The sequence below is a fragment of the Bos javanicus genome, chromosome 11 (assembly GCF_032452875.1).
Source record: "Bos javanicus breed banteng chromosome 11, ARS-OSU_banteng_1.0, whole genome shotgun sequence".
Classification (NCBI taxonomy): Eukaryota; Metazoa; Chordata; class Mammalia; order Artiodactyla; family Bovidae; genus Bos; species Bos javanicus.
The window spans coordinates 20,350,352-20,422,440 of NC_083878.1; the positions used below are offsets into that span (position 1 = coordinate 20,350,352).

The window sequence follows — 72,089 nt, forward strand, 5'->3', positions numbered from 1 at the left end:
GCAGGCATGGAATGCCTGCTTGGTGACAGGTAAACTGCCATAAATTTTGCAGGGTTATGTGTAATGAGTAATAGGCATTATTGCTTTAAGTTTATAAATTTGGAAACTAGTTCAAAGCAATGCAGTGACCTGCCCAAGATACCTGGCTATGAGGTGATGAAACCAAGATTCAAATTCAGATCTGACTCCAATACTCATGAATTTTCTACCATTGTATAAATTGCTGATTCTGTTTTTAAGAAGCGTGATCATTCTTAAGGAGGTAAGATTGATAATCATGAAAACTCCAAATAATAAAGATGGGCTATATAAAAATACTGTCTTACATTATGACAAATGATCAATTCTTTAATCAGATAATTTACTCATCTGTGGCAAAATCTGGTCTGTATACACACCCAAGTTTTATTCCCAGTGAAGTAAATTTCCTTTTAAAAATTATTTCTGGAAGAGGATTCCCAAAGCAATGCAGCCTGGAATATCAACACCATGTAGGAACTGAAACTCAAAAAAGTCAAGACCTGCCAATCAAAACCTTGGTTCTGCTCAGGAGGGCTAGCCAGCTCTCAATGTCTTGCTGCAGAGATGCTGCAGAGATGGAGGGATGCTGCAGAGATGGAGGGATGCTGCAGAGATGGAGGGATGCTGCAGAGATGGAGGGGTGCCAGTGGTTGCCCACTGATAAGTACTGACGGCCATGACACTTCACAATTGCTGTTTACAATGAATATCTTCCATTCCATTCCCTGGGTACCTGTTGTGTACAAAGCACAATGCTGAAGATAATGGGATGAGAGGGAGACATAAGACCCAGTCTCCACTCTCCAGGGGCTTACAGAGGAAGAAGCTATGAAATATGACTGTGTGAAAATTCCAGATGATAGATACAAATAGTAAACTCTGGCAACTCCAGAGGGGAGTGTTATCACTGAATCTAATGGGGATATCAGTGGAGGAGGCATCTGACATAGGCCTTGAAGTATGTGTAGGAGCCCAACAGACAGGGGTATGGAGCCAAAGAACAGAAGGAATGCTCAAAGTGGGAAAAAAAAAAAAAAAAAACCAGAATCTGTCTAAATAGTGAGTCATTCGGCTTGTCTGGATTGTCAGATGTATGAGAGGGAGTATTAGGAAGAAGGCTTATTTTCTGGGTTGGCACCTCACCTTGAACTTCAGTTGATGTAGGAATCCATCACTTTTGGCTTGTCCTCCTGGCAGGACCAGACTCCCTCAGTCAGTAGGCAGCCTGGCCAGCAGCCCAGCTTCTCTCTTATGTGTGTGTATATTCGGACCAGCGATGCAGGGGTTAAGGTGGTTTCCTCACTCAGAAACTTGCCCCGTTCACAAGCACTAGCCTCACTGACCTGGGAAGCCGATCTGGCTCTTTCTGACTTTCTGTTTTCTCATCCTGAAGCTCTGAGCCCCTGGACAGAAGCCTGGGGCAGCTCTGCCTGCAGCCAGTGGCAGTGAAATAAATTTCCTCTGTGAAAGAGGCCACCTTTCACAGGGACCCTTCTCCATCACTTCTGGGGTGGGCAGCTAGCAGCTTCTCTTTCCCTCTAGTTCCAGGCAATGGCTACCTATCAATTAAGCTGTAAGATGTTTGCCCTTGGGATGTGGTTTCAGGGTCAGTCAGTGGTTTAAAACAAAACAAAACTAATTCTTCCTCACTGCATCTTAAATTGTTGACTTCTGGTAAAGTATCTCCTAAAAATATAGCAGACACAATCACCCATGGGCCCAATAATCCCATGAACAGAAGTGAGAACTAAAAGCCTGCTTTAGCTCTTCTCTCATTTCATTGCCTCATGAACGTGTCTGGTTCTCAACTTGACCCCAACTTATCAGCTATGATGTCTGCCATATATCAACGTGGACCAGCGAGTTAGAAATGCAGATGCTGGAGTTCATCCTAGACTCAGTGAACCATAACCTCCAGGTTGAGAGATAGGCTTGTGAGTTTTATTTTTCAATATATGCTCCCCAGGTGATTATGATACACAGTCAGGATGGAAAATCACTGCCTCGGGCAAATGTCTTAGAACTTTTTGCATTTACGTTCCCTGTCTTTTGCATCCTAGAATTTCTAGAGTTAGAGGGATCTGGAAGATCAGTTAATGCAGCACTTGCATTTTTTATTTATTTTTGGCTGGCTGGGGCTGCATTGATGCATGTGGGCTTTATCTAGTCTCAATGGCTTCTCTCGCAGTGGAGCATATGGGCTTTGTTGCCCGTGGCATGTAGAATCTTCCCGGACCAGGGATTGAACCCATGTTCCCTGCACTGGCAGGTGGATTCTTAACCACTGGACCACCAGGGAAGTCCAAATGCAGCACTTTTTAAACTCATGGGAGGAAGAAGCTGGTTTAAGACCTAGGAATGTCATGGGCAGCGTTTACCCCAGGACATGACTGGAAACCAACTTCTCTTGGAGTGTAGATTAACATCTCACTATCTCACTGCCTGAAGGACACAGCACGGTAAAAACTGATTAGTTCAACCTCCTCTTTATGCTATCGAAGAAAGGAGAAGTGACCGTCTGACGGCACATGGCTCTGGATCTCCAGCCTCACTTTCTCCTGCCTGGGATACTCCTGGCTGATTCCTACTACCACCATGGTAGGAAGAAGGAGACAACAGAGGATGAGATGATTGGATGGCATCACCGACTCAAAGGACCTAAGTTTGAGCAAACTCAGGGATATAGTGAAAGACAGGGAGGCCCAGTGTGCTACAGTCCATGGAGTCGCAAAGAGTCGGACATGACAACCACCACCATGGGGGGAGGATGGCAGGCCGCAAACAGATGTGACACTTGTGGGAACACCATGCTTTGACAGCGTGTGAGGTGACCTGACCTTATTCTGAGCATTGCCTGTGAGACCATGGCAGCCACTGGAATCGCAGAGATCTTAGAATCACTGAAGAAAGCAGAACTCATTTTTTCCTCCAGATGAAATTTCAGATCTTGGAACTTGGAAACCAAGAATCCTCTATTTCTACCCCAGGTTGATTATGGTTTTTTTGTTGGATTCTGTGCTCTAGCACAGAAGTCAGCCTCCAAATCCAGAGGCTGCCTAGGCTGAGCTCCTGGGAATGGTCAGTCAGGAGTAGATGCTCATAGCAGAGGGAACCGTGGGCATCTGGATGATCAGAGAGGAAGTGAAGGGCAGCTGGGAGGGTAGGCGGACAGGTTGAGGCTGCTTTGGTTCCTCCCTGGCTCAGAGCTCCAGCTGAACCTGACACTCCACATGCCATCAGTAAAATGGACCCTTCATCTGATGATGCAAGAACTACAGCATTTCATGCTTTACAACCTGGGGAATCTAGCCTGGTGCCTCTCTCCTACACACTGTTCAGGTATTGTACATACGAATAACGATGGAATAATGGTGAACTAAATGTGACAGTGGGGGACTGCTCCATTTTCAGAGGAAAACGGTTCTTAAACTCTCCTGGGGAAATCTTCCTCTCTGCTGGGATGCAGACCTATGGCTACTGGAGGCTGCCTGCTGACCCCCATCCCTCCCAGCCCAGCAGGCAGACGCAGAGCTGTTCCTGGATACGCCCCACCCCCCACCACCGACACACACTTAATCCGTTTACTTTCAGATCCTTACTCAGAATCCACCAGGAGCCCAGACCAGGTCCTGGGTTTCCAGGTCCAAAATTTGTGTAGCAAGTCAAAGCATTTCTAACCTGAAACTTTTAATAGCAAGTAAATAAAGTGATCCAGGCTCCAAATGGTCCAGGCACGGCCACCCCATTTACGGCTGTGAATATCACAATAGGTGATTGTTTTAAAGTGTTTTAATGAGTCTCAAAACATCCTACATAATATCAGCCTCCACTTTGGGCCTCCTGACAGGCTCCAGTAAATAACATGAGTTGACAGGAATAAAACAGCTTGCTCAGGAGTAATTGAGCGGAATTAGAATGAACAGACAAGAAAGAAAAATTGGTGCCTGGGTCACAAGGAACTTTTTGTTGGGAACGCTCTGGGAGATTTGGTGGGCTGTAGTCTCGCTGACTAATCACCAGTATAGAAAGTTTACAGTCTCTCTGCCATACCAACGTCTTTAATAACTTGAGCAGCATAAGAGGTGGCTGTTAATTTCAAAGACAGTCATATGAAGTTTTATTGAGTGTGGTGTGGAGTACGTAGTTAGCAGCCTGTGAGATAATAAGCCCTTTAAATAGCGCTTTCAAAAAACAGCTTTATTTTTGCTTGAGCCAAAAGAACAGTGATTTCCTTCTGTTATTGGAAGGCAGGAAAGTGTATTTAAGTAGGATCTCGCCATTGGACACATTATGCACCCATTTCTTCATCCGGGACGTCTGCGGTGCCAAGAGCCATGAATGTTCAGGTGGACTGAGCTTGGGTGTTGTCGTGACACGTCTCTACCAGGAAGAGAACAGTGTGGGAAGAAAGGGGTTAAATGTGTTGGGCACTGCCCCTCCCCCTGGTTCCCCATGGACACTGGCTCCTGGGTCTTCTCTCCTCATCCTTGACTGACAGGGCAGAGCGGAGGTAGAGACCCCTCGTGTCTCCAGATGTCACAATGTGGACAAACTAGAGATCAGACCAGTGGGTTCTTTGAATTAAAAAGAAGCAACTTTGTAAAAAGAGCAGGACATTTACACAGTTCCCCAGGGGTGCTCTGGCACCAGAGACCATGGGTGAGGAGCCATGCAGGCACGCACCACCTTGCTGGTCTAGAACCATGCTCCATGGCCTATTCTTAGCTCTCCACACTGTAAGGAATGGGTGAATCGGGCAGGTGATGTGCTTGACATCGCGGAGCCATGGTGGTGGGGCATGGGCTCTCCCGTCACCTCCGAGGCAGCCTAGTTCAGCCCATGGAGGAACCTGTGGTTTATCATTCCCTCTCCCCCACTCCATTCTCCCTCCTTCCCCCTCACTCCTCCCCCGCCCCTCTTCCTCCTTCTCCTTCTTTCCTTCCCATCCTCCCCTTTCCTCTACTTTGAATGCATCTGTGAGTAAGTGTGAGCAGAAACTGAGACAGAGAAATCTGTCTAGCCCTCTTTGGAAATCTGTTGTTTCCTCATCTCTCATTCTTGTGTTCTGCATTCAGTAAGCATAGTGCCAAACACCTGACCACAAATATGAGAAAGTCTGACAAGCCTCCCCCTCCACCCACTCCCACCCAACATGCAGGTCAGCCTTGCCTGGCTCAGCTGACAGCCTTGGGCAGGGACCGTGATGGTGGACAAGGCAGGTGGTCTCCCAACTGAGGAGCACATGTGTTGCTGGCCGTGGCTGCCTGCACCCTTCGTCCTGCAGCGAGTCTGCTGTGAGTGAGTGGCTTCAGCCATGGGACTCCCTGGACTGAGGCTCAACTTTACCAAATCCTACCCATCGGGAACTATAAAACAAAGCAAAACAAACAAACAAAAATCAGGCCTTCTCTGAGCCAGTCCTATGGAACAAAGGAAATAAAGTAAACAAAGAGATTAGTTAAAGGAAAAGGAGTTATTTCCTGCCTCAGCACTAGCAACAAGCAGTCTTTCTTGGTACTTAATTCAGAATGTTGTTAGCAACGAGCCTTCTGGCTTTGCTCATTTTTTTTTTTTAAGACACATTGCTGCCCTTCACACAATATGGCAATTTAGCTGTTTCCAGGGCTTCATTCTGCAATGCGGGTCAAGTTTGACTTCTTCCTGAGCTGTAAATGCTCCATCCCCAAGGAAAAACCCCTCCTAGTAGCTTTTGGGATCTGGTGAGCCCTGCAGGAAAGCCCACGGCCTCACTCAACTGCATCAGTTTGGGAGCGGCTAGGAGCCGCATCTGTGGGAGTCTGGAATGCTCAGGGAGGCGGTTTGCAGCCCATGCTGCACTGAAGCTGCTCAAAGATTCTTGCTGGTTCAGAGTGTTAAGAACCCAGAGAGCAGCCTTGTTTGAGTAAAAGAGGGAACTGCTTCTTCTAAAGCTGTCAGGAAGCTTCTTCTAAAGCTGGGGGTCAAATTTACTGTTTCACAGGTTTAACAAAGTAAGGACTATTTAAATACACTTTTGAAGTTCCAATTGTTAGTGCTTCCCAGCCCCAGCGCTGTTTCAGGAGCACCTGGAGACGCGTCTGCATACTGGATGCTGTTCCCCTCATCCTTCCTCCACGCTGGAAGTGTTGTGGGTGAGGCTCACGAGCCTGGATTCTCATCACGCTCCTTGAGTGACCTTTCTGCAGTCAGCCCAGTGACACTGCACATAAAGGGGATGCTGTCACTCAGGGGCTGTCTGCATGGCAGGGACATCAGAAGGAGCTAAGGCTGGAATGTTCTGAAGGAGTTCTTTCTTAGGAAAGGTGACCTTGGGGTTTGGGTATGGCAGGGGAGAGGGGATATTGAGTCCCAGAAGCTCCCAATTCAGAGCTAAACACCACCTTCTTAAGAATGCCAGCCTGCTGACCCACCATCCTGAGTAGCTCCGTCAGTGAACTCCCAGCAGCCCCCAGAGATGCGGTTGCCGGGAGAAGTGTAGGAAATGCCAGTGTGGCAAATATCATCTCTGGAAAAGGCTGGTAAGAGTCCCTGGAGATGCCTTGTGGGTCAAGTTGAGCGGCTGGGCTGGGGGCAGGAGGTAGGGATTTCCAGTTGGCCTGAGGCTCCACAGCATTACCTTGGGTTGCCCTCACTCAAGACCCAGCTCATCTGTCAATATGGCTTCCACCAGGTGTGTCTGCACTTGCTGCCCCAGGCTCCTCCAGCTGCCGGGTGCTCATACAGCATGGGTGTCAACAAACTCACTCTGAGCCATCCGTTTGGATGAGGCTCCACACCTGAGAGAGCCTGGGGGCATTTCTGATCATTTTGGAGTTGCTGTAAAATATCACCTCCTCTAGAAGCCCCACTACCAATCCTCTGGCTTGCTCCCCTATGCAGAGCTCACTTGTCCACAAGGAGGGAAATAGCTTCTGAGCAAGCCTCTAGGGTTTGCTCTTTTTAACAGCAAACACAGTTAAGTGACCATTCAGAGTTTCTCTCTTCCCGCCCACGTGGGCCATGGATGGCTGAAGTGGAGGGGCCGCCTCAGTAGGTTAGACTCATGGCTGGGATCTATCTTAGCCTCTGGGAAGACGAAGTTGCTCCACCAGGTACCCTGGAAGCTGGGACAACACCAGGTCATTTCATCAATGACTATTTCCTGAGTCCCTACCATTGCCAGGTACTTTCCTGGACTGCTTGAGAATTAGCTTTTAGAACAGTTAAGGACACATGGGCCGTATTGCAACCCTATGATAGACTATTACACCACCCTGAGACCCCTTTCAATCTTTGGCATTTATCAGACTCTGCAGAGTAAGTCTGCTTATAACCTTTTCAGAAGATTCAAAAACCATTAGTTTTAACACATCTCCACCCCTAGCTTCCATGAAGTTCTATCTTTCAGGTGGATGGACCAGGCTTATGGGCCTCCTGCCAATTGCTTGATTTTTATAGTTCTTAACTCTTCCCCTTTCACAGATGCTCAAAGAGAAGGATTTTTTTAAATCACAGATTAAACTTATAAAAGCTTAATGGACTGAAATTGCTAAGTCATCCAATACTCAACAGTCTGGTATAAAACATGGAAGTAAAAAAGACCTTGCAATGATTACGACATTCAAGTGATAAGTCATTTTGATCGGATGCAAGAAAAGCAGCTGAAAGTTGTTCTTCCCAGCCATGTGGCTTTAGTCTCTGGAAAAGCAGCTATTCATGCAGACAGTGATTCATAGGACTTGATTAGCCCATTCAATCCGGTGACTCTGATTTCCCCATGGATACAGCACAGTCAAGTCAGTAAGTGTCAGGCTGGGCTTTTAACAGCTGTCTTTTCAGAGAAAACTCAGTTGCATAAGGGGAAGGCTGCTGTGCCAGCCTAAAGACAGCTGTTTACAAACATTGTACTTATTCTCTAGCCGAGGGAGGAATCTTATTCAAGGCGTAAAGAGGAAACAAATGACTCTAGTCTTAAATAAGAGCCCTTTAACTGGCAGCAGCAAATCAGTGCAAATGAAGACAAGCAGCCCTCTTGTGCTCCCCAAAATGCCACCCCAAATGGGCTGCAGGCAGCTGTCTCCTAAACTGGGGGCTCTGGATTCCATGATGGTTGGGTTGATTTGGTAGAAATTAAACCCCTAAACCTACTTCTTCATTTAAATCTCTGAGCACTTGTCTTATATTTCCAGGCAGGCAGCTGAAATTTGCCCATGGTTCTCTTTCACACCTTTTGGCCAGTAAGTGTAAACGCAGCACTAGCCGAGGGTAGAGTCCCCAGAATTTGCAGCAAGGCACTCAGAGACTCGTTTGATGGGGAACAAGCATGGACAGAGGCCCCCAGTCTTCCTGGAATTGTCCTGTTGTTCTAGAGCCTCACCTAGCCTTCCCAGGTGGCTCAGCGGGTAAAGAATCCACCTGCAATGCAGGAGATACAGGAGACATGTGTTTGATTCCTGGGTTGGGAAGATCCGCTGGAGGAGGGCATGGCAACCTACTCCATTATTCTTGCCTGGAGAAGAGGAGCCTGACAGGCTACAGTTCACAGGGTTACAAAGAGTTGGACACCACGGAAGCGACCGAGCACCGTCTACCTTTGCGCTCTCCACCATTTCCTGGGTTGGATGATGCATCATGGAACCACACTGAGAGTTCATCTCCCCAGTCCCAGTCATTATTGGAAGGCATTGATGTGCACAGGCCCTTTTATTTGAATGAGGATGGTGATTTCCTTGGTGGTCTAGTGGCTAAGACTGAGCGCTCCCAGCGCAGGGGGCCCAGGTTTGATCCCTCATTAGGGAACTAGATTCCACATGCCACAGCTAAAATTCCGTAGGCTACAACTAAGACCTGGTACAGCCAAATCAGTTTTTTTTCTTTTTAAAGGATGAGGCTGTGCTTAGGTGGGTGGGCTGGAGCGAGGCCAAGGAAAGGGACCCAGACTTGGCTCTTCTCTCTCCACAGAAATCACGGACTAAGTCAGAAGCCGAAGGTACTCCACTCAGGAGGGGGAGAGAAGGGCAGGCTCCCCACTTTCTGGAGAATGCAGAGGCGACATCTGGCAGAGACCTGAGAGGTGCGGCACTGGGTGGCTGGAGGCAAGCGCTGTCCTAGAGCTCCAGCTTCCTTCCTCCAAGAGCTTGGCCAGAGGATGTGCACACTTGTTCCTGAGTACAGTCAGTATCTCAGTGGTCACCAGGGTACCTTGTGAGAAGGTAAGATGCCTGAGATTGTGTTTAATTTAGTGGATAAGCTTTAAACTTGTGCTCAAGGATTGCCTTAGAGACCCAGGTCCCTGTCCCCCTTCTGGAGACGTCTTGGCCAGAGGACAATGGATGCTGGTCCTCGGCTGCTGTGTTGAGACTGCATAGCCTCCTGGGTTGTGGTGTGTGTGTGGGGGGGGGTCATTTTTCCTCTTTAACCACACATTCTTTGCACAGGTTGTATTTATGCTCAGATGACCCATTTCTGGTCAGCATGCCTTTCTATAATAAATATCCCTGTCAAGTTCAAACTCACTGGGCTTCAGAGTGAGTTGGGGGATATTAAAAGAACCTTTTCTCTCCTTCCAGGAGCTGTGTAGATTTGGAGTTTACTCACAAGATCTACTTCTCTATGGCTATGAGTATGAGAGACTTCTTTATTTAAGATCTGGTTTTCGCTTAACCAGCTCTTTCACTTAACTAGCTACGTTGTCTCAAGATTCTTATTGTCTCTATGCCTCAATTTAATTACTTATAAATAAGAACAAGGGAATTTCCTGGTGGTCCAGTGGTTAGGACTCTGCACTCTCTCCACTGAGGTCCCGGGTTCAATCCCTGGTCAAGAAACTAAGATTCCACAACCTGCATGACTCAGTTTAAAAAAAAAAAAAATGAGAACATTATTACCGACCTCATAGAGTTTCTGGGAAGATGAAATGAAGTCATGTCACCAATAACATTTGAAGCAAATATCTTTTGAATGAATAAATGACTAAAGCAATAATAAAAATGTGAAAAATTATCAACTAGCCCATTGTATATGAAAAGACATGTTTATTGACTATTGTCTATGGATCAAAACCAGTTCTAAGTTCTTGAACACATGCTATTTACAGTTAAGTGAAGAAATTGGGATGCAAACGTATGTCTCAGGGGCACCTGATGTCATGCTCTTAACTTTCACCTGTGTTGCTTCTTCTGTACTGGTGATACATTGCTTTGACACCAGCAACTCCCCGAAAAGAATGACCAGGTTCTGTGGTTCCCTTTACTCAAATGTAAATGAGATTCCTATAGTTTTATAACTTAGTGAGTTTAATAAGAAAAACATTCCTAGAATGTGTTAATAAGAACAAAGATTTTGGTGTCTGCACTGATAATCAAAACCAAATATTGGAATCAGGTAACCAGCTATTATCTGTTACTCTGAGCAGAGGATGTGTTAGGCTTATGCCTGAGAAATAACTTCACTGAAGTTATTCATTGAAGAAACCAATTGCTCTACCACCTACCTTCTGGTTGGTGAAAACCCAGGTACAAGATGCCTTGACTGTACACCTGGGGCAAATAGTGATACTCCTCTCTGATTCCTGGAAGGAGTTTCCTTTTTCTTGGATACAGTGTTGACCTGGGAACTGAGAGCCTCCATTGAGTTTAAATTCACCCTTTGTCACTAGGAAAGTGACAGAACTTTCACAGACAGAGTCTGTGGTTGCTTCCAAAGACAGTAGTCCTAGCCTTCTTGCATGAATCAGGATGGGAACTATCATTTATTATGAGATAATAATTGTTATAAGAGCTTTGCTAGGTGCTTCATCAATATTGTTATAGTCAGGGTAAGCTAGTTTGTGCAGTGGTAACAAGTATTCCCCAGACCTCAGGAGCAAATAAAGTCTACTTTGCAATCTCATTAAATGTCCAGTGAAGGTTGGCTAGGTGCTCTGCTCCACATTTCTCCATATGCTGACCTGGAGTAAAAGGGCTTCTACCTGTTCCTTCTATGGCATCACAGGTTGCCAAGGCAAAAAAGGAGCACAGCAGTGTCTCACACTGACTATTAAATGCTTCTGCATAGAGCAATACAGAATACTGCTCTCATTTCATTGGCCACAACAAGCCACGTTAATAAGTTCAACTTCAAGGGATGAAGGAAATGTTGTTTGACCATGTACCCAAAAGGAGGAAAGTGAGCATTGTTAGTGATGCACAAATAACTACCACACTTACTGGATCTGTCTTAGACCTCAGGAGATCTATCTTAAACCTCAGCTCAGTGAGGTGTCTGCTAGGTTTCCCACATTGTAGCTGGGGACACTAAGAGAAGTTAGATAACTCTCCCAGGGTCACATAGCTAATGAGTTCAGTTCAGTTCAGTCACTCAGTCATGTCTGACTCTTTGTGACCCCATAGACTATAGCACGCCAGGATTCCCTGTCCATTACCAACTCCCGGAGCTTGCTTAAACTCATGTCCACCTAGTTGGTGATGCCATCCAATCATCTCATCCTCTGTCATCCCCTTCTCCTCCTGCGTTCAATCTTTCCCAGCATCAGGGTCTTTTCAAATAAGTCAGTTATCTGCATCAGGTGGCCAAGTATTGGAACTTTATCTTCAACATCAGTCCTTCCAATGAATATTCAGGCTGATTTCCTTTAGGATTGACTGGTTTGATCTCCTTGCAGTCCAAGGGACTCTCGAGTCTTGTCCAACACCACAGTTCAAAAGCATCAATTCTTCAGCTCTCAGCTTTCTTTACAGTCCAACTCTCACATCCATACGTGACTACTGGAAGTAGAGGGACAGATTTGAACAGAGACCTGGGGCTCAAGCAGGACCTTTTACAGGGCCCTGAGCACATGGGGGCAGGGTCCTCATGAATTCATTCTTCTCACCCACTCTGAGCTTCCCTGCCCTTGCTTCTCCTTCTGTGTTATCTTAGTCCCAAGCCAGAGTTGAAATGGACAGTTAGACATCTTAATACTGTCTGAACTTGTATGGCTGACTCAGGCTTCACAATACTTCTCACAGTTCTGGTATGGTGAAACAAGCCAGGCAATGGAGTTCAAGATAAACGGATCCCTGTGCTGGAAGGAAACTTAGAACATCTCTCCAGCTATCTCATTTTAGAGTGAGAAGTGTCTTGCCCATCAATCAAAACCCGATAATCTGATTTGCAATTCCATGTGTTTCGATTGGTGAGACCTTGCCTAGATACTTCTATGCATGATGTTGTATTTTAAAAAAGAAGAAAAAGACACAGAGTATAGCCCTGGTGGGCTGCCTGTGATGTACTTGAACTTAAGCAGAACTGTAACTGGGGATTAGGCCTGAGTGGAGGAGGGGCTAATATCCCCAGAGACTGAGATTTCACAGGATCCCCCCTCTGCAATCCTTGCATACAATATCAGAAAGTATCCCTGAACTTTCTTAACTTTGCCATCTTGAGCTCTTAAAGAAAACACTAATTGTACATTTTGCGATCCAGAAAAGGAAAGGGGGTGAGGGACATTGAGACCAGCCATTTCAACCCTGGCTAAGCCTCCCCTGGCACAGGCCACAGGGGTGAGCTTGCCTCTGTGGAGTCCCAGCTGGGAAGCACCACCCTGGTTTATTTTCAGAGGTCAAAACCCAAGCAACAATTATCTCCTGTCACAGCAAATTAAAAGCCCAGGCTCACCCGTCCCAGGAGTGGGGTGAGCACAGCCAGTGGCCAGCAAAGGGCCGTAATGACAGGCCAGGGTTGGAGCATTTCCTTTAAAGGCATGAGCCACTCAAGAAGCTCACAAAGTAAACAGAGACATAAAAGTCCATGGAAGAGGCCCGCAGTGAGAGCAAGAGTCTGCGCCAAGAGCAGAGTGTATTTTGATTCTGTAGGGGATCAGGGGCTGTGGCAGCAAGAAGCACTAGGTGGAAGATGAGTGGGGTCTGTGTTTAAGAAAAGGTGGAACCTACTGTGCATGATACTGCAGAGGGTGGGTGAGTGGCCCTGCCTGTCTCACGCGTGTGTGCACACACACACACACATCGCTGTGGCATCAAGAATATAGCCCCCTTCCACTCACTTTCATCAGAATCTCTATCCTTGCCTGAACTCCTGCTTTCCTTCCCAGGGACAGGGCAGCCTGGCCCCAGTGGGCAGAGCAGCCTGGCCCCGCTGGCCAGGACTGGGGCTCCTTAGCTCCTGCATTCTCCCTTTGCAACTTCTTTTTGCAGTCAGCTACTGCACTACTGGTAAAGAACCATCTGCCAATGCAGGAGACATAAGAGACATGAGTTCAATCCTGGGTCAGAAAGATCCCCTGGAGAAGAGAACGGCTACCCACTCCAGTATTCTTGCCTGGAGAATCCCTTGGACAGAGGAGCCTGATTGGCTGTGGTCCGTGGGGTTGTGAAGAGTCGAACACAACTGAAGCGACTTAGCACACATACACCATGTTAAATACGCCTTCTACGGTTTTGCTTGTGCTATTTTCTCTCTCTCTACCACTTTATGTGAGCAAGGACTTGTGGTTGTGTCAGTTTTGCGGGAGTTAGTTTGGGCTTTATTATAGTCTAAGATCTGCAGGAGTTGAGATTTTAATTTGTCTTTATTTTATGCCACACACATTTAACTTTCACAAAGCATTTTAACATCTATCATCTAATTTTGTTTTCAGTGTTACCTGGTGAGGTCAGAGGGTGGGGAAAATCATTCCAATTGCACATGGGAATTTATGCAGCAAGGTGGATTAGAACATGAGCTTTGGTTAGGGTGGGTTTCTGATCTCTCTAAGCCTCAGTTCTCTCATCTGTAAACAGGGATAAAAATAGCTCCTGCCCATAGGTTATTTTAAGGATTAAATGAGTTAACAGGAGTAGCGTGCTTACCTCACACAGAGAGAGTGCCCAGTAAAATTGTCATCATTTCAGTGATGATGAGACTCCAACTCAGTGAAGTTAAGGTTCAAGTGGTGGTGGGAGAAGCAGAAGGAGTTGGAGGCAGCAGATTCTGGTTCTGCTTGCTGTAAGCCTTTGGGCAAATTGCTTGACCTCTCTAAACCTCAGCTTCTTCATCTTAGTAATAATACTGTGTGTCACATATGGCAGTTCTGGAGCCGGACTGCCTTATTCCTGGTGTCCTTTCTTCAAGAGTCTCCTAGGAGTCCCCATAAATGTTGTGGGCTGGGGGGCGGGAGGTGCTGCACACCGCAGCTCTGAGCGGTGGAGGCCCCCAGTCTGTGGCCCTTCTCTTCCTCCTGCCTGCCCTCATGGGCACAGGGGTTGTACAGAGAGAACAGAGCTCAGAATCCAAACTATTTCCTGCTGTCCTTATCTCTGCTGTTGGTGGAGAGAACAGGAGGGGAGTAAGACAGACCCAACAAAAACCAACTTTAGCCACTGAGAGGAAGCTTAAAATCTACACAGCAACCCACACCCCTTATGCTTCACAAGTGACTTATGACCCATGTTATTAATCTCACTTTACTAAATGACAAGCAGATATACATGTGAATAATTTACTAGCATTTCCCCATTGGCCCAGGGATTAATTTCTCTAAAGTCTGCAGGGAGAAGGTGGTCTGGTCTCCACTGCATGAAATCACTTCAGTCTTCTCTCCCACCCATGAGCAAGTCCAAGGTCAGAACTGGCAGGGGTCTGGGAAGTACCCGTTGGATCTCTCTGCTCAGAGAAAGGGTTGCCTTGGACATTTCACTTTCATCGTGAAGTTCCTCAGGGATTGCCTCAGCCCCTTCAGACCACAGTTCTGAAATGCTGATTCAGACAGGATCAGGTCTGAAATAATCAGTTCAGTATACCCTGAAATATCTTGTTTCCATCCTTCCAGCTTCTGTATCCCCCTTTCTCAGCATTATTTGCTCCAGAACAACTTAGAGGTCTCTGGAAAACCGATTAGATGTGATGAGGGAACTGTACTCCCTCCACATGGCCAAAGAGAGTGACGGGGGTCAAGGACTGAGAGATTTGGTCACAACCTTGACTGTGGACTCCCAGCATGATGTTAGGAATATTCCTGGATCTTCTATCAGGAATAAATGGTCTGATTCTTTACTGGTCATAAAGATGAGGTAAGAGTCAGTGTGACTCTGAGCTTGAGCTTTGTATGAAAGATCCTGAACTGTGAGTGCATGTATGCATGTATGTGTTTTTAGTCATGTCTGACTCTTTGCAGTCTTACAGACTGTAGCCCGCCAAGCTCCTCTATCCATGGCATTCTCCAGGTAAGAATACTGGAGTGGATTGCCATGCCACATCTCTAGGGGATCTTCCAAACCCAGGGATCGAACCCACATCTCCTATGTTTCCTAGAGTGGCAGGTGGGTTCTTTACCACTAGCCCCACCTGGGAAAGTCTTAATCCTATTTTATTTCTAAAAAAGCTGATGTTCAGAGAGAGTTAATGACTCAGTGTCATTCATTTCTTTCTTTTTAAAAAAAATTTTTTATTTTAAACACCAAAAACATTTTGTATTGAGTATAGTGATTAACAATGTGATGATAGTTTCAGGTGAACAGTGAAGGGACTCAGCAATACATACACACGTATCCATTCTCCCCCAAACCCCCGTCCCGTCCAGGCTGGCACATAACATTGAGCAGAGTTCCATGTGCTATACAGTAGGTTTTTGTTGTTTATCCATTTTAAATATAGCAATGTGTACATGACCTTCCTGAAGTCCTTAACTATCACTTCCATACAAATGAACTTACTTATAATATAAGTAAGTGAGAAAGAAACTTCTGTGAGAAAGAAACTCAGACTTAGAACTCATGGTTGCTGGGGAGAAGGGATCAGTGTCACTCATTTCTAAGGGATGGAGAAGGAAGTTTCTTCATCTATGTGGTGGTGAAGTTGCTCAGTCGTGTCTGACTCTTTGCAACCCCATGGACTGTAGCCTACCAGGCTCCTCCATCCATGGAATTTTCTAGGCAAGAGTACTGGAGTGGGTTGCCATTTCCTTCTCCAGGGGATCTTCCCGACCCAGGGATTGAACCCAGGTCTCCCACATTGTAGGCAGACACTTTACCCTCTGAACCACCAGGTCAGAGGTTCATCTGAGCCACCAGGACAGAGGCTTCCCTTGTGGCTCAGCTGGTAAAGAAGCCGCCTGCAATGCAGGAGCCCTGGGTTCGATCCCTGGGTTGGGAAGATCCCCTGGAGAAGGGAAAGGCTGCCCACTCCAGTATTCTGGCCTGGAGAATTCCATGACCTGTATAGTCCATGGGGTTGCCAAGAGTCAGACACGACTGACTTTCACTTTCATCTATATAATGGGAGTCAAAACTTACAACCAACATAGTTTGGGAGGATGTAATGAGATATACATGGAAATGCCTGTAAACCCCAAAGCCCTGAACATATGTTAGCTGTAGTTTTCATCAAGCCAGGCAGACTTCTTGGGGGGAAGGGGGCTTCTCTAGGAAGGCGCCAGAGCCATCTGAGCCAGACGCCAACTGTTGGGTGTCTCTCAGCTGCTATTTGCTTTGGCTTCAGGCCAAATCCTTTACCCAGTGCCTTTGGCAGTGATGGACAGGAAAAACACTGTGGGCCAGGTGGCAAGCCAGGACACGTTACAGGTGAGAACACGGGCTTTCCCCACTGGCATGTTCCCATTGGAAGAAGGGAGAGACCGAAGCAAGACTCTGGCTGTCTTGGTACTGCCCTCAACTGACTCAGCAGCAGGTCAGGGGTACAGAATTATTTAAATAAATCAAATAAACTTTCATAATGTTACAAATATTATAATTATAGTTAATACACACCAGGTCTTAGTTTTGACATGCAGGGATCTTTTAGCAGTGGCGTGTGAACTCTTACTTGCAACATGGGAGATCTAGCTCCCTGATCAGGGATCAAACCCAGGCCCCCTGCATTGGGAGTATGGATTCTTAGCCACTGGACCACCAAGAAAGTCCCACAGGTACATCCTTGAATTGCATTGAGCTTACTTTTTCCCAACTCTGCTTTTCACTGTAGGTATAAGTCGCTCAGTCATGTCCAACTCTTTGAGACTCCGTAAACTGTACTGTCCATGGAATTCTCCAGATCAGAATACTGGAATGGGTAGTCACTCCCTTCTCCTGGAGATCTTCCCAGCCCAGGGATCAAGCTCAGGTCTCCCATACTGCAGGCAGATTCTATACCAGCTGAGCCAACTTTCACTGCTGCTGCTAAGTCACTTCAGTCGTGTCCGACTTTGTGCGACCCCATAGACGGCAGCCCACCAGGCTCCTCTGTCCCTAGGATTCTCCAGGCAAGAATACTGGAGTGGGTTGCCATTTCCTTCTCCACACCTTTCACTACCTCATCCCAATTATTTTCACTTCACCTTGCTGAAACCTCATTTCCTTGTAATGAACACTTCTACATTTTCAATCTATAAGACCATTGTTTCTTCTACCTCCTTGTCTTATCTGGATTGTTTACAACCTAATTCTGTGCCTAGGAGGCAGGGATGACCTTCTGCAATCTTCTCCTTGCACCTCTATCAGGCATTCACAGGCAAAGTCTCCTCCTCCTTTGAGTTTTAAGCTATTCAGATGCACCATGTTGCTGTCATCTGCTACCCTCCCATCAGTCATTACCATCATTCTTTGAGAATTCTGGCATTTCATTCACACCCTACCTGCAACCAAAGGCAACTGTGACACTCATCCAACATCCTAGACTCAGATTTTAAATTTCATGATTCCACTGCCTTTCATCCGCATCCCAATGACTGCTGAATATAAAGAGTTAAAGGCCTCATATTGGGAAATAAAATTAGATCTATGTCATGTAGCTGAAGATGGCAGAACCAGAATTTGTGGGAAAGTGTTAGAAGAGGCAGGTTTCAGCTATTAAAGGAGAGATCTCCTAGCAGAGCTGTCCACTAGTGAGACAGGCTTCTTTACTGATTGATTATAGAATGTTCACCAAAAAAGCCTGGAGTCAGGAAATCTAGTTTTGAGTCTTGTCTCAGCTCCTTACCAACTAATGGAACTTGGGTAGGACTCAACCTCTTTCAACCTTAGTTTTCTCATACTTAAAAATAAAGAATAATAGTTTCTACCTCACTGGTGGTTTAGTTGCTAAGTCATGTCCGACTCTTGTGACCCTATGGACTGTAGACCATCAGACTCCTCTGCCCATGGGATTTTCCAGGGAAGAATATTGGAGTGGGTTGCCATTTCCTGCTCCAGTGGATCTTCCTGACCCAAGGATCAAACCCGAGTCCTTACTAGGTCATAGTGAAAACCAAATGAGATCAGGAGTGAGAAAATAATTATAAATTATAAGATACTCATCAAATATTACCATAATCCCTGGGAAGACAAAGCCTATGAGCATATAACTTACACAAATCCAAATTTTTGCTTGTGAAACTATAAATGAAGAAAGAAGACAATTAAATAATGGATTCTGGTTAAGATGGTGAATTGAGTACATGTATCTATTTTCACTCCCTCTCCAAACCTGAACTTTTTTTAAAAAATAGGCATAAACTAACAAGCTTCCCAGGTGGATCAGTGGTAAAGAATTTGCCTACAATGGGAGAGCCGCAAGAGATGTGGGTTTGATCCCTGGGTCGCAAAGGTCCCCTGGAGGAGAGCATGGCAACCCACTCCAGTATTCTTGCCTGGTGAATCCCCATGGCCAGAGGAGCATGGTGGGCTATGGCCCATAGAGTCACAAAGAGTTGGACGTGACTGAAGCAACTTAGCACAGCACAGCAAACTAACAAGGGTGAAGAAAATGGGAAAAGAAACAATGACAGCAACATGTTGGAGGCATGACAGTAAACCCAAGACAGCTGAATTCTCAGGCAACTATGAAAAAGGGAGCTCAATTACCCTACAAAGTTTCTGAAACAGTCAGCTATTGGAACACCAACTGATGGGTCTTCACCCTCCAGATGGAAGATTGGATGTGTCTTCTCTGGGAAACCTGACCAAGTCAAGAGGAAACACCTCAAGAGACTGACATTGGGGGTTCCAGCCAGATCACCCTACAAAGAAGCTAATACTTAACAAGAGCCATCAATGCTTTGAAGCTTCCAATCAGTTTTTTAGTGCCTTAAATATTAAAGGCTGTTTATTGTCACCCTGTTTTTTTAACTTATACACAGAACACATGATGCAAAATGCCAGGGTGGATGAGTTATAAACTGGAATCGAGATTGCCAGGAGAAACATCAATCTCAAATAGGCAGATGATACCACTCTAATGACAGAAAGTGAAGAGGAACTAAAGAGTCTGTTGATGAGGGTAAAGGAGGAGAATAAAAAAGCCAGCTTAAAACTCAATATTAGAAAAACGAAGATCATGGTTTCCAGTCCCATCACTTCATGGCCAATAGGAGGGGAAAAGGTGGAAGCAGTGACAGATTTCCTGTTCTTGGGCTCTAAAATCACTGCAGATGGTGACTGCAGCCATGAAATTGGAAGACAATTGCTTCTTGGCAGGAAATCTATGACAAACCTAGACAGTGTGTTAAAAGGCAAAGACATCACCTTGCTGACAAAGGTCCGTATAGTCAAGGCTATGGTCTTTTGTGGTCATGTACAGATGAGAGAGCTGGACCATAAAGAAGGCAGAGCACAGAAGAATTGATGTTTTCAAACCATGGTCCTGGAGTAGACTCTTGAGAGTCCCTTGGAAAGCAAGGAGGTCAAACCAGTCAATATTAAAGGAAATCAATCCTGAATATTCAGTGGAAGGACTGATGTTGAAGCTGAAGCTTCAATACTTTGGCCACCTGATATTAACAGCTGACTCACTGGAAAAGACCCTGATGCTGGGAAAGATTGAAGGCAGAAGGAGAAGAGGGCAACAGAGGATGAGATGGCTGGATGGCATCACCGATTCAATGGACATGAACTTGGGCGAACTCCAAGAGATGATGAGGGACTGGGAGGCCTGACATGCTGCAGTCCGTGGGGTTGCAAAGAATCAGATGTGACTTGGCTACCAAACAACAACAAAAATAGCAAATGTAATCAAGAATCAGGAGACATATGAGGAAAACCTCATATGGAAGATGGAAAGGAAAACAAATTTTTAAAAATTAAACCAGTTTAGAGGAAGTGGAGACTTTGTAAGGGAGAAGCAAATGCATGTCCCTCTGTGTGTGTGTGTGTGTGTGTGTGTGTGTGTGTGTGTGTGAATCCCAACTGTACGTCAGTAGCTTTGGTGGGATAAGATTCTGCAACCATGAAATAAGATCAGGATGCTTTATTAAAAAGAGACATTCCTGTGGGGGAGGGAAGCTCTCAGAAATTAAAAATATGACAGCAAAAATGGAGAACTCGATAGAGGAGTTGAAAGATAAAGTTGAAGAAATTTTCTAGCAAGTAAAGCAAAAAGAGATAGAAAATAGAGAATAGAAATATTCTCTGTAATTTCTCTATAATTTCTATAGAAAATAGAGATAGAAAATAGAAAAGTTTTTAAAAGTTAAGAAAGACTACTCTAAGGAGTCCAATATGCAAACAAGAGTCACAGAAAAAAGAAAAGAGGCAAAATAAAGGGAGAAAAATCAGTAAAAAAATAATTTGAGAAGATTTTCCTCAGTTGGAAGATACGAGTTTTCATATTGAAAGGATCCATCAAGTGCCAGGGCCAGTAAATAAAAATAGACTCATATCAGTGGAAATCATTGTGAAGTTTCAGAATGCTTGAGACAAGGATGAGATCCTACAAGCTTTCACAGAGAAGCATACTTAAAGAAACAGCTTAGAATGGCATCATTCTTCTTAGTTGCAATGTTAGATGTTAGACCAGAGGAATCATGCCTTCATAATTCTGAAAGAAAATAACTTCTAACCCAGAATTCTACACTCAAAGCCTCAGTAAAGTCTGAACTTCCCTGATGGTCCAGTGGTTAAGACTCTACCCTCCCAGTTCAGGGGGCCCGGGTTCAATCCCTGGTTGAGGAACTAAAATCTCACGTGCCACAGCTAAGAGTTCGCGTGCCACAACTAAAGATTGAAAATCCTGCATGCCACGACTAAGACTTCGCATAGTCAAATAAATAAACAAAAACATTTTTAAAAACATCAGTGAAGTCTGAGGATAAAATAAGGCCTATTTCGACATTCAAGGTTTTTGAAAAGTGTTCTCTTCACCCTTTCTCCAGAAGTTTTGGTAAGTTACACTCACCCTAATTTGAGCTGAAGAAGAGGGAACCATGGGATTCAGGAAAGAGGGGACCCAACATGGGAGAAAAGCCGATGGCATTCCCAGGATAGTGTGGAAGCATGACTCAGGGTGACAGCTGTGACCCTTCTAGGAAGGGTAGCTGGACCATATAGGGATGGGTCAGAAGGCTCCAGAAGATTTCTCCAAGATAAAATCAATTACCCTTGTGATGTATTTGGATATACTGGCAGGAGACTGGGGCAACTGATGGAGAGTTTGAGGTTGTGGTAGTGAAAGTGCATAAAAAAGTAGATGAATAAAAAAAAAATATTAGTTTCAGGGAAAATAGAAAGTTGTTCAAGAAAGGAAACTAATACATTTACATGGCTTAGCTGTGGATACTATTTACATAGACATAAAAATGTAAACACTAGATATTGAACTAAGCAAGATTATAATATAATTGCAATGGGAGGATGAGGAAATTAGATGGGCATGTGAAAGTGAAGGGAAATAAAAAAGAATTAAATTCTCTGTTTTCCATTATAGAAAGTCAACAGATAATGTCTAAAACTGAAAAAACAATAAGTAGCAATACGAGTGTGTTATTTAGAATTAAATATGGAGATGCTATCATTAGAGTTGGAAATCATTCCCAATGGGGGGAAAAAAAAAAAGAAGATATGGGAACTGTTCATTTCTATAACAAATCTGGTAGAATAGTTTGATTCAATAAAATATGACATTTATAACTTTGATAAAAATGCACATGGAAAATGATTGAATAGTGTAGATGATTCTCCATGCCATCCCACTTATAAAGTTGTTTCCTCCCTGGGATAAAAGTGATACCAAAGACATGGGCCTGCCCCACTCTGTCCCATATTGCCTCAGCTCCCATGTGCCTCTCATTCGGGGATTTTCAAAGCTAATGCTAACAACACCTGACTTGACCATACATACTGTCTTTGGAACTTGATGCTTGCTTACGACATGTCTACTCTTTATGAGAGGGACTTCCTGGCTTCAGTTAGAGGTTGTTCTATATGTCTTATACGTCATATAGGTTCTGTATATCCCATTCCTTTCAACTCTCAGAAAGGGCATACAAACAAACCAACCACAGTTACACAGTCACATACCCAGGGGCCTATGCGATTGATGAATGACTGATGAATGAATGAAGTGGCTGGAGCCAAGGAGAGGTCAGGGAAGGCTCCCTGGAGGAAGCAGTCAACTATATCAACATTTTACATTCTGTTCCTTAAAAGAGTGCACCAACGATCTTCTTGCTGCATTACAGTAAAGCCTGCTTGAATTGATGCTTTTTAGTACTTTCTTTTTTTCTTTTTAAATGTAGTTGAACACACAAAGTCATAGCTGAAGGAACTGATATTTTCAATGCCTAGTATTGAGGCATTATGTAATAGGAGAAGTATGTGTCTGCTGTGTAGCTGATATGCCTCATAACGGGGAGAGGGGCTCCGAGAGTGCAGGAATGCCAGATTGTGAGCAGCAAGTGGAGAAATAATAGGACTTGGGCTGTTTGGTTTTCTTGGTTACGTTTTTCACCCCACTTCCCCCAGTTTCACTGTCAGCTCCTCGTGGGGCTACCAGGAGCCACATGAGAGCAGTCTCTCTGGCAAGGCAGAAGCAAACAAGAAAGGAGAGAACATAAGACTTGAAGCTGTAGTTGCTTTTTGGCAAAATAATAGCTTGTGATAACCTCATTCCAAGCTTTAACATATCTTGTGCCAAAAATGCAAAATGCCAAGTGGAAGAAAAGCACTCGACTTCTCAAGGGCCCCATCCAAGAGCCCTCACAAACCCATTCAAACATGATTACGCTCATTATCACCTCCCAATATGTTCAGGGCCCCTGTGAATCCCCAGAGGGGCACTCAGGTTTCTTTCAGGCTGTGATCCAAGCTTGCAAAGTTTTGTCAAAGAACTCATATGTGGTGTCTTAGAATGCCCCATTCTCAAGTTCAGCCACCCCAAGGAGATGGCATTTTTGTGCAAAAAATAGGAGGCTCCAAAGCACAATTTGGAATAGAATTTGTTGTAATGTTAAAGATTTTCCTTGGGGTGAGGAGGGACACTTCAACAAAGCTACAGTTAGGTGGGGAAACACTATACATTCAAGTTAGTAACATCTCTCCACCGTGTTTAAGGAAGAAAAGAACTCTGATGAGGTGGTGTGTAGGTGTGTAGGTGTGTCACTTTAGGTCCTCTAGGAAGCAGACACTGTGATGGGGACAGGAGTGTAAGAGATTTACTGGGAGTAATGTCTGTGAAAACTAAAGAAGGAGAAAGTCGTTTTGGGCAGAGAATGTCTTTAGACTGTGATACAAATCGGATCAAACCAGTCAATCCTAAAGGAACTCAGTCCTGAATGTTCATTGGAGGGACTGATGCTGAGGTTGATGTTCCAATACTTTGGCCACCTGAGGCCAAGAGCTGCCTCATTGGAAAAGACCCTGATGCTGGGAAAGATTGAGGGTAGGAGGAGAAGGGGCAACACAGGATGAGATGGTTGGATGGCATCACCGACTCAAAGGACATGAGTTTGAGCAAACTGCGAAGTCCCAACACATTATTCTTTTTAAATTCATCATCAGCAATTTTTTTAATTGATGTTCTACTCTGTACCAGGTACTATGCTTGGCCTCTACCTATGTAGAGTTCACAGTAATAGAATAGAATAATTAAAATAATACATGATAAAGAGTAATGGAAGTGCATGTGAATGGTAGCAGAAGCTCAAGGAAAGAAGGGCAAAAATACACAATGATTTAGGTGTCTGTTTTACCCCTGGAAGGGGCCCTGCCAATCTATTTCACGCCACACTGACATGAGCATGTGTGTTACTCAGGTAGGCTCCCAAAATAGGTTGCATTTTTGGTTAAGTAAGTGATTAGTAAACATCTTTGCTTCCCTGGCAGCTCAGTGGTTAAAAAAAAATCTTCCTGTAATGTGGGTGACCCAAGTTCAATCCCTGGGTCTGGAAGATCCCCTGGAGAAGGAAATGGCAACCTGCTCCTGTATTCTTGCCTGGAGAATCCCATGGACAGAGGAACATGGAGAGCTACAGTCCATGGGGTTGCAAATAGTCAGACATGACTGAGCGAGTAACACACACACACACACAACCATTTCTAGAGCAGAAAATTTTCTATTGAAAAAGAGGTCACAGTCTCAGTTACTAAATTTAGACAACACTGGGACCCAAAGCACTTCCCAGGTGGCTCAGTGGTAAAGAACTCACCTGCCAATGCAGGAGACACTGAAGATGCAGGTTTGATCCTTGGGTCTGGAAAATCTCTTGGAGAAGGAAATGGCAACCCACTCCAGTATTCTTGCCTGGAAAATCCCATGGACAGAGAAGCCTGGCAAGCTATAGTCCATGGGGTAGCAAAGAGTCCCACCAGACTTGGCAACAGAGAGCACATGCGAACCAAAAGCAGTCCATTATTAGAAAATGGAGTACCAATTCCAGCCCAAACAAACTGGACCTCAACTCCAGGTGGAAAAAGCCATGCTGCTTTCAGCCATGGAAGCAAAATGCTCATGGGCTCAGAGACAATATTTCCACCTAGACCGGCTGTGTGTGCTGTCCGACTTTTTGCGACCCTATGGACTGTAGCCTGCCAGACTCCTCTGTCCATGGAATTCTTCAGGCAAGAATACTGGAGTGGATTGCCATGCCCTCCTCCAGAGGATCTTCCCAACTGAAAGATGGTGTCAGCATCTCTCCTCCTGCACTGGCAGGCGGGTCCTTACCACTAGCGCCACCTTGGGAAGCAGCGTTTAGGGGACTTCTTTTCCTCATTGTGATTTCTTTTCCAGTTAGGCCTCATAGACATGATGTCTGGTGTGTACACAGTGGCTAAAAAGTTCACATGTTTAACCAGACCTTGATGTGCATTGTTCTAGAGTAAACATCTGTGGTCAGTTTTGGCGGGATGGACTGGTGTATAAACCATGACCACTATTCTTAAGGGGCAAATAGTCCCAGGTCTAGAAAAACCCACTAGTTTCCAGGGAGCTCTCCTTTATTTTGGGACTGTCTCTGGGCTCCTTCACATCACATGATAGTTCAGATCAAGTGACTTAAACTGAGTCCACTTCCTGCCTGGGTCTGGGCTACCACTGTTAGGACTACCACTTCCAAAGGGCTAAATTTTTTAGGATGTGGCTTTACTGCTACTATTATCCCATTGATTTTACACTGAAGGGCCTTAACATTGCCTGAAGTCATTACACCCAGTTGACGTATCTGTTGGACCCCCTATTACCCTACCAGTCATAGACCTGGATGCAAACTAGTCTTTGTCGATTCATATTAATGTGCAATTATCTGCAGTGGCTCAGAAATCATGGCATTTTTCAGAAGACTTGTCATGCGTGTCTTGAGCTGTTTTTATAACAACAGGGAAAAATAGATCCATCCTATGTGAACTGATACAAAACCAACTTCTAAGTGCAGAATGACTTGCATCTTAATGCTGAAAAAATGTACAAAAATATATCAAATTATATTCCCAAAACTGACCCTTTGTTTCCTTGTCCTGGAGCGGGGTAACTGGAATTCTGTTATATTTTCTTTATACTTTTTCTTTTTAATCCTCTGTATTTTACCTACAAATCACCTCTGCTATGAACCACATGCTTCAAAAGTAAACCTCACTTGCTTCTTCTTACTGTGGCCCCCCAACAGATCGAGGAAAATAGTTCTGTTTTCACAGTGAAATCACAGACATAAATCTCTGAAATCCAGCTCATCTCTTTGTGAGGACTCCTTCACATTCATTTTCTGGCAAAGAGATTGAAAGAGAGATTCCTTCTAGAAAACTCAAAAGCTGGGGGAGAGGAGAGCTTTCAGCGGCCCTTGGCTAAAAGTCCATTGGGATCCCAAATGGCAGGTCCAAACCTCAATTTGCATTCAAACATCAAGGCAAACCTCTCAGATTTTTTCCTTCTACTCCCTTATTGTAGTTCCTTCACCCACTCCTCCCTGGCTCTGCTGCTTAGTTTGTTTTTAACCTAAACCCACAGTAATGGGGGACATAGAGTGTTAAGCTTGGAGGTAGAAAGAACCAGGCTTCTTCTCTGCTTTCTTACTATGTGACTCACAGTGCCTTCTCTCAGCCTATTTCCACAGCTGTAGTTGAGGAATAATCACTTCTCAGGGTTACTGGGGGAATCAAATGACATAACACATACTAGGTTGGCCAAAAAGTCATTTCAGTTTTTCTGCAACATCTTATGGAAAACTCGAATCAACTTTTTGACCAAGCCAATATAAACGTTTATATTAATAAAACCCACCAGTTTACATTAGTAAAATCCACCAGTCCTTACTCCCCTAACCAAATGCTTGTCTGAAATAAGACTCAAAACTAGTAGGTCTACTTAGGAGGACTCGCTTCCCCAACAGTGGGACAGCCGATTTGTCAATAGAAATCAGCTGCAATGACCAGCCAGGAAGGTCTAAGCTTAGGCTGGAGACCACTCAGCTTGACAGAAGTATCAGCTGCCATCTGCCCCTGGAGAACCTAAGCTACAGCTTTCTGCAGGAGTTAAAGAATTCATTTCCTTCTCCTTTTTCTTTTTTCTGTATTTATAGGGCCTGACATTGTACCAGAAGAAGCAAATTAGACAAACCAGTTTACATGAGTGAATTAGTCAGTCAAAATATTTCCCATCAGCCTGGCAGATATTCCTACCGTACCCTCTCAACAACCTCTTCTTTATGCTCTCTCCTGCCACACTTATACCTCCTTACTTCCTGCCTACATCATTGCTGCCAAAAATAATCACTTCAAAAATGGCCTAAAGGATTGTTAAATGAAATGAGCGGGTTGCATCACTCAAACTAAGACTGAGGGAACCCCCACGAACTCTCTCTCCCATGATGAATCATGTGGAAAGTCCTCAGCCTTTATTTCAAGGGCATCCCCATTTGGTCCCATTGGGCTTTCCATCCTCAGCTCTTGCTAGGTCCCAGTGTGAACTTGAACAGCAAGCAGACGGGTCTTCCCTACTCTCCATCTGTCTTTGCTCCTCTGCCCCAACCTCAGTTTGAACTTCTCCTTTTCGTCTTTCTATGTCCAATTTTCACTCATTCTTCAAGGGCTATCACAACCCCTCTGTCACCTTGCTTCCCATAGACAGGCAGCACCTGCAAACGTTGGGATAAGATAGTCTGGGGTTTGAATCCCCCTCTCTGCTACTTGTTACAATAGTTGTAGCATGTGGAACAAATCCCTCATATTTTCTTTGCCTCAGATTCCATATTTGTAAAGTATGTCAAGTAGGATAACACCACCGGACCGTGTTGTCAGGAGGATCAAATGAGATGAAACGTAGAGCATGGTGGCTGGTAAGTAGTAACCAATCAATAAACAAAGATCAGTAATTTTTTTAATTAAAAAAAAAAACACTTTTAATTTTATGTTGAAGTATAGCTGGCTAACAATGTTGTCATAGCTTCAGGTGGACAGCAAAGGGACTCAACCATACATATGCATGTATCCCTTCTCCCACAAAGTCCCCTCCCATTTTAGGTTGCCACATAACATTGAGCAGAGTCCCCTGTGCTATATAGTAGGACCTTGTTGGTTATCCATTTTAAATATAGCAATGTGCACATGGTCATCCAGCTCCCGAACGATCTCTTCCTTCCTTTCTTGCCCCTGGCAACCTTAGGTTTGTTCTCTAAGTCTGTGGGTCTGTTTCTGTTTTGTAAATAAGTTCATTTGTATCATTTCCTTCTAGAGTCTGCACATAAGGGATGTCACATGACATTTCTCCTTCTCTGATTTACTTCAGTCAGCATGACAGTCCCTAGGCCCATCCGTGTTGCTGCAAATGGCAGTATAATGGCCATTATTTTTATCTTCCTATAATATCTGCCACATCTCAAACTTATTGTCAGTTAATGGCAGTGCTGTACAATTTGATAGCATTACATTTAATTCATGACCAACTGCAGATATTAGGTTTGTGAAGCCCTTTGTGGGGGAGGAATTTCTAGTTGAGAAACATGTAACCTTATAAGAAAAACAGGATTAGGGAAGCTGAGGTCATGTGTAAATCGATAAAATTTATTATACATTTTTACATTCATTAAAATAAGTCAGTAAAGGCAGAACATTAAACAAAGAAGCTATAGTCATATATATGAGTATTGCATTAGTGAAAATTAATTTCCATCTACTCTGTCTTGCTCCCTGCAAACTTTCTGGGGCACTTTGACCTGCAGAGTCAAAAGGATGCTTATGTATTCAGTTTGCTTTGTAACAGCTAATGCCGACGTCATGAGGCATTCTGATCTGGGCCTGTTCCTTCAACCACATGTTTAATGCATTTTTGATCTGGTGACTTGGAACTACTGATTCCTGCTTCTCAGATTCTTTCTGCCAATCCTGCTCCTTCAGCCCATCTTATACCATCTCTTGAAGAAACTGATTCATACCAGCATTCTTTTCCCTGCTTTCCCAAATGAAGAATATCCTGAATCTGGATGAAGAGTTAAGTCTATTTCCATGGAGGGTTTCTACCTCATTCTCATGGAGGGTTTCTACCTCATTCTCAAAGCTGTACTCAGCTTAGGAGAGGAAATGAGGTGTTGTGTAGACACATCGCCCGGAAGCAGAGACCTCACTGCCGAGGGCTTCTGAGGGAGTGTCTTGGGGATGTAATTTCTATTCTTAATAATCCCTTCCTTCTCTTCCCTTTTTTCTGGCCTCAGCTCTTTACCTCTTTGCCTTCCTCAGGCCTCTACGTGCCCCATTTTCTCCTGGGAGCCCTTTCCTGCTCCAGGAATAACTTGGCTCCCTGCCCCAAGACTCTTCTGGCAATGCAGCATTGGCGGTGCCAGGCATTCTCGAATCTCCTGGGCTTTCCTTCCGGTGACTGCGGGCTCTCGGGAAGGGAGGCAGGAGAGCAGTTCTGATCCTCTCCCTGGGGAAAAGGTAAGGGTGCTTCCAGTCTGTCCTGAGATTTCTCCTTCCAAATTTCTGAAGTTAAACACACCTCTCTGTGGAGACTCGTCTCTCTGCAGAGCCTCTCAAATGGGCTCCATTTGTAGCTCTTTTAGTAACATAACATGATTCTTTCTCACCAGAACCTAGAGCCTCATCTACTCCTATCAAGTGAGTTTCTGATGGCAGCAGGAGAAGAAGGTGAGTCACTAGGTTTGGGGGAGCATCATTAAAAACTTTTGCAAGAAGCATTTGCAGCTACTTCTGGTTTCTCTTAGCTGGTTGTACTTGTTTTCTCCCAAGTCCTATTCGGGCAGGGCTATCTGTGACTTATGCTTGGAGTTATGGAAGGTGGCTTTCCCTTCTCTTTCACACAATAACTGAGTATCATGTTGCCCTTCTGTTTCCGTCTCTGCCTTTCTGCATCAATTTTCAGCTTATCTGAATTCTCATTGTGTATGCTCATGGGGGCCAATTCCATTACATTGCTCCACAAAAGAGTCCCTGGACTCCCTTTTCTAGAGTAATTTAGCTGACTTCAGTATGAATCAAAAGAAGCTGACTTCAATATGAATCAAAAAGGAAAGATGTTTGGCAACATTTTGATAGCAATTATAGCAATTAAGGGAGCATACTGTCATGGGCTAGCTGTGGGTGCAGGGCACCAATGCCTCAGCTACAAGGAATGTCAGATGAGAGCCTGGGGACCCCTGGGCATGGAGGACATTGCTCAAGACTAACTCTTGATGGCTAGAGGGGGGGCCTTTGACCTCACGGAAGGGTTAAGTCTCACATTATCATTTAAGGAACTTATGGCCTAATGACTGATAAACTTAATTACCCTAGCTTTCTTACTATCTTTAATAAAACTTCTTAACGATAAAGAGTTACTGGTCCTACAGGTTTTGTGTTTAAGATGCTGTACAATTAATCAGCAAATGAGACCTTCGTTTTTTTTGTGAGGGAGAATGATCAAGGAATTGAAAATAAGGAAAGATTTAAGAAGTTGCTAGACCAGTACTACCAACTAGAACTAAGGATGAGTGTTTTTCCAACTTCAAGTCCTGAGTTAGATTCCTCAGCTAGGTCTACATGAATCATGCTAAGCAGAGTTGTGAGAGTCATATCTGGTGAATTCATGACTGCTCAGCAGCTTGCTTCAGCCCAGCTGTATTTTCCCACATTCACTGGATAATTGCCCAATACCTTTGAATTGATTAATTGGATCTTACATAAGGGAAGCCACATTCCTGAGTGGTGGCAAGTTCAAAAAAGTAAGACATTAAGAAAATTAAGAAGTTTTTTTTTTCCAAACTTGAGGCCACCAATGCTTATTCCAAACTTTAAATCTTTCAAGATCAAAAGTCCATCTTGAGGATAAAGCATACCAAAGCCATAGAGAAACGTTAGTTTTGGCAAGATGAGCAAAGAGAAGTGGGCAGAAAGGAAGCAAACAAAATACAGAGAGGAAATTCTACCTTAACTCTCCTCACAGAAGTTTCATTAAAAAACAACAATCACCCAGCCATCTCTTTATATCAATAAAAAAATAATTAAAGGGAAAATATTTAAAATGAGTGACCTCTGCAGGTTCTGATCCTTTCAACATATGAAATTCTGAAGTTAAAAAGTTTTGTGACTTCCCTGGTGGTCCAGTGGCTAAGATGCTGTGCTCTCAATGCAGGGTACCCGGGTTTGATCCTGGGCAGGGAACTAGATTCCACTTGCCGCAACTAAAAGATTCCCTGTGCTGCAGCTAAGACCAAGCACAATCAAATAAATTAAAAAAAAAAGAAAAGAATCCATTTTTAAAAAGAGTTTTGTGAAATTAATTTCACAAATTAATCAGGAGGTCCAAATGCCCACAGCCTCAGGGGTTGGCATGACTGGTTCTCTCCTTCTAGGTGAGACAGACACTCACTCTGTGTAAAGGTGAGAATGCCGTTACATGAAACACCATCCCTGACACACAATGATTCAATCTGGTGGGCTTTAACAAGCATACCAAGTCCAAGAATCGAATGAGAGAGTTAAGAAAGCATTTGGTTTTGTTTGCCTAACAGAAACAGCAGAAATACAGTTCCAATCCCACACCAAAGCTATTAACTTCCACTGACTTTAAAACATAAAGCTACCTCTGGGACAACATTAAACACACCAATATTAGCTTTAGAGGGGTGTCAGAAGGAGAAGAGAGAGAGAAAGGACCTGAGAAAATATTTGAAGAGATAATAGCTGAAAACTTCCCAAACATGGGAAAGGAAGTAGTCTGCCAAGTCCAGGAAGCCAGAGTCCCAGGAAGGATAAACCCAAGGAGGAACACACCAAGACACATAGTAATCAAGCTGACAAAAATTAAAGACAGAGATAAAATATTAAAAGCAACAAGGGAAAAATGACCAAACAAAATACAAGGGAACTCCCGTCAGGCTTTCAGCTGATTTCTCAACAGAAACCCTACAAGCCAGAAGGGAATGGCATGATATATTTAAAGTGATGAAAGGGAAGAACCTACAACCAAGAATACTTTACCCAGCAAGACTCTCCTTCAGATTTGATGGAGAAATCAAAAGCTTTCCAGACAAGCAAAAATTAAGAGAATGTAGCACTGCAAAACCAGCTTTACAACAAATGCTAAAGCAACTTCTCTAGGCAGGAAACATAAGAGAAGGAAAAGACCTACAGAAAGTAAACCCAAAACAATTAAGAAAGCAGTAATAGGATCGTACGTACTGATACTTACTTTAAAGGGAAATGGATTAAATGCATCAACCAAAAGACATAGACTGGGTGGATGAAAACATGAGCATGTATGCACTTCCACTTTCCACGCCACTCGCCTTGACCACCCCCCAAGTTGTATGTAATTATTTTATATTGTTAAGTTAATCATGCTCCCATTATGGCTTGCAATTGTAATTGTCTTTTACTTTTTGTCTGGCTATTGATTGGGAAAACTGATAAACATCTTTTACTATTGTGATTATGTAACTATTACTCACTTAACACCATTGTATCATGATTGGTCAACAGAAAAACAATAGAACTCTGTATCACCGAAACTAGTATCTAATACAAAAACCTGTAATCACTTTCTAAAATTCAGATGTGTATCAGAACTATCTTGAAATTTTTGAAAAATACAGTGCCCAGGTATTGCTTTTTTTCTACAGAGCTCCAGATACATTTCTAATGAGCAGTCATGTTTAAAAACAGTAGGACTATATGATGATCTTTTACTTTTATCTAGTTTGTTTCACTTCTTCTATTTCATATTCAGTGCTCCCATTTCATTTAGTTTATGTTCTCCAATTTCTCCACTTGTTTTTAATGTTCTTTCTCAACTCTTTACATATACATATATATATGTATATGTATATGTATACAATAGTTTTTCTACTACACTTGATAAAGAGTTGAGAAAGAACATTAAAAACAAGTGGAGAAACTGGAGAACATATATATACATATATATATATGTATATATATACATATATATATGTATATACATATACATATATATATATGATATATATTTTATAAAACTTATGAATTTTTGCCTAACTAAAAAAATTATGACATCTTGATTCCACTTGGTTGACTTAGTATGAGTAAAATGCTAAATTTCTAATTAAAAAATAGATATGCAACAAGCAAATAAAGTTTACTGTATAGCATAGGGAACTATAGTCAGTATCTTATAATAATCTATAATGGAAAATAATTTCAAAAATAATATATGTGTATTTTGTGTAACTGAATCACCTTTCTGTGCACCTGAAACATTCTAAGTCAACTATACTTCAATACAATATATATATTTAAAAAACACAAAACCATATCAGATTATATAATTACACTATTTGCAGAATTGAATCAAGTATAAACACATTTTATCTGGAACAACAGACTAGTTCCAAATAGGGAAAGGAGTACATCAAGGCTGTATATTGTCACCCAGCTTATTTAACTTATATGCAGAGTACATCATGAGAAATGCTGGACTGGAAGAAACACAAGCTGGAATCAAGATTGCTGGGAGAAATATCAATAACCTCAGATATGCAGATGACACCCTTATGGTAGAAAGTGAAGAGGAACTAAAAGCCTCTTGATGAAAGTGAAAGAGCAGAATGAAAAAGTTGGCTTAAAGCTCAACATTCAGAAAACTAAGATCATGGCATCTGGTCCCATCACTTCATGGGAAATAGATGGGGAAACAGTGGAAACAATGTCAGACGTTATTTTTTTGGGCTCCAAAATCACTGCAGATGGTGACTGCAGCCATGAAATTAAAAGACGCTTACCCCTTGGAAGGAAAGTTATGACCAACCTAGATAGCATATTCAAAAGCAGAGCTATTACTTTGCCAACAAAGGTTCATCTAGTCAAGGCTATGGTTTTTCCAGTGGTCATGTATGGATGTGAGAGTTGGACTGTGAAGAAAGCTGAGCGCCAAAGAATTGATGCTTTCGAACTGTTGGAGAAGACTCTTGAGAGTCCCTTGGACTGCAAGGAGATCCAACCAGTCCATCCTAAAAGAAATCAGTCCTGAATATTCATTGGAGGGACTGATGCTGAAGCTGAAACTCCAATACTTTGGCCACCTGATGCAAAGAACTGACTTATTTGAAAAGACTTTGATGCTGGGAAAGATTGAAGGCAGGAGGAAAAGGGGACAACAGAGGATGAGATGGTTGGATGGCATCACCAACTCAATGGACATGAGTTTGAGTAAACTCTGGGAACTGTTGATGGACAAGGAAGCCTGGCATGCTGCAGTCCATGGGGTTCCAAAGAGTCAGACATGACTGAATGACTGAAGTGACTGAACATACTTGCCAATGGAAAACACACAGCGGGAGGGCAGAGAACTGCTCCTTTTTCATGTTTTATCCCACTTCAAATTTACCTGGTCTCAAGGAGCTAGTACTCTAGGTAAGCTGAGTTCTGTACATTCCACAGTGGTGGTTCCTTTAGCTAGTAGAACTCATGAGAATAGGATGAATAATGGAAACTATACTTCATAGTAAAAACTCCCCAAATCTGCCCTGTACAGAAAGTTTAAGCCCAACCGTAGCATTTGGTCTGCACTCAAAGAAAGAAGGAAATCCAACCACAGCCTGTACTTGGGTATACCTGAATTTATGATTTATTTCTCTGCTTGCTCTATTCTCCATGGGACAGATCTGAGTATGTTTCATTTCTACTGAAAGCAACCCAACTCTAGGTCACAAAAATCAATAGGAGCCCTGTACTTATTTTGGCTGCAAAGCTAGAGAACAAGGTGAGAAATGGTCCCTAAGTTAATACAAGGAAATTGAGTACACGGACACAGACTCACCCACATATAGGCAATTGACTTCACTTCCATGCAGACTGCCAGAGGAAGCTTATTGTTAACCAAGCTGGCATGAGCACAGAAAGTAATCAGCTGTCATGAACACAATAAAAATGACCATCTTCTCCACTACCCCCCAAAAATGGTGAAGAGAGACTAACAAAATTAATCTGAACAAGATCTGCAGATATCATCAACTACAGCGGTTCTCATTCCTGGTTGAGAGTTCAGTGATTTAGCAAGTCATTAAAAAATATAGGCATATACCTACCTTACAGCACTTTGGGGAGAGAGTAAAGAGGGAGAGTAACAGTTTGATCTGTAATAGGTGAAGGGGGCATTCCTGTCCTGCAGTCTCAGATCTGGGTCCTCTCTCTGGAGAATATCTCAAGTGTTATATAGCAAGTTTAGATGGTGTCTTTGTGGGCAGGGTGTGTGGATGTTTAATATTAATATCCCAGGGGTATAGCTGCTGAGGAGTTGTTCACTCTCAGAAGCAAGTACAAAAAATCCATACTTTATATATGATTCACCTTAGATCATTCTCCATATTAATAGAGTAATCTCTTTTCACCTGGATGAAGAAAGACCTTGCTCTGGGTACAGTATGAATATTTTTACAAAGAAACTTCCAGAGATCTGGAGCGATGCTTCATATCTGTCCTAGAGATTCAAGCAAACAACATTTATCCACGTGCAAATATCTCATTGGGGCAATGCTGATTCCTAGTTGCTCTCTTCCTCTGGGAAAGCTCTAGAAACCCATGGGAAGGATTCATTTCAACCTTCTGTATGTCCCTGAAAGTTGCCAGAAGTCTCTATTCTGTCTGAAGTGTTAAGTCAGGAGAACACGCCCATCTGAGTACGAGTGGAATCTATTGCCACATGGTAAGTGCAGAGTTAACCTTCTTACAGACATCGTCACATTTAACTCTCACAATGAACTCAGGGAAGAACCTGATATTTTCTGTGTTTTACAGACAAGAAGACTGAGACACAAGAGACAACAGTGATTTGCCCAAGGCTGTGTCACCCAGACACCTAATGCCGAGCTCCTGTTCTTAAGCACAAATTTCTCTGCATGGGGAATGGTTTCCAAGGCCAGCCTAGTTCTTGTCAGTTCCTGGACTAGGTAAGTGAAGTCTCTGGGAAGGTCCGATTCCATGCAGCAAAACCCCAAGTGGGAAGTATGACATAACCTGCATGGAATTAACAAGGCCCTTTCTTCCATGACCTACATGCTTCTTCCGTATGTTCTTCCTGACACATATATTCTCAACAATATGTTCCTGACACACACATTGTGGACCCTGACTTTAGCAGAACTATCTCTCCTGCCTGGCTGACCACTTGCTAACCAACGATCATTTGTATAGAAGTTTATTTCTTCCTTTGCTACATGGAGATAAGAGCACAGACTTCTAAGCCACTTATGAATGTAAATGCTGGGCCACTGGCATAATTAGCTCGAGTCCAAGATGTGATTGAGCCAGAGGCTGGCCCAGTGCTGAGACCCAGTGTGGGGAAGGATCTGCAGGGCTGTGTACAAAACTGAGTGACTGAATGTGCGCGTGCACGCACACACACATGGAGCACACCTGAGGTGTGACTGTGTGATAAGCTAGAAGCCGTGACCTGACCACTGTGGCTCAGGAGACTGACAGTGCAAATTCCTCTAAGCTGAGTGTATGGAGGTCATCTTCCTTTGAAAACTCTTGTGAAAGCATTCTGTACGCCAGCACCCGGGGAGCTGCCAGAGAAGGGACCCCGGGGATGGGGGTCCCAAATGGAGCTCTGCCTCCCATGGTCCTCAGTTTCCACTGGTGTTGTTTCTCCACTGCCCATGCCCATGAGAAAATGATTCCAGGCCTCTTCCATCCCCACCTCCCTGGGGCAATCTCATATTGATACCATGTGCTGAGTGAAGGTTATCAGAAGAGATTTAATGAGAAGGGATTTGGCTAGACAGATTGGGAGATGCCATCACTGAATGTAATGTTGGAAGTGAGTCAGGCAGGTCCCGAAGAATTCCAACTGCTTGAGGCAAGTTGGCACCCTCACGTCCAGGCTTCTGGGAAAGCAGAGCCCTGGACATCTGCCCTGCTTCAGTGTGTTGCAGCCAGACTGCCCTGGGCACCATCTCCTCAGCCATAAGCACCCCTCAGTCATGATGAGTGCTTTAAGATAGGCCTAGACTGGATATGTAACAAGAGTTGGTAGTCCTGGACTCACTGAAGAGAGGTTGACCTCTTGCAGAGGTTTGAACTGGACCTCTAGAAGGTGGATCACACAGTGGGTAGAGTCCTGTAGCTGGGTTCCTACAGCCTGGGTTTCAGGGTTGCTTTGGTGTTGGGATTAAGCTTCCCACATGGCCTGGAACAACGAACTGGTTCAAAAGTGGGATAGGAGTTCAGTTCAGTTCAGTTCAGTTGCTCAGTCGTGTCCGACTCTTTGTGACCCCATGAATTGCAGCACGCCAGGCCTCCCTGTCCATCACCATCTCCCGAAGTTCACTCAGACTCACGTCCATCGAGTCAGTGATGCCATCCAGCCATCTCATCCTCTGTCATCCCCTTTTCCTCCTGCCCTCAATCCCTCCCAGCATCAGAGTCTTTTCCAATGAGTCAATTCTTCGCATGAGGTGGCCAAAGTACTGGAGTTTCAGCCTCAGCATCATTCCTTCCAAAGAACACCCAGGGCTGATCTCCTTTAGAATGGACAGGTTGGATCTCCTTGCAGTCCAAGGGACTCTCAAGAGTCTTCTCCAACACCACAGTTCAAAAGCACCAATTCTTCAGCACTCAGCTTTCTTCACAGTCCAACTGTCACATCCATACATGACCACTGGTAGGAGTATGTCAAGGCTATATATTGTCACCCTACTTATTTAACTTACATGTGGAGTACATCATGCAAAGGGCTGGATGAATTACAAGCTGGAATCAACATTACCAGGAGAAATACCAACAACCTCAGATATGTAGATGATACCACTCTAATGGCAGAAAGTGAAGAGGAACTAAAGAGCCTCCTGATGGGAGTGAAAGAGGAGAGTGAAAAAGCTGGCTTAAAACTCAACATTCAAAAAACTAAGCTCATGGCATCCAGTCCCATCACTTCATGGAAAATGGAAGGGAAAAAAGTAGAAGTAGTGACAGATTTTGTTTTCTTGAGCACCAGAATCACTGCAGATGGTGATTGATGCTTGCTCATTGGAAGGAAGGTTATGATAAACCTAGACAGCATATTAAAAAGCAGAGACATCACTTTGCCAACAAAAGTTCATCTAGTCAAAACTATGGTTTTACCACTAGTCATATATGGATGTGAGAGTTGGACCATAAAGAAAGCTGAATATGCATGCTCCATCATGTCTGCCTCTTTGCAACCCCATAGACTGTAACCTGCCAGGCTCCTCTGTCCATGGCATTTTCCAGGCAAAAGATACTGGAGTGGGCTGCCATTTCCTTCTCTAAAATAAAGCTGAATGCTGAAGAACAGATGCTTTCAAATTGTGGTACTGGAGAAGACCCTTAAGAGTTCCTTGGAAAGCAAGAAGATCAATCCTAAAGGAAAGCAATCCTGGATATTCATTGGAAGGACTGATGCTGAAGCTGAAGGTCCAGTACTTTGGCCACCTGATGTGAGGAGCCAACTCACTGGAAAATACCCTGATGCTGGGAAAGATTGAAGGCCAAAGGAGGAGTGGGCAGCAGAGGATGAGATGGTTAAATAGCTCAATGGACATGAGTTTGAGCAAACTCCAGGAAGGAAGGACAACTCCAGGATAGTGAAGGACAGGGAAATCTGGCATGCTGCAGTCCATGGGGTCACAAAGAGTCGGACATGACGGACCTGACTTAGCACTGAACAACAACAGCGAAAGTTCACCTCGAGTGAATTCAACAGGGATTTCTTCCAAAGGACATCTATTCTCATTCTTAGTTATTTAAAACATTGGAACTCCCCTAGCCATCCTGCCTTCCCACAAATGCTGAGTAAAAGATTGCTTCTACAGTAACTGAGAGACTTCAGGGAGACTCGGTTGATTTGATAAAATTCCCCACTGCACTCCTAAATCTTGGCCTATTAATGATTCGTTTGTGACTAAGTATTAATTTTTAACAATGCAAACCTGCCTCAGATGGATAAATAGTGAATAGCTTTCCCATTCACGTGTTTTTAGAGAAGGAAAGGGACAGAATGTTAATACTGGATCAGCAGGTGAAACTCCAAGAAGGATAATGTTTGCTCAAGAAGAAGTGCCATCACTTTGCCATGTGGGGGTCATGGCCTCCCCAGGCCCTTACAGGTCCAGCCTTAGGAGTCTTTGCATTGGTGTCAGCAAAACACAAGGATAGGGTTTCAACCTTCACTGAGACTCAGGCAGTGAACACTCTAAAAAATCTACTGTGAATGTGTGGGGAAAAAAGGGAATTTTGAGCTGTTATTTTAATCAGGTGAAAACCAATTTGATGCTTCTCTATTTGACACTTTCTAATTTTCTCAGCCCCTGAATTTAGTCTCCTGGTTACTGGGGAAACAGATTTTTTTTCCCCCTGAATCTATATCTGCCCTATAATTACCTCTAATCAAGAGCTGTAATGGTGCTTTAGTTTCATATAGAAGAATCATAAAACTGGTCAGAGAGGCTCTTGTGATAAAGACAGGAATCCGAAAATACCAGGAGGCCTGAGCATTGTCTTGTCAGATCAGGCCAGTTCCTGACCCATGAGCCTGCTAGCCCCTTGGCTTCTATGATACTCATGCTTATTCTGCTGGGCTGGGTGCCCCTGCCTTAGAGATGTCACCTACACCTGCGTGTCACAACCTGGAATCAGCGCCCATTCTGCTTCTGAGTCTTAAATGATGAGGAACTGACCTGTTTGTAGGAGGGGCCCCCACCACGCAGATCTCTGTCGAGGGGCTTCATGGGCATTTGGGAAGCCATTGCCAGGGTTGTAATGCCTCAGGGTCGGGGGTGGAGATTTGCCCCACCTAAGAAATACCAGAGGGAAAGGCAGAGGGCAGGAAGAGAAGTGTGTCCAGGAGAGGTATCCCAAAACCTGGGTCAATCAGCTAATTGAGGACTGACCCTGGGAAAAGGGCAAAGTTTGCAAAGCATAGTTTTTAGTCTACAAACATTCATTTAGCAACTATCATACGCCAAGCCCTGTAATAAGCCGTGGGGGAAAACATTGGTGAACAAGAAACAAGAACTTAGAGTTCAAATATCAGACTGGAATCAAGCGGTCGCCCCACCTCCAGGGTCCCCTTCTCCTTCTCAAAAAATGTCCCTGCACCAGCCAGCCTGTGTCACATGGAGACCAGAGACACCTACCTGCATTTCTGTTCTTTGAAGACACCATTCCTAAGCTCCCCCAAATCCGTTTTCTCTTGCACCCTCATCCCTTGAGTACTTTAAAATACCTATTTGCTGAGGAAGTTTAATCTTTTGACTGATCACTTAGATTCTGTTACCTTTTTTTCCAAAGATGTTTACTTTTAAAAGAGGGCACCCTGGAGGAGGAAATGGCAACCCACTCCAGTATTCTTGCCTGGAAAATCCCACAGACAGAGGAGCCTGGCACAGTCCATGGGGTCGCAAAGAATCAGATACCGGAGTACACACACACACACACACATACACACACACACACCAGAGAGCAGAGTTTTATCCCAAAGAATCATATTTCTGATGCCAGTCTGTCACAAGGACAGAATGGTTAAAAACATTTTTTTAAATACTGACATTATTTTAATATTCCCTCCTATGTCTAGAGACATAATTTTAATATTCACTTAATCTCACAGCAATCATATGAAGTTGTTGATAATAAATAGATAAGAATATGAAATTCAGAAAGTCCTAGTTTTTACACACAGTCACACAGCAAGAAAGTAACAAAAGGGAAACATGGAAGCAAGTTCTCTGACTCCAAAGCAGGGGTCTTTCCACTGCACCACAAGGGCTTCCCTTGGCAATTACTTTGTGCAAGTGTTTGGGCCATCACCTGGCTTGAATTAGGGGCAGAGAGAGACATTGATGGGGTAGCAATATTTATGAGACTTTCCGCAACTCAAACAGGTACCTTGGGAATCACTTTTAGTTTTCCTAGGTGATCTGCCAAAAGTATTACCTCTTTTATTTTACCTCTAAACCTAAGTTCCCTTCTAAAATGTTGAGGTGTGAAGGAAGGATTGGATATGGATAAGGAATCCTGCCAGTGTTCTCAGGGTCCTTGGGCATGGCTTGGGGATTGGCCTGTCCTTCTCCTACCTTCCATGAACAGACAGATCAGTCTTGGTTGTTAAGAACTCCTCTGAGCGGTCCAGCAGCATGGGGAAAGCATGGCCTTTCTGGTGGCCTTGGCCCAGCCCTGGCCATAAAAAGGGCTTTCGTGTCGTTAGCAGCTTTCCTTTCACAGCTTGTTGGTGTGAAATGTCTTGGCAGCTGAAATGACGGTGGGGATTCCCTCCTCATCAGTGATTTCACAGAGTGAGTCAGAAAACACCCTCTACTAAGAGCAGCCATGGCGCAGCTGTATTGACTGCTTTAATTTGGGGCACTGACAATAGCAAGTTGAGATGCTGGAAATGCGTGTAGCAGTGGTCAGCTGGCGACCAGATGGCAGGTTGAAATTAACTCTACACGGCAGGTCTAGTGGATAAGCTGGTTGTGTCTGGATGCCTAGCTTTGTCAACATTACTAGAAGGCTCTGCTACCAAGGCTGAGCTGCAGATCATGGGTAAGTAAAGGTACCCTAGGTGGTCCCAATGAAGAGTGTGGGGTGTGTACATACACCATATATTAAATATACATATTTAATTTATACATGTATATGTATACATATATATGTATATATACACATATGTACAAAATATAAATAAATATATTTATTTTTACTCAGTATTTGTTGTCTATCTTCCAAAGAGGATGGAAAATATAATTATATCCACCCCTGAGCAAGTTGCATTTGAGGTCAGGACTTGAAGTTCAAGTATGCTTTCTAGTAGAACTGAATATTTCACTAGTGTGTCAGAGTTGAAAATAATAGTTCCCAAGTTCATTTGAAATGTTCCCTCCTTTAAAGACCAAAGTAGAGTGATTGAACCTATTGGCTAATTGAGTCTCTCTATTGGACAGAGGAGCCTGGTAGGCTGCAGTCCATGGGGTCGCTAGGAGTCGGACACGACTGAGTGACTTCACTTTCACTTTTCACTTTCATGCATTGGAGGAGGAAATGGCAACCCACTCCAGTGTTCTTACCTGGAGAATCCCAGGGACGGGGGAGCCTGGTGGGCTGCGGTCTATGGGGTCGCACAGAGTCAGACACAACTGAAGCGACTTAGCAGCAGCAGCAGCAGCATTGATACCTAAAGTATCATGGCTTATGCTGTGAGTGAAAATTCAGGTACTGCCCTATATTAAACGTGAAGTTTTGTTTTCTTTCTACTTTGGGTCTATTGACTCAATTACCACCAATAGGCAGAGTTCACTCCAGTCCCACCTCTGCCTATTTGCCAAGTAGAAGTTGTAGAATAGAGATGAAGGTGGTTTAGTGTACAACTTTAACTCTGCTGTTTGCCTGGGGCAGCATAGCAAGCATCCTCCAAGGTAGCCAGTGGCCTCTGAATCCTGGTATTCACACCCTTGTGTAATTCCCTCCCCTTGGCTATTCACTGGCATCTAGAAAATGCAGAAAAGTGATGAGATGTGATTTCTGAGATTAGAGCAGAAAAAGATTGTGGTTTCCAGCTTGAATGCAAACGTTCTCACTTTCTCTCATTCTCTCTCTTTCTCTTTGATCATTCTTTCTGTGGGAACCATGCTGTGAATTAGGCTGCAGAAAAAAGAAAAGAGACTTGCCAGTAACTACATCAGGGAGCATGAAAGTAAATTCCCTCCCCTTTTTTGTCCCCTCTCTGGCATTCAGATGAAACCACAGCCCTGGCCAACAGCTCGCCTGCAACCTCAGAGAGACCTTGACCCAGAGGCACTCGGTGAAGCTGTGCCCAGATTTCTGACCAACACAAAGTGTAATAGATGTTTGTAGTTTGAAGACACCAAGTATTTTTTTTGAGCGAGGGGTGTCATTTATTAAGCAGGAGTAGAAAGCCAACACAGGCAGCACTGCACGACAAGGTGGTTCCCCCATTACCCACTGAGAGGGTGGGCCAAGTCATCACAGGACTCAGTGGCAGCACACTTGAGGTCTAAGTGAATCCTGATATTTGAGGGGGAGTTTTTCTAAACTTGAGTAGTGGAATCGCTACCTGTGACTCACTGTGCATACAGGGAGCTCCTCAGACGTATTTCCACCACTGGCTAGAGTAGTTTAAAGACAGTCTTGGTACAGAGACAAGGGCTTCACCACAGACTTACTAAAATAGAATCTCTAGGGTGGACCTGGATCTGTATTTCTGGAAAATCATCCCAGTAATTTTGCCGTTTAGTTCATTTTAGAAATCACTGGAATAAATAACCTTTCCAGGTCGTGTTCTGTGTTGGATCTCCATGGTTCTCTGTGTTAAGGGAGCTTCACATCTCATGCAGGTAATACCCAGCAGTGAGCTTAACATACTTGTGTGTTCTCAAATTGGGTGTCAGAAGCTTGTAGGAGTCAGAAATTTAAGCAGTACTACAAAGGAATTCCCTTGTAGCTCAGCTGGTAAAAAATCTGCCTGCAACGCAGGAGACCCAGTTCAATCCCTGGGTTGGTAAGATCCCCTGGAGAAGGAAATGGCAACCCATTCCAATATTCTTGCCTGGAGAATCCCATGGACAGAGGAGCCTGTCAGGCTATAGTCCATGGGGTCGAAAGAGTTGGACATGAGTTAGCGACTAAACCACCACCACCCACAAAGTAATGCTTGTATATCTGAGTCTAATCTAGAAGTCATGAAGATTCTAGCATGATTCCACAAATGGTTTGTTCTCTAAAATCTCAAACATCAGTGATACATTGCTGAAGTTAACTATTTTCAGAGACACTGTGGTATGGGGAAGGAGACACTGGAATTAGAGCCAGAACCAGGTTTAGGTACTGGCTCCTCTGCTTTGCAGCTGTGTGACCTTGGGCAAGTTAATTAATCTCTCTGAGCATACTTTTCCACTTTATTTTTAGAACTTTGTTGGGGTTTTTTTCCCCCTGACTATAAAAGTAATATAGCCTCCTTCTAAAAAATAGGGAACATGCAGAAAAGTATTTTTAAAATCCAAAATTATACATAACCTAGAAACCTCTGAAGCTATAGTCTTATTTTCTCCAGTCTAGTTTAAATGGGTTTAGGTACATGTTTTTATATAACTATGATCATGCTATTAGGTAAGCCTTTCATCCTGCTTTTTCACTTAACCTTTGTATTCTGAACATTTTCTCACATCATTAAAAGTTCCTCAAAGATATCACTTCCAGGAGCTTTATAGTACTCCACTGTGTAGATGTATCATGACTGTTTTCTGTGGTTAAATATTTCACTTATTTCCAAGTTTTCACCTTAATAAAAATATTGTGAGAAACATCTTTGTTTATAATATTTGTCCACATTTCCTATTACTTTCTTAGAAGGAACTCTCAGATATGAAATCACTGCATCCAAAGGTTTAAATATGTTTAAAGGTTCTGATACATGTTGCAAATTGCCCTTCAGAAAGGTTTAACCAGCGTGTGCTTCCACTAGTAGAAAGAGAAATTCCATCTTCATGCAACCTTGCCAGCATAAACGTTATTCGAAAATATTGCTGATTTGATGATCTACATGACTTTGTTAGTTTGATAGTCAAAGTATGCTTTCCTGTTATAATGCATACTTCTTATATTGTTAGTCAGATCAAGCACTTTTCCTATATTTAGTACTTCTTTGGTAAAATGAAAATGATGTTCCCTACCTATATCGTAGAGTTGCGGGGAAATTGTATGAAATGGTGATTGTGAATATTTTTAATAAATGCAATGATATGATATGTTCATATAAAGCCTGCGGTCTCAGTGTAGTTGATAGTTACTTTATATGGAGATAAGGCTGTGGGATCGAGGGTAAATCCCATAGTCCTCCTGCATCCCATACATTTCTGTGCCATATAATCAGAGTTCAGTAGCACTGAGCTGTAATAAAGGAATACTCATAGAGAGCAAACATATGTACCGCCCATTGCACAGCTATCTCCACATTATCACTCTTGGTAATTGTAGGTGTTGGGGGAGGGATGACTTGGTTGATTATGTGTGTGTGGTGCTCAGTTGTGTCCCACTCTAAGCGACCCCATCGACTGTATCCCACCAGGCTCCTCTGTCCATGAAATTCTCCAGGCAAGAATACTGGAGTGGGTTGTCATTTCCTACTCCAGGGGATCTTTCTGACCCAGGGATCCAATCAGGGTATCCTGCATTGCAGGCAGATTTTTTACCACCCCTTGGTTGGTCATCTGTTTGTTAACGTTAGCTCTTCATAGCCACTTCCTCCTCCTTTGCCAGCCACACCCCTGACTTACTGCTTAAATTTGGGTCACAGCAGCTGCAGGCACTTCTACAGTAAGAACCAAGATACCACCCCTTTAGACATCCCCTAAAAACTGCCAGGAGTTTCCCCAGTGGCTTAGCAGTAAAGAATCTGCCTGCAATGCAGGAGATGCAGGTTTGATCTCTGGCTCCAGAAGATCCCCTGGAGGAGGGCATGGCAACCCACTCCAGTATTCTTGCCTGAAGAATCCCATGGACAGAGGAGACTGGCTGGCTACAGTCCATAGGGTTGCAGAGTTGGACACAAATGAAGTGACTTAGCACGCATGCAAAAACTGCCTAGGTGTGCCTAGAAACTACTTGATTTCAATACATGCAATGAAGGTGAGCACCAAAAGAAAGCTACAATTCCCAGAATTTCTATGTTATTAATAAATGGATGACTCATATAGTATTGCTTAGTCAGCTTGATTTTCTCACTTATTCAAAGAAAAGAAAAGAAATTCTTAAAAAGAAATGAAAAAAGGGGAAATTAAGAAATAAAAACCATTAGGATAAAGGCCTGAAAACATTGAGAAATTTTCTTCAACAAATTCAACATAAAGCAACTAAGATGTTAAAAAATACATGGGTTTCAAAGGAGAAATGTGGTAGATTTAAAATACAATCAATGTTCAGTCAGACTAACTTCCCTTTCAGAGGCCTGGAATTCAGCCTTCCTTTTTTCCAAGAATTCTGTTTTTTTGTGCTGGTGATTACAAGTTCAAAAGTGGAAGTCATGAGGGTAGAATCTGTTCTTTCTTATTTATAATTAAAAAAATTAAAAAGGGTGTTTGGGGACCACTTGTACAAGGGCCTATAAATCCACAGTAAGGAATTTTGCCTTAGTACCTCTAAACAGACTATTCCTTTTTCTCTAAATTTATGGAGGAACTTTAAAGGCATCTTGTGTACATAGTTACACTGTCTGTGCTTTAATTCAATGGGACTTTTGGCCGAGTATGGATTGCAAAGTTAGATATTTTTGGTTCAATGTTCTTTGGTACATTTTTTCCAGATATGACTTCATTTTATTTATACAACCTCATAGTGTCTTATAAACTTGCTCTTTTTCATTATCTTCTGAAATCTCATGCAGCAAATAGTAGTTGCAGAGGGGGGAGGGGGGGGAATTCAGTCTCCTAAACTTTTCCACTGAGAGAGCTGCCATTTTGTCCAGAAAGGTAGCTCAATTATCATGGTCATCATTCTGAGGATCAGAACCTGCAGTCCTCTTGAAGTGAGGGTTTCTACGATGCCCGGCAACTGTTTGTCATGGAAGCCTACGTTAATTGTCCCACATACCACCTGGGGTTTGTAGAATTGGAGAAGATGGAATTAGGGTGGCACTGGGCTTACCACAGAGCAATGTTCTTCCAGCTTGCGGCTGGTTTGAAACGATCATTACCGCTGGAAACAGAGGGCATGATCAGATGAACCACAATGGAGAAAAGGTCCTCGGGGAAGCCATCAGTTTGGAAACAGCCATTTCTGAACTTCATATCCCATATACAACAACACAAAATTCTTTGGAGTGGGATGAACTCAAGGAAGGGCTTGTTTGACTACTTAAGCTTCCCTCTTGCTGCAAGTTCTCTGGCCAGTGCAGAGCTTTCTCCCACTTTATTATTGAAAATACTATTACTATATTAAAGATGTAGTAGTATAGTAATAATTGCTAGTGTTCATGCATACTAAGTCACTTCAGTCGTGTCCAAGTCTCTGCGACCCTATGGACTGTAGCCCTCCAGGCTCTTCTGTCCATGGGGTTCTCCAGGTAAGAATACTGGGGTCTGTTGCCATGCCCTCTTCCAGGGGATCTTCCCAGTCCAGGGATTGAATCCACCTCTCTTATATCTCCTGCATTGGCAGGCAGGTTCTTTGCCACTAATGCCACTTGGGAAACCCCAACTAATGTTCATGGGAGTTATAAAACGCCAGACACTGAGTGAAGGTTTTCCGTGTTTTGTCTCATTTAATCCTCACAATGCCTCATCGAGCCAGCAGCTATCATTATGTCACCTTGGAGGCATGGAGACTGGGTCTGAGATGATATGTCCAGGTACTTATTCCGCTGGAATTCAAACAGGCAGTCAGGTCCCAGAGCCCATGCTCCTCGTGATCTTGATGACGGCAAGTAGTAGAAACAGTGTGCTGACACTGACGGTCCCAAGACTAGACTCAGCGTCGCTCCCTTCCTATCAGAGAGTAAAGGGAAAGGCATCCAGCTGAGGAGATGTGCTGCAGACGCCAAGGTCAGCACTTTGCGTCTTTCAGCGCACCATCTGACAAGTAAGTCCCCCCTTTCTAATGCTGTGACTGGGAGGGGAAGGCAAAACAGAAAGAAATAAAAATGCAATATTTCTTTCCCTACAGGTCACAAAGGAAAAGATTCTCTGAAAGTTGAGAAGCAGATGGTTCAGGGCAAAAATCAACAAGTTTGAAGTCTGGGATTAAAGACCAGATGCCACTACCCAACCTTTAGAAGCCTCTAGAGGGACTTCAAAGAAATGGCCCAAAGTAGTTTGTCTCCCTTCATGAAGAAAGTAGACTCAGTGTTCCATGACCTCTTTGCAGCCAGGTTCTCCCCCTACCAGACTGTTCTCTGGAAAACACTTTGGGAAATGAAAGTAATTTTTTAGGTGGCCAGGAACAGAGAAATCTTTAAAACTTAACAAAAAAATTGCATAGTTGATTTACAGTATTGTGTTAGTTTGAGGTATATAGCACAGTAATTCAGACATATATATTCTTTTTCAGATAGTTCCCTGTGCTATACATCTTTGTTGCTTATCTGTTTTATATAGAGCAATGCTGGTAGGCTGCAGTCCATGGGGTCGCTAAGAGTCAAACACGACTGAGCGACTTCACTTTCACTTTTCACTTTCATGCATTGGAGAAGGAAATGGCAGCCCACTCTAGTGTTCTTGCCTGGAGAGTCCCAGGGATGGTGGATCCTGGTGGGCTGCCATCTATGGGGTCACACAGAGTTGGACATGACTGAAGTGACTTAGCAGTAGCAGTGGATATGTTCATCCCAACCTCCTAATTTAATCCCTCCCCATCCTTTTCCCTTTGGTAACCATTAGCTTTTCTATGCCTGTGAGTCTATTTCTGTTTGGTAGATAAGTTCATTTGTATCTTTTTTTTGGATTCCCATATAAGCGATATCATATGATATTTTTCGTTGTCTAGCTTATTTCACTTTGTATGATAATCTCCAGTCCATCCATGTTACTGCAAATGGCATTATTTGCATCATCCTTTTTTGTATCATCCTTTTTATGGCCGAGTAACATTCCATTGTATACATGCACCACGTCTTCTTTATCCACTCATCTGTCAATATACATTTACGTTGCTTCCATATCCTGTCTATTGTAAACAGTGCTGCAGTGAACACTGGGGTGCATATGTCTTTACAAATTAGTTTTTTCTAGAGATATGCCCATGAGTGTGATTGAAAGATCATATGGCAATTGTAGTTTTAGTTTTTTAAGGAAGCCCTATACTGTTCCCCATAGTGGCTGTACCAATTTGCATTGCCACCAACAGTGTAGGATGGTTCCTTTTTCTCCACACCCTCTCTAGCAATTGTTATTTATAGACATTTTGGCCATGCTGACCAGAGAGAGGTGGTACTTACTGTACTTTTGATTTGCATTTCTCTAATAATTAGCAACGGTGAACATTTTTTCATGTGCCTGTTGGCCACCTGTATGTCAGGAACAGAGAAATCTAACCTCTTACGGCTTCTGTCAGTTTAGTTGCTTCACTGTGATGACTGATCAGACAAGTTTCCTGCAGGCACCAACTCCTCTCCCTCTGACCTTCACACATAATTCAGTTCACTTCTCTTTCTGGAGAGTTCTCTCACACACATACGTACCATGAGCTTTCTCGTAGCTCTTTATCTCTCATTTGCAGCTTCTCTCCCTTCCTTATCCCTTCTCACTCCATTTGTGAACCTAAGAACGATGCCAGCAATTCATCACTCCAAATCATGAGTGGTGCTAGAGACACACCTTTGTCAAGGAAAGATGGAGGTATGGAAGTAAAATTAAACATAAAATGGAAATTATCACTTCTGGAATTCTGGAACCATCCACTGAAACTTCAGAACCCCCCTTTACAAATAACTTAGGATCACCATTAGAGAATCTCCAGTTTGGAAAAGATCATAGAGGTAATCTGACCTGAGTGCATACATTCTACATCATTCATATGTTCATTGGAAAACAAAGCCAGTCTATCGTTGGTGCATAGCACTGGGACAGGTGACAAGTCAGACCTAAACACTGTCCTTAAGAAGCTTTGTATTTCAGAAAGGGAAAGTATTAGTTGCTCAGTTGTGTCCAACTCTTTGTGACCCCATGGACTGCAACCTGCCAGGCTCCTCTGTCCATGGCAAGAATACTGGACTGGGTTGCCATTCCCTTCTCCAGGGAATCTTCCCAACTCAGGGATCAAACCCAGGTCTCCCACATTTCAGGTAGATTCTTTACTGTCTGAGCCACCAGGGAAGCCCTTAGTAATTCAGGGGGACTAGAACCCACCCTGGGAAGGGAAGTGCAAAATTCTATGGCCCAGACTAGATCTCGTGGGGAGGAGGTCAGGAGAATTTTTTCAGAACAGGAGATTTTTGGACTGGTTCTTAAGGGAGAGGAAAATTCTCTTGGTTGCAAGTAACAGAAATACCGTTTAGGTAAAAAGGGAATGTATTGGAAGGTTAGTCGTGACCTTGGGAAGGGCAGGAGTGCTGTGGCTTCAAATGTTCTTAGGGCCCCCCCTACGTGCTCACTTGGGTGCTCTCTGCACATCAGTCTCATTCTCTCTTACAGCAGATGGGCAGCAAACTGGGCTGCCACACATTCCCCACCTCACGTGTTACAGCTGCACCACCAGAGACTGCTGCTGCTGCTAAGTCGCTTCAGTCATGTCCAACTCTGTGCGACCCCATAGATGGCAGCCCACCAGGCTCTGCCATCCCTGGGATTCTCCAGGCAAGAACACTGGAGTGGGTTGCCATTGCCTTCTCCATTGTGTGAAAGTGAAAAGTGAAAGTGAAGTCGCTCAGTCGCGTCCGACTTGTAGCGACCCCATGGACTTCAGCCTACCAGGCTCCTCCATCCATGGGATTTTCTAGGCAAGAGTACTGGAGTGGCTTGCCATTGCCTTCTCCTACCACCAGAGAGGACCCATTCTATTTCCTCAGAACCTGTTTGAAAAATCCTGGAGACCGAGGCAGGGCCCACCACAGAGCTGATCAGCAAGGGCTACATCACACACACATGGCCCTTGGAGAACAAACCATGCATTGGCCATTCTCAGAACAGGGACACTCTGGGGATTCAAACAACCATTCCATGTAGGGACATAGGGTCTTCCAAAGACTATCCTCCAGAGCAGGAGTCTCCTAAATGATTTACCAGCAGCAGGGTAGAAGCTGCCCTAAGGAGACTCTAGAAAACCAAGCTTCCAGCTCAGTGTTGTTCTATGTATACACTCTTTGCCCCTGGCTTCTTGCTTCACACATGCTTAGTTAGCACTAATTATAAGCAAATGCAAGGGCAGATCATGAGAGCGGAAAGACCCAGTCATTTGATCATGGTCATAATTACCAGTTGAATACACTGCATTCTTCTAAATACACTCTTTCGTTTGATTCTCATCACAACTCTGTAGGGTAAGTAAAAGTGAAACAGTGATGAATACCCTATTGAGCACATGTTACGTGCCAAGCACAAGTTTCTACTGTACAATGAAGTGAATCAGCTGTATGTATACACATATTCCCTCCCTCTTTAGCCTCCCTCTCTCCCCATATCCCACCCCTCTATGTCATCACAGAGCTCTGAGCTGAGCTCCCTGTGCTATACAGCAGCTTCCCACTAGACAGCTATTTTATACACGGTAGTGCATATGTGTCATTGTGTTCCACCCTCCCTTTCCCCTCTATGTCCACAAGTCTGCCCTCTACATCTGCAAGATAGTGACTCTTTTGACCAGCACTTACTGGGTTGAAGTCTCAGCTCTGTTGTATTTGCCTGTTGTCACAAGAGAAAAAAAAAGTCATGTGTATGAGCATACCAGGTGCAGACACTCACCTGTGTGAAGGCATTTCAAGGGGTCCGATTTGTAGAGGTCAAATATTGTGTCCAAGGTCACTCAGCTGGTAAGTGACGTGTTTGTTTCCTAGGGCTGCTCTAACAAATAACCACAAACCTGGTGGCTTAAGACAACGGAAATGTATTCTCTCACAGTTCTGGGGTCCAGAAGTCCAAAGTCAAGGGGCCAGCCGGACCACACTCCCTCCAGAGTCTCTAAGGAGAAACACTTCTGTCCTCTTCTAGCTTCTGGTGGCTTCAGGTGTTCCCTGGCCTATGACAGCATCACTCCAGTCTCTGATTCCATCTTCACATGACCTTCTCTTCTGCATCTGTGTCTTCTCCTTATTGGATACAGGACTCATCCTGCAGGGGGATCTCATCTCAGAAATCCTTAATGTATTTACATCTGCTGAGGCCCTTTTCCCCAATAAGGCCACAGTCACAGGTTCCTGGGGTTAGGAGGTGCTCTTATCTTTTTTTTTTTTTTTTTGCAGGTGGCACCATTTAACCCACTACAGCTGAGTAGCTGGCATTCAACCAGGCAGCCCAGCTCTAGAACGTAGCCTCGTAACCATAATGCTACTCCCTCTCTCACATGCTGACTTTTCCCAGGTGTCAAGAAAATGCCTGCTAAGTCCATCTGAGCTTTTCACAGATCATCGCAGGTCTGAAGGGCTCATTTTTCTGGGTTGATATCCTGTCCTTGTTTTGGAAGAGCAGCACGTGAAGTCCAGACTCTCCGACGCACGTCCTGATTGAGGAGAGGAAAAACAGCATATTGGGTTTCTTTTAAAAGAGGACTGAAGTCAACTTCGCAAACGTTAAAAGCTTATATATTTAAGAAATTTCAGGCAGAAGTATAAAACCTCATTGCCTCCAAACCACAGTTGACAGAACCACCATTGACAAAGAATTACTCCACGGGCAGTGAAAATCTGACAAAAAGCAGTGATAGTCCAAACGACGGTGTTAGGTCATTACCCAGACTCCAGCAGAGTGAGACTTCCACCATCGTTCCTCTGTGATGAGGGAAAACAGGTTTTGAAATGAAGCCTGCAGCTTAAGTGTAGAAAACTTAAAGCTGTAGACAATCAATATTGTCATTTAAAGGGTGAACTTTATTTCTTTTGAGGTAAAGCGATGAACCCAGGCAAAGAACTCACTCTATCAGATATGATTTGAAACAGCTGAAAAATAAACCTCTGACAATAAGATTTTAGGACAGAAACGCTGCCAGAGCTCTAAGTGCCTTCGAGAATAATAAAAAGAAAGTAAACAATGCCAGAGGCCAGACGAACAAAAGGAAAATTCTTACTTCGTTTGTTCTCATCAAATACCGGAGAAAAATAATCTGTGCTTAGGCAGTTCTCCTGGAGTCCAAATTCCTGCCCTGTGATCATCATTCTGTTTAAGCTCTGTGCTTTCAGGCTGTCATAAAATGCCTTACGCTGCTGGAAGGGGCCAAGATGGTTTTCGATCTAAAGCCACTGAGAGCCTCAAGGCAGATTCTAAAGGCCTTCACCACCTGAGCCGGGCCATCTGCGCTCTTCCTTCCACTGCTGTGACATTGTCTTGGCGTCTGACCCCTGAGGGAGAGCCGAGTCCATTAGTGGAATCCTCTTGCCTTCAGCAGCTTCAATTAGCCAAGAGCATGGCATGAAGCGGAGGTGCTGGTAATAGAAAACAACACATCATAGGAAAGCCCTCTGGATTAGGCCAGTAAGCAGAGGCTCATTCTGTCCAACACCCAGACCTGCCTTATGAACAAACTCACTGGTCAATGAGGGAATGAGGAATGGGTGAGTGACAAATTGGGTTGTTGCTTCTAAACGGAGCCTTGACTGAATCAACATGCATGTAGCGATCAGCTGACTAGCAGCAGGATTTTATTAACACTCGCTGTGCTGAAGCTTGCCGAGGAACACGGTCCCAGAGGCACATGTTGGGATGAGGACCTCCTGGTAACTTACTCCTTTGGATGGAGTCCAAGAGTGCCACGTGCCCTGTGGAATTCTACGCTGTAGCCGGGCAGGCTTCAGAGAGATTCCAGGGCAGTGATGACAGTACTTATTTAGGCTGCAGGTTATCTGCTCGTCCTCCTCTGGTTCTCTCTAGGCCCAGGGACATGGTTGGTGTCAGATGACAGGGGGTCTGGTTCCATTTACCAGAACGAGCTTTTCATGTCATACACCCTCCAGAAGATCTGAAAAGCCTTTTCTCTTGGCCACTACTTAGGAAAGAAGGCATCATAACCTGGCAAAGCAGTGGGGATCTCTGAGTCGGGGCTTGCTACTCATCTTGGTGCTATTTGTGGAAGCTCTTGGGACAAGTGTCCAAAAACCTCTTTAGAGCTCTTGCAATTAATCCTAAAGTTCTGGTTGCCAGTCTTGGGTAGAAACATATGGATTCCAAATGATTTGATTATTATTATTTCAAGAAAAAGCTAAAGCATTATAATGAGGGCTGTAGTACAATGGTGAGACAGTATGGATAGGGAGAGAACTTGTCGTATTTTTTGGAGTCTTTTGTTTAACTTGTGGAAAATGGCATTTTAAAGGGAACTGATGAGACATTTTTATGAAGTCAATATATAACAACTGTCTTTCCCCCATCCAAGTTCTAAACTGTGTAAGAGACAAGGAATAAGGCAGAGGGTGGTTAAGATATCACCTTAATGAGGACAGCTGAGATATATGGCATGGCTAGCTCTGCACCCTGATTAGGAAGCATTGCCACGTGGGCAGTCTTAGAAAACTTGTCTCCCCTGAGAGACCAAAGACAAAAACAGAGCAGAGCAGAATGTGAGCTTTTCCGGGGAAGCTGGCTTCTACCAGGAAGGGAGAGAGAAAGGGCCTGGATGACACCTGTTTTCCCTTCCACTCGTTCCCACTGGCAACTTGCACAGCCTCCCTGGAATGTTAGTGATGAGGTAAGAAAATGCCGTTTAGGGGAAGTCTCCATTCCTGGAAACCAGAGAGGAGTGAGAAAGTGTTTTCCCATTAATAGGAACTTAAATGGTTAAATCTGTCTTCTTGATACAAACATTCATTTGCAGCCAAATAAATCCCTCTTGTGCTCTCTGGGTAGTTTCTCCAGCAGAGGCCTGTGGTACATGGGGAGTTTTCACCAAGAGCAGAGCTCTCATGGGTCCAAGAGTTTTATCTACTGCTTAACGATTCTAAGATTTGTATCCCCTGCCACAAGCCACTACTCAAACCATCAGCTCAAAGCTGCCATGGATACATCCCACGAGGGCAGCCCCAGACCTGAGTTTCATTGGAGTCTGACATTTTTCATTGTGAACATTAGTGATTCACACCCCAGCTTCACTTAGAATCACCTAGGGAGAGCTTTCAAAAACAACTGATAACCAGGTCTTCCCTCAAGCCAATAATACTGGAAACTCTGGGGATGAGCCTGGCATGGGTGGTTTTTACAAAGCTCTCCAAGGGGTTCTAACATGCAGTCTAGTTAGAGAATCCCTAATGTTGATGACTTCCATTTGTCAGGATTGGAAATTACTGACACTCAGGTTGGCAGAATTCTGAAGTAGGCGGTATAGACTTGTGGTTAAAACTGTTTGCTCTGGAGTCAGGCAGTTTGAGTTTGAATCCTGATTCCCTTCCTTACTGAGTGTTGGCTAAGTTACTTAAACATTCTTAGTCTCTTCAAGGTGAGCAATGTTGCTGTCCAGTCGCTAAGTCATGTCTGACTCTTCACAACCCCGTAAACGGCAGCATGCCAGGCTTCCCTGTCCTTCACTATCTCCTGGACTTTGTTATCTCATGTCTGTTGAGTTGATGATGCCATCCAACCTTCTCATCCTCTGATGTCCTCTTCTCCTCCTTCCCTCCTTCAATCTTTCCCAGCATCAAGGTCTTTCCCAGTGAGTCAGCTCTTCCCATCAGGTGGCCAAAGTATCGGAGTTTCAGCTTCAGCATCAGTCCTTCCAGTGAATATTCAGGACTAATGTCCTTTAGGATTGACTGGTTTGATCTCCTTGCTGTCCAAGGGACTCTCAAGGGTCTTTTCCAGCACCACAGTTCAAAAGCATCAATTCTTTGACACTCAGGTTTCTTTAAGGTGACCAAGGACATCCATTAAAAGAAACTCACTCCAATGAGTATCATTGTGCAGCCTTGGTCTTCAGCTTTTATGGTCATTAACCCCTTCTCCTTCTGTTTGACCCATCACCCCTTCAGATCTGTTGCAAATGGCAACAGAACACAGTTCTGCCATGCCAGAGAGTCCCTGTGGGTCTTAGGCTCTGAACACCTGAAATGGAAGGTGTCATCCTAAAATCAGGAGCTGGGTTTCCCCTGTCGAAAAATTTCCCTATCACTCACTGTCCCATGATATAAACATTTTTGTTTTATACATTCATAACATTTATATTATTAATTCATATTGGTTAAATTTTTAGACACTCAAAAACTTATTTGTTGGTCTATATTACAGCTATCCAGCCTGTAAGGATCAAGTCTTCTTGCTTTTATCTTCAGAAAATCACACACTGATGACTTCACAAATAGTTCTTGATTATGGGAATAATTATGGTCTTGGAAGAATTCTGTTTATATAACCAAGAACTCTTAGGTCTTAATTTTATAGCTGAAAGGGACCTAAGTAACCCAGATCTTGGAGCTGAAAGGTGACTTTCCTTGGGCCACACAGGCATACCGACAAGGCCCAAATCTGAGATCTTGTTCCAAGTCCATTTTTCTTTTTTACTTTGTCACATTGCCTCTCTTTTTGACTCTCTAACCTACTCCCCTCTCTTTTCTAAATCCATCTCTTTCCAGTTTCTCTTTGTGATGCAAATGTTCCAAATTCAGAGAAGGAAAATGGAGGAAAGGTTTGAATATAAATCTGGGGCTGCCATGTTTGGGTCGCTTTGGAGAATTCTTTTTCTTGCTTCGTAGCTTGTTTCTGTGTCAACTCAGGGCCCAAACGTTTCCCCAAGCAGTTGAATCAGCCACAGCTTGGTCCTCTGCCATCCCCACCCTCAGCCTGGCAGTGCCAATTGTAACCCACGGGCAGTGACACTGCTGCCATGCTCCCTGGAAAGGAGCCAAATGAGGCGAACAGAACTGCAGGGGTGGGGGGAAGCCTGGGAAGCCAAGGCAATACCTGTCACTGCTGTCATTGACTTGAGGCCAGTGTCCCTTCCTGCTGTTTTGATGGCTTTGGCCGTGAACACTTTCCTTACAAAGGAGGCTCTCACAGACTCCAGCCATGGAGCCTTCCAGCCAGGGTTTCAGGAAACTGGGGTGAAATGGACAGAACAAGAGTTGGTCCAAAGACTGAATTAGACAGGAGGTTCCCACTGCTTGGAAATCTATCTGTGTGTTCCAGAGGCTTGCAGAACAAAGACCTACACATGGTTATTTTGGCAAGAACGGGAAGGTTTAGATTATCCTTTTCCACCCCGTGAAAGTGGCCACCTAAGATGTGCACGCTGAAGGAACATCTGTTTTAGCACTAACAGAGCCTCGGTGCAGGCCTCCCCGTGGTCTTCAGAGCAGGCCCAGCACTAGCGATGGGAGAGCCGCAGCTGTCAGAGGCACACGTTGTGAATGGTTTTGTCTCTCCCTTTCATCTTATGTTTCCTGAGTGACAGTGGACACTGAATGTGCTCTGATGGGCTCCGTTCCCACCAGCTCCCACCAGCAAGCAACTGCAATATCCCATAAGGCCGTGTCTTGCCTCCCTTAGGTGTTATTTTTGGAGTGGGCATTTGGGAAAACCAAACAAAATACCCAGCATGAGTCTTTGCACATCTTTCATACGCTGGGTGTCTGAGTGATGGAATCGGATCTGGCGGGTTATGCTGCATGGAAGACAGCTTCCCCAAGGCATCTGGAGCCCAGGTGTGCGGTTTCACTCCTGAGTCCCAGGTAGATATGAACGAGCAGGGAGAGCCAGGCACATGCAGCTCACCCACCCTTACTCCACAGAAATGACTTTACTCTCTGATGTACAAGGTCAAGATCTAATTTTATTTGTAGGTCAAGGTTAGCCACAATTGAACAGACAAACACATTAAGAATGATGGAATCTTGTACCTCCTTGTCAACCGCTTCATCTGACATAATGGTTAAGAGTTTGCATTCTGAAATCAGAGAGACCTGAGCTCAAATACCTGCTTTGACTGACTTTCTGTTGTGACCTTAGGAAAGAAAGTAAAACAACTTATCCATGCTGCAGTTCTCCATCTAGAAAATAAAGATAATTATAGTTCCCACCCAGGAGTATTGTTGTAATGCCTAAGAAGGAGAACACTTGTGAAAACCTAAAATGCCACTATGTCAGTCACACCACAAAAGCACAATTAATTTATTATTATCCATCTTCAAAGCATGGACTTCCCTCCACCCTACCTCTTTCCAAATACTTCCATCTAGAGCTGTCCATTCTGTCTTCTCCCACTGTGAGAATGTCCTTATCCTAAACCAAAATTTCACTCACCTTGTCCTCTGATCTTTGCATTTGAATCAACCTTTGGAGCCACTTGTTAAAAATCAAATCCCTTTTCATAATGGCAGTGACTGGGCTACTGCCTCTCACAGCCCTAAAGGATATCCTTTACATTGCAGTCTGTGTAAATGGCACCCCCTGGTGCCAGCCCTACAGGAGAGGAGAATAGGAAGGATGGAGGGGAAGAAGGGCTGCAGAGAGATGGACCATATCCTTTTTAACGAAAATGCTGGAGAAGAAAAAAAAGGATAAGAATGTTCCTCCTTCTCCAGGCAAAGCAGTTACAACTCTATTAACACTTGTCCACATAACATGATTTCACATCAAAGACCATTACCCTTGGATCATACTCCTCCGAAAGTGAGACCCCTAGAATTAAGTCCATATTCCAAGGGAGACATGACCAGGGCTAAAGAGAGTGGAGATTGACCTCCTTTGTTTTGCTAGATATTATAATTAAGGCTTCTCTTAATTATACCAACTTCCCTTTTCCAGTTGGTAAAGAATCCACCTGCAATGCAGGAGACCCCGGTTTGATTCCTGGGTCGGGAAGATCTGCTGGAGAAGGGATAGGCTACCCACTCCAGTATTCTTGGGCTTCCCTTGTGGCTCAGCTGATAAAGAATCTGCTTGCAATGCGGGAGACCTGGGCTCAATCCCTGGGTTGAGAAGATCCCCTGGAGAAGGGAAAGGCTACCCACTCCAGTATTCTGTCCTGGAGAATTCCATGGACTGTTATAGTCCATGGGGTCGCAAAGAGTCGGACACAGCTGAGCTGTGTCACTGTCATAATTAAGGTACCACTGAGATAAAAGGCAGTCTTGGTACTTATAACAATTATTTTCGGGGTGATGACTTTGGCCTTTAATCACATATTATCTTGCAATATCTCATTTGTTTTTAATTGTCACTCACCTTTTATTTGTTTCACTTTTTATTTGTGTCTTTTCATACTGTGTATATTGGGAGTTCCTTGAGATGTGTTTGTGTTTTGAGCATTTTAATGACTCCTGTTAAGTCTAGCCCAGTGAAATGTATCTAATCTGAAAACTTAAGTAGAAACAAAGGAAAAACAATATTTGCTAAATTTAAAATGGCCACCGAGGCAATGGAATAAATATATTCTGTGTGTATCCTAAACGTTCTTGGGATAAAGAACCCTGGAAAAAATGGTGGTAATTTCTTATTTGGTTAATGAATCATAATTCTCCAAAGTACAAGCATGACGCTTGTGGGAGCCCTTAGTGATAATTCTTCACGTGTGGTTTTCTCTCTCACATGTTTCTTCACATGCAGTGATTTTCAAACTACGCTCTGTGGAGCCCCTGGGGTTCCACAGGGATGTCCTGGGGATGTGTGGGAGTGGCAGAAAAAGACCGCACAGAGGGTGGGGCTGCCGTCAGCCCTCCATCTCACTCTGAGCTGTTGGCCTTTAACTGTTGTGTGTGTTGGACTTCTCTGTAATATCTCCTTTGGGAGAAAAAAAAAAGTTTAAAAATCATCAGTTGAACCACTCCCTGGTCCCTTGAGAGTGGAAGGGAATACAATCACTTCCAAGTTCCCTCTTATATAACAGATTTAAAGGTGAAGTGGATTTGAAGAGATAAGGTTTTTAATCGCTACATCTGGCCCTACTACGTTTAAAACTCTCAGTAGTCCTGGTCTCCAGGGAAAACAACCACACCATCCGCATTCTCGCCAAGCCTTCCCGCTCCTGGCCACATACCCAGCTGGAGGTGGAATCAGATCTGGAGGAAGCCTGGGGATCTGACCGACACTGTCTAAGCAGTGGCCCCATTTGTGATTTGCTTCAGGTTGAGCGAGTTCTTTGAGAACTCTAGTTCTCTTCTTCTGTTTTGATGATGGGGAAAAAAGGATCTATTCTACTTTCTGAAAGGGAACTCTCATGTATTTTTCTTACTCAGAGATGACAGTCAGATATCTAAAACTGGGTTATATACTGTCCCTTGGTTGGTGATCTTCTCTGTGGAAGTTTCTGAAGGAAGGGGGCAGGGTAGGCAAACATATTTCCTTTCTCAGCCAAATTCCTGGGGGTCCACTGGGGAGAAGCCAAGCGAGGGCACTCTAATCTCTACCTTGGGCTCCCAGATGATATTTTCTGACTGTCAGGCCTTCTCCAAGAATCATATTTTAATAAGGATTTGGGGTTCATACCAAACTCTCATTATTTTATGTGCTATAAATATTTAGAAATATCTTAACTCTGCTGGTCCATTGTTTCTTTATCTGCAAGATGGAGATGATAATATTTTTCACAGAGGGCACTCGGCCTGTTTAAATGAAGATGGATGACAAAATAACTAGGAGAAGTCTGGAATAATGTTGGAAGGGGTAAGTAACAAAAATGTATTGGCTGAGATGAGTGACCCACACTCTGGAGCACTGGGAAGGAGAGGGACAAGGAACCCCATGTGGTGAAATGTCATCACACTAGAAAAGGGGACTTGCTGTGATGTCTTCACTCCCCTAATACTTGTGGAGCAGCAGGAAAAAATCTGAACTATGTTCAATGTAAAAAAATACACAAACTGAAACATAAGGAAATCTTGCCATTTATCTTTTCTTTCAGTGTTATCACAAATAAAACCAGTCTGTGACCAATAAAAACATACAAGCTTTCCTCCTAATCTGTGTTGTGTGCTCAGATGCTCAGTTGCGTCTGACGCTTCGACCCCAGGGACTGTAGTTGCACTTAACATACCAGGAAAGAGGAGCTTCTTTGAAAGTAACTTTAGTTAAAAAATGTATCTTTTTCTTTAGAAGGATTCCACCCAACTTGATATTTTGGATTACATTTAAGGGAACTCACAGGCACTGAGTGTCTCCTATTTGTGCTGCTATTAAATTCAGAATAGGGTTAAAGTATAATAGCGTATAAAGGCCTGTTGCTGTTGCTGCTGCTAAGTCGCTTCAGTCGTGTCCAACTCTGTGCAACCCCATAGACAGCAGCCCACCAGGCTCCCCCGTCCCTGGGATTCTCCAGGCAAGAACACTGGAGTGGGTTGCCATTTCCTTCTCCGATGCATGAAAGTTAGACCTCTTTATTTCTCTGCAACTAATCTCATAAGTCCTCATCCTACTGGGCCAGGCATGGGGAGAGGGAAGAAGCAGACAAAAGACAGAAACTTTTCTTTTTACAGGAGTCTTTGGATTTGAAACAATCTCTTAAAGTTCAAATAGATGCTTTAGGGTAACCTATGTATCTTTGGGGAAATGTTTTATCACTTAGGTTTCCTACCTCCCTCAACCAAGATGGCATCTGGCTAAAGAGGGAAGCCGTGTCACCATGGTGACGGGGAAAAGGATCCACCAGCTGGGTCTCTGACCCAGTGTGGTTGGCTAGGTCTGTACCCTGTCTTGTCTGATATCTGTGGTGCAAGTCCATGGCTGGTGAAACTCGTGGTCTATTTGCTGCTGGCTCTCGTCCCCTTAAATGGTCTGGTTTGGGGTACTGGTGGCATCTGATTGCTGGCTCTGTGGGGTAGCATGTTCACAGTCTTGAACAACCAACTAGATGTCCACTACCTTCCTGGTGCTCCGGAGCCATGACCTTCGTTCTCCCCCACACCCAGACAGAGTTTACTCCACAGTCGCTGTGTGGGGTTCTTTTCCCCCACGGGACAGCTTCACTTAGGGCCAGTACAACCTTCTCTTGGCCCCAAGAAACCTAGGAATTCACACATCTTCACCTAATTTTTGGAGAAAATCTATGGCCTGTCCCCAATCATTATGCTAGCACTTCACCTTCTCCAATCTACCACTCAAGCAATGTCCTGTTTAAGCAGGAATTCTTTAAAAAGACTTAACATTTTCTCAGTCTTCCCAGGGAACCCTCTCTCCTCTGGGATTCCCTTAAAGTTATTTTACTTCTTAGAATCCTTTCTGGAGTTTCGCTTCCGCTTCCAATCTTAAAGGGATTCTCCTGCATAATAGCCTTCTCTTTCCTGAAGCAGCATCCGCCCACTTCCTTCCCCAGGGTCATAATGCTGCAAGAGATCTGTCAAAGGAAAACAGCAGGAAGCATTGACTGTTCCCATTAGCCTCTTCACACGTTATTTTATTTAATCCTTGCCATAACACTCAGGGGTACTGTCCCCCATTTGCAGATGAGGAGACTGAGGTTCAGAGTAGCTACTTACCCAAATGATTGAGCCAGGATTGAAAGCAAATCCTGTATATTCCATCATGTTAGACTCCTCCCAAGGACCTGTAGGCAGCAGACACTGATGAGTTGTTCTCTACTGACAAGGAGTTGCTATTCTGCTGGATGTCCCCAGCGCTTCAATCTCATTTGTCTTTCACATTTGCTCCCCACTCCCATCTGCAGTGAAATGCAGGAGAGAAAAACTTTGCAGCCTTTTAAGGTGCTTGATCAATAAGTCACTTAATACAGAATTAACACATCATCACCGAAATTACAAGTTGTTTCTCTGGGAAAACAAATGAGTTGCTCACTTGTTTATCACCACTCCCTTTGGAAAGAGCTAGCGACCATAGCAAAGTACAGAGTTTACCATAAACAATAAAAGGTGAGTGAAAAGGCTTTTTAAAACAAGACCAAACATTTGGCTGGAGCCCAGAAGACATTACTCTTCGTCCATTAGTATTCTCTCCTACACAGTTTTCCAGAGGAGGATGAAATTCCTTGGGTCATGTTATAAACATTCATCTTCTAAATCACGCCCATAATAGAAAGAACAGAAGACGAAGCATGTGCTGTAAGTCATTTGCCGGCAGAATGTGCTCTGCACACGATAATATAACATGTGGGGTCAACCCCTGCGTCAAAGACCAAATACACAAGTGTAAAGAGATGGGAGGAAAAAGACAGACTCCACATGGCCAGCCTGGAGGAGGGCGGGGTGTCCCTTAGGGAGGGGAGTCTTGGAAAAGGCTTGTTGGGGAGGAGCTGAGGGGAACCTGGAATCATTAGACTTTGGAGCCATTTGGGGCAGAGATGGGAATAAGTGTGTGGTGAGGGGCAGAGCTCAGTGGAGAAGGGAAGTGAACATGCTGGGGAAATCCAGAGATTTCTTGGCCACTGTATGATATAGTCTAGAAGGGGTCCGCAGTTTGTACCTACTGGCCGAGCAGGCAGACAGAAGATAATTTCTTCCCCTCTCTCTCATTAGTCCTTAACTCTCCAGCCAAATACATCCTTCTGCTTTTTTATCCCTGACAAGGAACCAAGCAATATACACCTTTAGTCTGAGCCCTGCATTCCCTGCATGAATGCAGGAACCCTCCCTAGATGACTGGCCCTTTGTAACTGATGAACTAATTTGCCCCAACTTTTTACCCCTCTCCCCACAAGTTCACAACCCCTGTCTTACCTGAGCTCTTTAAGTCAAGCATCAAAACCCAGTGAAACAACTGTGATAGAACACTAGGCAAGGAGTCTGAAAACAGGTTCTGCCTAATTCACTGAATGGCCAAGAGTAATTATTATAATAATGAGTAAATATCTATTGATCAACTGAGCGTTTAATAGGTTGGGTCCTACGCTAAGCACTTATAGTTATTATTTTAGGGAAACTATCACCATAATTTTAATTTTCAAAAATTTTGTTATTTATTTATTTATTTGGCTGTGCCTGGTCTTCATTGCCAAACATGGGATTTTTAGCAGTGGCATGTAAACTCTTAGCTGTGGCATATGGGATCTAGTTCCCTGAACAGGGATCAAACCAGGGCCCTCTGCATTGGGAGTATGGTGTCTTAGCCACTGGATTACCAAGGAAGTCCTTATCACCATTATTTTTAAATTTTCTGGTAACTGGAAGCTTTGATACCTCATTAACTTGTCTTCTTTTTTTCCCATGGTTATTAAATTTGAAAATAAAACAAAACTCCACAAAAGCCTTTCCTGATTCTCAGGGTCAAGAGGAGGAAGGGACTGTGTGCACGTCAGGATCTGGCATCTTCTTCAGTGGAATCCAAGTGGGAGGCAGAGGGTAACAGTAGAAAAGGGAAGATGGGCAGATCCTTAGGGGCAGGAAGGAAGGAATGAGGAAGGAAGGAAGATGCTGCCCTGGGAGACACATATCTATGTACTGAGCAGTGACCACTCCCTTTGATACTGCTGAATAATCAGAGGCCTATGCTCAAATCTCTGCCTTTGTACAAATTTCCTAGATAACTGTGGAAAGTGACTTTACCTTGATGAGCTTTGCCTCCTGCTTTGTAAGATTAGCAGTGGCCAGTTACCAAGCTCAGAGGATAGAACCATGGTTCAGGCTCTTGCTCCTTGACAGACTAGCTGTGTGTGACCTTGAGTGAGTCACTGAACATCTTCTGAGCTCATAGTCTCATCTAAAATGGAAACATCGACCTGCTTCTCTACTTTACAGATGAATATAATAATGCTGGGTCCAGGGCTTTTTAAGCTCAAGGACATACTTATGAAGCAAAGGGATTGAAAGGTGATGACAAAGGTCCCTTTTGCCTAAGACAAATTCAGATTTTACAGTGCAGTGTTCTTATTCACAGAGAACAGCCTTGCAAATCCTCCAGCAGCCCCACTGCTCCACAGGACTACCCCTCATTTCCAGCAGTTGTAGTTGAGGAGAGGCTCCTCTGGGTGCTTATTCACCAGGTATCGTTATCTTATTTCTCCACTGATCAGAGTTTGGCCAAAGAAGAAAAGATTTCTCCCTCAATCTGGCAGTTGTTTTCTTCTTCACTCTAAAGACAAGGTCAAGTTCAAGGAACTGAATTCCTTAGGAAAGGATTCCCTTATAGTCTGGAAGAAATTAGTTCATAGTTAGGATGGGTGTGTCGAGACCCTTGTGACTCTCTCATCATTCTTATAAATGAAGCTAAAGTTTGATAGTATTGACCCAGGCATTAACCATGACTGTTTTTTATGGGCTGTTTCAGGTGCCCTTTGTGAATTTCATGATCCTTTCTTATAGAATGGGTGGAGTGCTTTGTTTTTAAGTTATTGATTTAAATTAATCATAGCTCATCCTGTCCAAACACTGGACTGTGTACACAGGTGGACAGGCTATTCATCTTTAGGCATTTAAATCCTGCCTACTCTTGCATATTGGTATAGATAGACTATCAAGCTGCAAAAATATAAGTATCATTTCCCAATGAGACCTCTCATCTTATACTGCTTCTGAAAGGTTATCAAAATAAAACAGAAACTTTCAGCTTCGGAACCTATACTCTGATCTTTAAAAAGTGGTCAATGATGGTGAAATGAACTGAATTCTGTATTTGGAGTAATCAAATTTGATCTTTTTGGAAAGTCCCAAGTCCACTAAATATTAACTATGCATTCATGAGTAAGTCCGGAGAAGGCAATGGCACCCACTCCAGTACTTTTACCTGGAAGATCTCATGGACAGAGGAGCCTGGTAGGCTGCAGTCCATGGGGACGCTAAAAGTCGGATATGACTGAGCGTCTTCACTTTCACTTTTCACTTTCATGCATTGGAGAAGGAAATGGCAACCCACTCCAGTGTTCTTGCCTGGAGAATCCCAGGGACAGGGGAGCCTGGTGGGCTCCCGTCTATGGGGTTGCACAGAGTCGGACACGACTGAAGCGACTTAATGAAGCAGCATGCATGAAGTAGCAGCAGCATGAATAAGTCACTTCAATTATTTTAAATAGTAAAATTGCTTTTTTTTTTATGTGGATCATTTTTAAAATTTTTATTGAATTTGTTGCAATATTGCTTCTATTTTATGATCTTCTGAACATCAGCTCAGTGTCCTCATCTGAAGATGAAGATCAGGTATAAAACTATACTACATCATTTTAAAATATAGATTTATTTTCATTCTAATATGCAAGATCTAGTCCTCATGAGGTATAACATGAGGGTAAGGAGTGCCTTTTGTTTCTCCTTGTTATTAACATAGTGGACATGGAAGATGTTTGACATTTATTTATTAGATGGAATGGAACAGAGTTAATTGCAAGTGGTGCTAACTCGGAACATCAGGTTGATTTCCCAGCAGTATCCCTACTGAACCTCTTCCTTTTACAGAAGAAGGAACTGAGAGGGGAGAGGACCTCTTCCCAGAGAATTCAGCCAACAGGCCCATGGCACATTGCCTTTCATGGTGGACCTCAGACTAGAGACCATTTCACCTAAATCTCAGACCACTCTTTTCACTGCACAATAGCACGAGATTTTTGACCTAGCAATCAACAGAAAGGAGCCACCGTTAAATGAGGGAGAGAGTATGGAAGAGAAACAGATGGGGTGAGAGTACATATAAAGAGCCGGTATTCGGAAGTGTGAAGTTTGACATCCATATCAGTTTTTCAAGTGGAGGTGTCAAGTGGGAAACTGGGTAGTCTATGGTCAAGAGACAGGTCATGCCGGATATACAAATTTGGAAGTTATTAGTGGACAGATGGTATTTAAAGTCATGGGACTGCATAAGGTAATCTAGGAAGGACTTCCACTTAGAGAAGAGTTCCCAGGACTGAGTCCTAGGGCATTCCAGCAGCTGGAGATCAGGAATATGAGAAGAGCCTTATAAAGTAAAGTTCACTGAGAAGGTACATTCCTTGAGATAGCAAGGAGAATAAAGAGAAGTGGGGAACTGAGGGCTATGCAAAGAAATTGTCTCAAAAGGGAAGGAGTGACCAACCGTGTCAAATAATGAGAACCGAGGTATGATTATCAGTCTTGGCAGCATGAGGGCTGTCAGTGAATTTGGCAAGAGCTGTTTTCATAGAGTTGTGGAGAGGAAAGCCTGATTGGAAGAATTTGAGAGAGAATGGGAGAAGAGGAAGTGGCAACTATAAACATAGATAACTTGTTAGAAGATTGAGTAGTAGCAGCAGCAGCAGCAGTAGGAGTAGGAGTAAAGGAAGAGCAGAGACATGGGAGATGGGGCTGCACATGGACTCGAGGGAGTGCTCAGATGATGCTGGAAATGATCCCAGGGCAACGAAGAGGAGAATGACTGGAGTTGATGAGAGGAGAAGGGAGCCAGTGACCCTAGAGAGGATTTAGCCCCAAGTAGGAGCCCAGGCAGACTGAGTATGGTGGTGTAGATCCACTTGGTAGCAACCGTCAAAATTCTCTTCTGGGAACTCCTATTTTCTCAGTGAAAGGAGGAAAGAGATTGTTAGCTGAGAGGGGAGGACAGAAAAAGTATCGCAAGGTTGGGGAAAGAGAAGAGTTGTGAAATAATTGCGGAGGAGACTAATGACCTAGAGAACCGAAGCAGGACTGCTGGACTGCTTGTGCACTGCCTGGAAAGGAGTCAGGCTCTGTACATCTTCTCTGAATGAAAGATGACCCGAGACCCTCAGGAAGGAGCCAACTTGAGAATTCGAGTCCCAATATAGCGCATGACTCAGTCCATCAGATTTGAATCCATATTCAATAATGCATATTTGGCCATTTTCCTGAAGTTCCATCGAAGGAAACTATAAACATTGTGATTTGAGATCTTTCCTGGCAACCCAAAAGAGGGCTCCAGCCTATGCCAAATGACAGAATTACAGACTCACCCTGGAAAGCTCCTTTCTCAAATAGAGGTTTTTATTGCCACGTTTCTTCTCCTAGTATAGTACTGTTCTCTTTATTGGTACCTTTATTTCCCTGACAGGTTTTTTTCTAAACGTCAGTTTCCCAGCATCCATCATTTTTATAGCCCCTCTTCCCATTTTCCACACAAAATTTTTTTCTCTTACATTTTCCTTAGGAAAATCGCATTAATTTCATATGTTTACAAACTTTTACTATCCCATAAAGGTACTTTTCTCTACCCCCAGAGATGTATCTAGTCAGAGAAATAAAATATGTGAACCAAAGGCTTAGCATTCTTTTAAGCTAATTCATCCACATTAGCAAGGTCTCCTGAGTCTTTGACTGCTTTCTAAATGGATGATTCACCTGCTTGTGGAGAATTTCAATAATTTTTTGGTAATGGTCTTTGGTTTTCAGCCAGAGGTTGCCTCTGGAAACGTATCTTTGTGAAGTTTTGAAACTCACAAACTTTGACTACAGTAATTCTCTAGGGATCTACCCCAGGGTCTGTTTTTCCTCTTCCTTCTTTTCTTTCTATTTTAAAAAATTTATTCTCAGGCCATTTTGATTAAGACCCATCCTTCTTTGGAGTAAGAAAAACATCCCCAGAATTAACCCAACTGTAGGACTTGATTTTTTCAAGATCAATGAAGGCAGCAGCTATAAACTATACCGCTTTAGATAGATTTAGATACATAAATAGATAAGGAATTTTAATTTACTTTTGAAACATATCAAAATAGAAACACACAAAAATATGATAAACTCTATACCTTCTTTCTGAAGCATATCATTTAGTAGTTCTTTTAGCAATAAACTCTTTGAGTTTTTATCTGAAAATGTCCATATTTTACCACCACTCCTGAGTGATAAGTTAGCTAGCTGTAGAATTCTAGTATGATTTTAATTTTTGCTCAGCACATTGATGTATTACTCCATTGTCATCTGGTTTCTATTGCAACTATTAAGAAGTCTAAGTCTAAATATTTCTTTTTAGATAAATTATCTCTTAACTTGGGTTCCTTTCAGAATTTTCTTTTCTATATGTGTTCTGCATTTCCACCCTGATGCATCTAGCATGTGAATTTGACTTTTTATTTCTCCTCTTTAGAGCATTGGACTTCTTATTGTATTTCTGAAGACTTATGCCATCAATTATGGAAATTCCTAGTCACTGAGTTTGTTTGTTTTCTTTAAACATTTGCTTTCTTTTTATTCCCTGTCCTTTTCCTCTTCTGAAACTCCTATTAGGCATAGGTTGGTCTTTTTTTCCCTTCATGCTTTTCACATCTATTTTATGGTTTCATTTTCTTTATTTCTCTTTGTTAATTCTCCTCAGAAAGATCTTCTAATTTTCTGATCCCCTCTTCATCTGTTTCTAATCTTTTATTTCTTCACTGATATTTTAATATTAATGTTTTTACCTCTATAAATTCCATTTTTATTGTATTGTTCTTTTCTTATGCTTCTGATTTCTTATTTTATGCTCTTAATTATTTAAATATATTTATTTTAAAGTCCCTGGGAAACTGTTCTATTATCTGAAGTATTCGAGCCTCCAATCCTTTCATTAGCTAGATCTTCTTATTCATGTTGGATTTTTTTAACTTATATGATTTCTAACCTTGTTGGTGGATTCATTCTTAGTGGGAATCTTGTTTTCCTGTGAGACTTGCCTGCAGTCTTGATTGTGGGAGCATCCCTCCAGAGGGGTATGAAGGGGAGTAGGGGGCAACTTGCTTCTCATTTGCTTCTGCAGGTGCCCCATAGGCCTCACTAGCTATAGATTTGGGGCTTCTGGCCCCTGAGGGTTGTCTGTATTTGAACCACTAATTTTCCAGGAGTGCAGGTCAGGGGTCTCCATTTCCCTGAACACTTCCACTCACTCAGAGCCTAGACTGAATTGGATGATCTCCTTGGGCCACTGGGCAGAATGTTTTCTAGTCCAAACTTTCACTGGAATCCATTAAAAGTCCGGACTTCATACAGACATCTCAACTCCTTATATGAGAATCTTTGTCCCTTCATGGTTATTAAAATCCAACCTATGGCATTGCCTGACCAATTACCATGCCCTCCTCATCGTGGCTGTGGCACATATACACAAGCCTGCCCTCCTGGGTTTTCATTTTCTCTTTATTTTTTTGGCATCCAGGTATCTCTGTATTGAAAATTAAAGCAGACATAAGAGAGAACACTCATAAACTTCCACTCCACATCTACATATCTATTAGCAACTACCCTCTACTTTTTCTCCAGTTACCATGGAAGAACCATTTGTGCCAAAAGGCCAGTCCCTCCACTTGGGCTCCAGCTCCCATGCCTCTCACTTATGCAAGAACATCATTTCAGGAATTCTCCTCTCTCTCCCCTGCCCTCACTTTCTCTTTTTCCTGGACTATTCGTATCAACATACATATGGTGTTATTTCTTCTATCTTAAAAAAACCAGCAAAAACCTCAGTCCTCTTCCTGTCCAACTGCTGCCCCACTGCTCTGCCCTCTTTAGCGAAAACTTCTCACAGTTTCTTCCTCCAATTTCTCTTCTCCATATCATTCCAACCAAGGCTTTGTCCTCAATATTTCACCAAAACCACTGTCTTCAAGGTCACCAATGACATCCACATTGCTCATTCAATACTCGGTCAGCATCTTACTTGACCTAGTAGCAGAATTTGATGTGGTAAATCATTCCCTTCTCCTGGAAATCTTTTATCTCTTAGTGTTCCGGACTCCTCATTTTATTTGTTTTTCTTTTTTCTCATCAGCATTTCTCAGCCTCCTTTGCTGATTCTTCATTTTCCTTCCAAAGAGTAACTTTGGAATACCCCAGAGTTCAGTATTTGAACGTCTCTTTTCTAGCCACATTCAGTCTATGGATGACCTCATTCCAATCTCAAGACTTTAAATGCCATTTGTATGCTGGCAACTGTGACTATGCACCTCTAGCTTATCTTTCTCCTAAATTCTAAATTCTTATGTCAAACTCACCAGTCAACATCACCAAAAGCGTGTCCAGGGGACATATCTATCATATCTACTCCAAAACTGACCTCTTGATCTTTCCTATCAGTCCTGCTCTATCCTCCACAAAGGTTAGGACTAGAGAGAATACAGGAAAATGAGGCCAAAAATATAATACCCAGATCAGGCTACTAAATGTGGAGTCAAGCTAATGCAAGCAACTTGCATGCATGCTAAGTCACTTCAGTCATGTCCAACTCTTTGGACTATAGCCTGCCAGGCTCCTCTGTCCATGGGATTCTCCAGGCGAGAAACTGGAGTGGGTTGTCATGGCCTCCTCCAGGGGATCTTCCTGACCCAGGGGTTGAACTCGAGTCTCTTATGTCTCCTGATTGGCAGGCGACATGGGAAGTGTCATGGCACATGCAGTGCCACCTGGGAAGATACCTTTAAAACCCTGTCTTATGTTCTCTCCCCCAACCCTGCCTTCTGCTTCAGTAGTGTGATCGAGGTGAGTCCTGGTCAAAAAAAAAGAAAAAAGTTCTCTGTTATCCTTGGAAAAATAAAGGCAATCAATGCTTGTATTTTCCTGATTCGGTGCTCCTCAACCAAGGTTGTTACACTCCCTGTGCAACCCTGGCCAAGTTTCTTAACTTCCAGAACTGCTTCCCTCTGCTAAAGATGGGGTCATCCCATCACACAGGGCTTGCACAAAGCCACTGAAAGTTAGCTCCCTGGCACTGAGAAGTACGTGGGAAACTGCCTTGACCAAGGAAGAGTAAGTTATCTATTCTACCCTTTTCACTAAATTGCCAGAGAAAGAGAGCATGCCCTTGTTCGTTCTCATACTACAGTCTCAGCTTAAATGTCACTTTTTCAGGAAGCTCTGTCTTTACCACCATAACCAAAGTAGGTGGTGCCCTGGGTTATTCTTCAGCACATTTCCTGTTGTTGCCTCTACAGTCCTAATCAGGATGTGAAATTATTTAATTAACATATTTGCCAAGTTATTCCTTATCTATATCCTCACCCTCAAGACACTCCCTGAGGTCAGAGCCCCTCTCTGCTTTTCTGCTCTTGTGTGTCCTGTGTCCTTAAATTTGCTAAATCTTGTTCCTTGAGGTTTGAAGAGCCATGAGTTTGAAAGCTCTTTTCTCCTATTTAAAGGCTCTGAAATAAATTATCTTCTTAGTTTGGTTCTTCCTGCTGCTAGAATGAAATATATTTTAATTTTCTTAACTTATCAAAGCCATTCATATAAAGCACAGAAACGGTGAGTTTTAGCATCTGAAACTCTGTGAATAATTATTGGGTGGAGCTATCCTCACAAGGCAATTTTCAACTTTCTCCATGAAATAAAACCCCCAAAACGTGTTACTATGGCAATCTACCTCCTTACTGAGAAGCAGAAGAAATCTATGAATTACACTCCCCTGTATCACACATCCTCCCTGAAATCAGCCTCAATGTGCTTGGAAATACATCGACTGTAAGCTTAGCCTCACATTTGTCACCTGCATACATGGGGGAAAATGCACACACGCAAGCTATCATTCAGCAGCAGCAGAAGAGCCACTGTTCTTAAAAAAAAAAAAAAAAAAAAGACATTGCATTTAAACATAGTAGAAGGCAGTCATATCAACAGCATTGGAAAAGAGCTGTATACTAATTTGGGAAAACTTCCTCTTTTTCCTATTGCCCTTGTCCCAGCAGGCTGAGTGGATTCTATTGGGAGGCTCTCTGTGTAACCAGTTCTACCATCTTGAGGCAAATTCAGTGGTCAGGTCCAGTTCCAATCATTTTCCTTTTCACAGACAGAAAGTCACAGCCACTCTTTGCAGTCAGAGTAGAGGCAGTAACATCTAGCACTCTCCTGGAAACTACAGAAAAGGCTCAAGAAGCACCCACCCCCACACTTGCTCCTGGTTGAGTTCCCAAGAGGCCCTGAAAGTGAAAGTGAAAGTCATTCAGTCGTGTCTGACTCTTTGCGACCCCATGGACTATACAGTCCTTGGAATTCTCCAGGCCAGAATATAGGAGTGGGTAGTCTTTCCCTTCTCCAGGGGATCTTCCAACCCAGGTCTC

General features: G+C 43.5%; 1 long non-coding RNA gene across 1 annotated transcript; it reads right to left on the reverse strand.

Annotated features, from left to right (window-relative positions):
- Positions 1-4,203: 4,203 nt before the first annotated feature.
- On the reverse strand, positions 4,204-51,486 carry LOC133256893 (uncharacterized). The gene is made up of 2 exons (XR_009739328.1): positions 51,038-51,486; positions 4,204-5,387 (listed from the first exon to the last, which is right to left on the reverse strand). It is a non-coding gene; the product is annotated as an uncharacterized LOC133256893 (long non-coding RNA).
- Positions 51,487-72,089: the final 20,603 nt, after the last annotated feature.